Source organism: Benincasa hispida, chromosome 8 (assembly GCF_009727055.1).
Source record: "Benincasa hispida cultivar B227 chromosome 8, ASM972705v1, whole genome shotgun sequence".
NCBI classification, from domain to species: domain Eukaryota; kingdom Viridiplantae; phylum Streptophyta; class Magnoliopsida; order Cucurbitales; family Cucurbitaceae; genus Benincasa; species Benincasa hispida.
In genome coordinates, this window is record NC_052356.1 from 6,420,923 (window position 1) to 6,493,011 (window position 72,089).

Here is a 72,089-nt window from a genome sequence, read left to right on the forward strand (position 1 = left end):
TCCTATCTCTAGGATGCATGCGATGCGTTGATAACAAATAGTGCTCATTCCCAAGTCTAGATCCTATCTTTAGACTACCCTCCCGAGTATCTCTAATGGACGAATGAAGCATACATAATACAAGATAATCACATAGCATGAAGATTCCCTAGTTATGCTAGCTAAATGCTTCTCAACCTATTCAACTAATTTAGCTACTCATGCATGAATAACAGAGAGTGAAAAGATATAGAGAAATAGATTCCATTTCGATAAATGAGTAGAGTAAAAAATGACAATGGAAGTTAAAGGTAGAGAGTCTGGTAGCAATTCATTGCTGGTTGGGGCTTTTACATTGTAATCTCTATTTAGTTCTAAAGATGTTCCCGCTTCTGCAGGCGTCGGCCCTTTCTCTGTCCTTGAAGCTTTCGACGCTCTCTTACCGGAATGATCTATTGGCACAACCTTCTCTCCCGCGTTTTCCTTGAAACGAAAGAAAACTATGAACAAGGGCGTGCGAACTTGTAGAACAAAGAATAGTGAATTCGTGAACCCCTTCTCTAAAGGCTACTTTTGGTATTTATAGACATCCAAGGTGAACAGCGGCTTCTTTCTCTTGACTGTACAGATGGGACGGCTTTAATTCCTGAATGATGCGCCGAAGATTTGTCACCGAAAAGCTGAATGTACTTTGTGATTGTTATCGGCTGTCAACTTAATTCGGAATCGACTGTCATCAGTTTTTTGTCCCATCGCGATTAATTAGCCTTTCACCTAGATGCGCCCACCAAGTTTCGCTGACCAGGTTGGACGATCCTTCTCGGGTGAATGTTTGCGAGCACAATCATCGCAAATCCTTGCAATGAAATTGCGCTCGACTGATGATTTCCTATGATCACAATTCTTGCATTGCGTCAACGCATATTCTGTACAAAAATAAAAAATTCAACTATTCTAATGCGATGAACGCATGCGACCGTAATATTATGAAATTGATGCTTAATGGACACAAATTAACATATTTCATCAACGCAATCCAACACTGTTTAAGAACTTAGCACTATGATAACGTGCATTTCTGCCCGTTATCAATAGGCAACAGATATTACCTTTTTGTAAACATCTACTGTCAAAGACTTGTTTCCCGTTACAACTCATAGTTGAGCTATTACATCTGTTGAGACGAGATGATTTCTGCAATCATTTACTTCAAAGTTTAACCCATTGTCCTCTTCCTGATACATGGGTGGAAAGTTAAGAAAAACGTGAGCTGGAACGCTCAGTGAGTGGTAAGTTTGAATTAAAAATAGTATTTGCTTTTGAAAAACCTTTTTTGGAAATCAATATCACAGCATATGCGACCATATAATGTATGATCTCAGTGTGGTAACTAAGATGAAGTTAGCAAGATCACATGTTTCTCAAAATATACAACAAATCATCCATAGCCTGGTTTGAGGAAACAATTTCCAGTACCCAAACAACCTGTTGAATGTGCACATGTCGACAATTCTCGCTAGGCATACTCGGGTATGCTGACAACCCCAGCCAGATACATTAACAATCCCATTCATACGTCTATAAGGTATGTTAACAATATCCCGAGTACAATTTTCATTTTTCAATCAACTCAATAGGCTAACAAGCATCTAAACAAACCACAGTCAAAACATTCATCCGAGTAAAGAATGGTAAGCCAGTAGTTAAAATCCAAGAAAATATATTTTTAAATCATGCCAAGTATTCAAAATTGTGCATATATATTATTGCATATGTATAAATTGAAGGAGGAATATAACATGCAACGGAAGAATTCATAATCAATAAACACTTAAACTATATTTAATTTGAGTTTTAAACATGTTATTCAAATGACGTTCATAAGAGGGTTTGACATAAACATTACTTTTAAAGATCTCTTCCACGAATTCAGCAGAATTTCACCAAGATTGAGCTTGATTCTACAAGAAGACCACCACCAAGATCTTCTCCACTATGCTCAAGAAAGAATGTGTAGTGGAAACACTCAAATCAAGCTAAATTAAGGATGAACTAGTGAGGGTTGAGTAGGGTTTTCAGATCTTTTTCACTTCCGTAAGTAAACTCAGAATCCTCTCATCTTTCTGAATGGAGCTTTTATATATGGATAGAGGTCATGCAAACCAATAGGGTTGCATGGATGGCACCACCTACTTGGTGATGATTGCATAAATCAATTGGAATTTTGTGAGATTCCATTAAATTGTAGTTAGTGGATTTTTCCTAAAATTGGAAAAATCCACTAACTTAAAACTAATTTTAAAAAATGATTTTAAAGAAAACCATTTTTTTAAAATTAGTTTTATAAAATTAATTCAAAATAATTGATTTAAATAAAACTAATTTTAATTTTAATTAAACTTTTTAATTAAAAGAATATTAATTTAATATCTCAATATTAAATTAATAAAACACCAATTTCACCAATATGATTCAATTTCATATTTAAATCATAATTTAAATATTAATTAATTTTCCAATTTCATTTAATTTCAACTAAATTAAATGTTTTTAATTGTATCAAATACAATTAATTGAAAACCCTAAAAAATTGAATTTGAACATTTCAAATTCATAACCCTAATTCCAAAATTCATCCAATTAATACTCAATTTGTAATTCCAATTTATGAACTAGTAAAGGGACCTAATGGACCTACAGATCATGAGCTTCAACGATTTGTAATTAATGAGTTAAACTCTTTAAACCGAATTAATTACTATTCGTTAACTATCAAGCCACACTACTATAGCTTGATAGTTGCACTCTCCTCACTGTAGATATATTTATGTCCATGTAAACCATAATCAGTAAGTCGATCCTTCACAGGTTGCTCGTAATTATGGTTGGATCAACATTACCGTGTTACCCCTGTAAACACATCTTGTTCCTTAAGTTCTCACTGACCCTCTAATGAACAATTGATTCATAATAATACTTATGAATCATGTCCCTCTCTATTATGAGAAGGTGGGGCCCTAATTGTTCAAGACTTGGAATCAGCACTTAAGAGAACAACCTCTCTGCTAACCCTAAAACGGGTATGAGTGAATTCCATCTTGCAGGGCTATGGCCCCAGCTATCTATCCGGTCTTATCCCCAAAATGGAAGGCTTATTGAGCAATGCTATTGGACTACTCTCACCCATGTAAATCAAAGGATAATCTCGAATAAACAGGAGTTCATAGCTAGCTTAGGATTAAGATCGAGTTGTCCTAGGTTACTTTAGTATGAAATAATCAGTTTTAACAGTAAAAGGTCATTATAAAGAAAAGTGACTATTTCGTGGTCCAATCTTTGTGCAAACTCATTGCATAGGATACCTCCACTCACATGTCTCTACATGAATGATATGTGAATCACATTATTTGTATTACCTATACAAAATGGGTCACATCCAATAGTGTTACCAGGATGAGATACCTAATTTCATCCATATACTTATAGATTATTTAGGCTATTTACTATTAACTTGATTCTATTTATGTCACTACATAAAGTTAAAGTAGTCATACTATAGCCATGGATCATATTTATTGGATTTTCATAATAGAATGCAATATCAATAACTTTACCGAATAAGATATTCAATAATATTTTATTCATAAATAGAATGTTTAACAAAAAATTTACGAATTACGAGTTCTAGGACATTCCCAACATAAATACATCCAAACAACCAAAATAAACCACTCACAATTTCGGGGTCTATTTCCTCCAAAGTTCCTAATTTCCTTATTCTCCTGTATTTACGAAGTAATTGCTTAGATTCTCGTGCTTATGGTTAACAATAGCCTTGAAACAATTCAAATTTGGTTTATTAACCCTAAAAATTCCAAAACAAACTTTTGAACTGGATAAAGATAGTTGATGGCCGCAAGGTTGACTTTTTTGCATAGTTGGGCGCAAGGGTTGACCTTCCCTACACAGTTGGGTGCATGGTTGGCTAGACAGCTTGTTGTTGATGCAAGGTAACTCCACCTACCACAAGGTTGGGCATATGGATGTTGCCAATGATGCGAAGATTGCACCAACTTCCTCCAATCATACTTTTATCACTCTCTTTTTGAAAGACTTTTGAGTTGTGAGGTGAAAGAGAAGTTCTTGAGGGTATTTATAGGCTCTTGCTCTTCATCCTTGTCATGCTTCCTTACTACCAATGCATGACACCTCCACCTTCCAAGCTTTATGAGTGTCAACACCATTGTAGGCCACCTCCTATTTCCTTACCGCCACCAACTTTCATGTAGAGCATGTTTTTTCCGTCACCCACAAGGCCAACGCATGCTACCCTTTGATGTGGCCAACTCTTGTTTTATATGCCCAACATTGTATCTCTATCTTCCACCTCCTACTTAAACCAATAAAACTTCATCCGATTGAGCCATACTCCTCTCTTTTTTGCAATTAGTTCAACTTTCCTACCATGGGCACATGGCCCTCTTGTTGGGTGCATGGCTACAATTGTTGGGTGCATCATCCCTCCATCCATGTATCCAACTCCCTCATATTTTCCACTCCTAGATCTAACTTCCTTTCACGAATTCTGTTGATTATGTTTGGAATGTTCAACCAGGCTTGCTATGTACCCATTTTAGTTTTTCCTAGGGTTTCTCTAATTGTTAAGTCCTATGTTGTCAATGATGGAATGAACACATGTGCAGCGGAAAGAAAAACGGATCTAAAGTACTTTAATTAGGTTAATTTCGAAGAATAAGCATGCAATTAAATTAACTACAAAGGGATAAAATAAATACAACCTTTGTAAACTCAAGTCTTCTCCAAATCAACTCCAATCTCCTCATGAACAGTTCGTAGACCACCACGAAAGTCTTCTCGACTATTCTCCAACTTTAGAATGGGATGGTGGGATCCGATGAGTGACTAATTTGGAGAGGAAAATGCTAAGTATTTGAGAGAAAATAAGGGTTGAGATTATCAAACAATCTCATATAATTCCACTTGGCCAAGAGTTTTAAAATTCATTAAATTCTTCATTTTAAAGACCATTTCATCCCATGAAGCCCTAGTATGCACCCATGAACCCTAGTATGCATCTATGAACCCTAGTCCATGCACCCTAGTATGCATCCATGCACCCTAGTATGCGCCCATGAACCCTAGTATGCGCCCAACTTGTCTTTGACCACCCTAAGGTTGCGCCCATCTTTGTCCTAGATAGTATAGCTCCTTGGGTTTAACATGTATTCTCTTCCAATTATAGCTCTCAAGATGAAATTAAGGTAACTTCTTTCTTTCATTCGGAGTCCAATAATGGCATCTTGGAATCCTCTCCAAAACTAGGTCATGCACTCATCCTTTGATGTATGTGCCAATCATGCTCTCATGCACCCATGTGATACTCACGCATGGTTGGATACATGGTGCCCCAGCTAGGCTTCCAACTTGTCTCATTGTTCCTTGCTTGATTTATAATAAAGGTACGCACTTGTTCCTTTGAGGTATGCACCCATCTTAGGCTTACTTCCGTAAGTATGCGCCCAACTTGATCCATAGACTTCTTTGGAGTAATTCTTTTCCAAGGGGTTGTCTTATACTTCCACCTTGTTCCCCATGGCCCCAAAATGGATTACATAAGATCCCCCTACATGCCCCAAAACCTACCTTATGCACCTATCACCCCCCATTTGTTGGGATTGGTGTATTAAATCTCCTTGTAATCTCATAGTTTGTAAACTTTATATAAACATATTGTTGTTAATAAAATAAGTGTTATTTTATAAGCATATACTCAATCCAATAAACTAAGATTCTAGGTTATTTTATGTAATTTAAACAAGTATGTAGAGACATACAAGTGAATCTTGTTTAAATAATAACCTAAATGTTCTGTAGTAGATGGATAAGACTGGGTATCTTATCCTGATGACACTATGAATATGGCCCACTTTATAGTGATCTGATCCTGATCATATTCATATAGAGACATATGAGCGTGGGTATCCTATACAAAGAGTTTGTATAAGACTGGACCACAAAATGATTAGTCTCTTTATATAACGTCGTTAATAATAGAGACTTACATTTCACTAAGATGACCATAGGTGACATGACCTGAATCCTGAGTGAGTTGTGAACTCTTGCTCATGAAATTAATTTGTTAAATAATTATTTATTAATTTCATTAGAAAATTAATTTGTGAAATTAATTTTTCAAAATTAATAATATTTTCTATTTTAAAATCAAAATGATTTTTTGAAATAATTTGGTTTGAAAAATTGGAAAAATGACACAAAATGGAAATTTAGTTTTTTCTATTATCATCTTCAACTAGCTCACACAAAACCCATTTACATTTGCTTCAATAAATCCAAGCATGAGCTGCATCTCATACAGTCATCTTCTTTGCATGAGAGACTTGCAATAAATAAAGAAGATTGGAGTGGAATTGAGGCATGTATTCAAAGAGTTTTTACAGAAAAATTCGGGCTGAAGAAACTGTTCTTCAAGTGGGTTGTAGCATAGAACTTCTCTCCAAGTTTCTTTTCGTTCAAGTTATTCTTGAGTCCAACTCATTCTAAAGCTCCAAGAGGATAGTGGGGAAGATCTTTAGGTAGTTCACAACAAGTTTCGACGAAGATAACAGCTGAGAATCAAGATTTTGAATAGTTCTACAAAGGTATAGCATTAAACCCTCTTATGATTGATGAGCATGCTTTAGTTACTGCCAAAGTTAATGAATTAGAGTGCTTATTTATCTTTGTTGCTTCCACTGCATGCTGATATACTCTTACAATTGGTATCAGAGCATTTAAGCACTCAATTTGGTTTAATTTTGGTATGGTGGGTGTTTTTCATGAGCTATATGAACATGGTGCACTGATATGGTTTTCTCAGTTTTGGTTTGTAATTGGCTCTTGATTCATGAGCTTATATGTGTTCTCAAGAGTTTGTAATTTATTTGGAGTCATTAAAGTTGAAATTAAGATGTAATTGAAGAAACAAGTGAAGAAGGTCGAGCTGCATATTCCAGTTTTTCAGCTTCTGCTCAAATATTGTCATTGAGGACTAAACGCTAAACGATCATGTAGTAATAGGCACTATACGATAGCATTACACGATCGTGTAGCTTTGTGTGGGTGCTCAACGATGTCAATAGACGCTAGACAATAGAACTACACGATCGTGTAGCTTTGTGTGGGCGCTGAACGATGACAAGAGGTGCTATACAATAACACTACACAATCATGTAGCTTTGTCCGACGTTATACGATAGCACTACACGATCATGTAGCTCTGCCCGACACTAGACGATGGCAATACACAATAGTTGGAAGACACTTCACGATCATATAGCTCTCCCCGACACAAGACGATGTGCTAGAGATAGACACCAATGCTACACGATGAGCCTTAGCGAGATTTCAAGCTTGGATCGAGAGCAATCGGTTTGATCAGTTTTCTTGAGGTCCTGTCTGGTTCAGCCTCAAAAGGTTTTTGGCTGGTCCGGTTCAGACTTTTCTGATCCGGTTCAAGTTATTTGGGTTCGGTTTGGAGCGGTCCGAGCAGTTTTGAAGCTGTTTTATAATAATTAAGCATTTGTTTGCTGTTTTTATGCCAAAACTAAAACCATATCATGTTTGTGTTAATTGTTTATTCATATGATGTATGTAATAAATTAAATAAATCATGTATATGCATACAGTATGCCATGTAGATTTAAAACTCCATCGTAGGAAGCATGTTACATGCATTGAAAGTATGTTATAAAATGTTATAATATATAGTATGCATGTTAGGGTTTCTTTTATTTAATATAATTGTTGTATTTGATATTGAATGCCTTTGTTGTATGTTGTGGATGTTTAGCATGTCTAAAATTTTGTAAGCTGTTATAAAATTGGGTTGGACGTTTAAAATCCATAACAAAGAATAGTTGCATGCTCACTTAGGTTAACAATTAGTTTTAATCATTAAAATAGATTGTTACCTTATAAAATTTTGGTTACAAACTCAAATTGGTTCATAAACCTTTCTAAGGCTGGAGGTACTTAAGTTGACGTTTTACAGAATACCTCCTACCTGGGGATTATGACCGAAAGATTGAGCGTTGTTAACTGATTTTATGAGCTTGTGTGAGCGATGTGAGGTTTAGAAATGGTTTAGACACTTAGACATCGTAGGGTTATATCCAAATATAATTTTTATACTTGGATAAAAAGGATATAGTCTTAGGTTGTTTAAATTTAGCCGTTTTATACCTAAGTAAATACCCAAACATATAGAATACTTTAGTGGGAGATTAACAATATTTTCGATATATAGTTATTAACTCTCACGTCCTTAAGAGTTCACACCGTGAGATCCATGCTCGGCTTCATGTTGCTTTTACCACGACTACTTCAATCGAAAAGTGTTTGCATGGGTTAATAACAAGGTGAATGAGGGAAATAGTTCATAGTAAGTGGGTGAATGAAATGTGTCAACATTGTCCTACGGTCTCCTCCATTAGTTTGAACCATGAGATTCCTATGTTGCACCTGCTATTGTTTTTAGGTGGCACTAGCTAGTCGTTAACCACGGTGATCCCCTCGGAGGGTTGTAACATAGGATTCAGTAAAATGAATAGGGTCTTATAGTTCCGTCTTGGGTATTGTCTTCTATTTCGGGGGCATATTCATACCGTTCTATAAGATCTAAAAATGGCGGGTCACACTTACAAGAATTACTAATTGTTAGTAAAGATCTTGACCGAAAACGATAACCAAAAGAACTATAGGAGTAAGGAGTTATTCTGATATAGTATTTGGTCAAGAATTGTCTTGCTTCAGTGAAGGAATTCTTGACTATCCCTCGGTAGCAACTATTCTAAATCACTAAAGTACTATTGCAAATAAATAAAGATTTATTGGGTACTTTATTATTGTGCTAAAAATGGATTTAGATGCATAATTATTTTTAAATTGTTTCAGCAATGTCGAATTCAATCATACAATTGCTAGCTTCTGATAAATTTAATGGTGAAGGATATTCAAACTGGAAATCCAACATCAATACAATGTTAGTTGTGGATGATTCGAGGTTTGTGTTGATGAAGGAATGTCCTCTGGTTCCCAGTACAATAGTGAATCGAAATGTTTGGGACATCTATGATAGGTGGATAAGGGCTAATGAGAAAGCTCGGGCCTACATCTTAGTAAGTATATCTGATGTACTTAATAAGAAACATGTGGTTATGCCCACCGCCCGTGAGATAATGGCGTCACTTTAGGAGATGTTTGGGCAACCGTCATCCTCTGTTCGACATGAAGCCATTAAGTATGTTTACGTTACTCGCATGAAAAATGGAACCAACGTTAGAGAACATGTTCTCGATATGATGGTCCATTTTAATATTGCTGAGGCTCATGGGGCGATGATAGATGAAACAAGTCAAGTAAGTATGATATTGGAATCTCTCCCAGAGAGTTATCTACCATTCAGAACCAATGTTGTTATGAACAAAATTACTTATAATATGACCACATTGTTGAACAAGTTATAGATCTATCAGTCTATGATGAAACTGAAGGAGAAAGAAATAAATGTTATTTCTAAACCCAATAAGTTTTTTAAGGGGTCAACGTCTGGAACGAAACCCACTGATAACAAGAAGTCTGTTCCTTCTTCTTCGAAAGACAAATCCATACAAATGAAAAAGAAAGGAAAAGGGAAAAAGAAAACCACTGCTAAGAAAAACAAAAACAAAAACAGAACTCCCAAAGGAAAATATTCCCATTGTGGAGAATATGGGCATTGGAAGCGTAATTGCCCAAAGTATTTGGTTGAAAAGAAAGCGGAAAAGGCAAAACAAGGTAAATTTGATTTACTAGTAGTTGAAACATGTCTAGTGGAGAATACTCACCTTACCTGGATATTGGATTCAAACGCCACTAATCATGTTTGCACTTTTCTACAGGAAACTAGTTCTTGGAAAGAACTTTCTGAACAGGAAATGACTTTCAAGGTGAGAATGAGTGAAGTCATTTCAGCTCATGCAATGAGAGATGTCAAGCCATATTTTGGAGAGTCTTTTATCTTACTTAGGAATGTATATTATGTACCTAAGATGAAAAGAAACTTAATCTCCATTTCCTGTCTGCTAGAAAATATGTACAGAATATCTTTTGAATCTAATGAAGTGTCTGTTTTTTCAAGAGGTGTTCATATTTGTTCAGCAAGACTCGAAAATAACTTGTACATATTAAAACCAACTGAAGCAAAGGCCATTCTAAATATTGAGATGTTTAAAACGGCTGAGACTCAAAATGAGAAATGGAAAATTTCTCCTAATGCCTATCTTTGGCACCTCAGACTTGGTCACATTAATCTCAACAGGATTGAGAGATTGGTAAAAAGCAGTCACCTAAATCAATTAGAAGATAGTTCTTAAAAAAATTGTTGCGTTATTTTATTGAATGGAAATATGGATGATATGCGTTGATGGAATTACGTTGTGCACTCAAGTTTCCCCAGCGGAATCCAAGTGTAAATTCCTCTGAATTTCCTAGTAAGTCCAGTGTCGATCATAGGGACTTGTGAAAATAGTTTGTGTTGATAATTTTATTATGAAAAATTTGCGGTAACCGGTAAATGAATAAGGTGGTTGGTTTGTTGTTGCGTTAATAAAAATAATAATAAATGCAGCAGAATTCAAAAAGAGTTGGCAATGGAAGATACGACGAATATGCGGTGAACGGGTTGAGAAAGGTTTTGGCTAACACTCCCTAGGTTGCGTTCATGCCTTGCGATCATGCAACATGCATACAATAGTAAACCACCTCTCGGCGTGAATGCCACGGCTTCTAAGGCTAGAACACATGCGATAAATATGCGATAAGTTTACAGGATTTACACATAAATCTCTATTTCTATTTATGCGATGACAACATGACATTCACATAAATATGCGACTGCATAATATCATTCCTATTCCTAGGATGCAAGCGATGCACATTGACAAATAGAGCTTATCTCTAAGTCCCTATTTCTTGTTTATGCAAGCCTAATCTTGCTCTTTCAAGTCAGATTCTAACCTAGCTCTCTCGAGTCATTAAGTTCTTTCTTTAGATTCTCTCTCGAGCAACTCTAAAGGGATGTTTCGCATAGCATAAAACAAGACAATCGCAAGTAATGAACTTCCTAGATCATGTTAGCTTAGTTCCTTTCAACCCATTAAACTAGTTTAGCTACTCATGCATATTAAGAGAGTGAGCAGATGTAGAAATATAACTTCCATTGAATAGATAAAAGATGAAGTACAGAATAACAATGCAAGTACAGTAAAGAGCCTAGAGTAATTTCTTGCCACCAGGAGTTACACTGTTCTACTCGTGCTCTAATGATATTCTCGCTTTTGCGAGAGTCAACCCACTCTCTACTCTTACGCCCCAAGGTCCTCTCTCGAGCTGCCTTGGAAGATCTCCGGTGTCACCACTCTTCTCTAGCTCCGCCGTGTAATGAAAAAGAGAACTATGAACAGAGGTGTGAACTTGTAAGGTGATGAAGTAATCGGCTGCTTAACCCCTTCTCTGAAGAATGCACTTGGTATTTATAGGGCATCGAAGGTGAAAGGCGGCTTCTCTCTCCTGGCTGTACAGATGGGACTACTTTAATTCCTGACTGATGCATCGGATAATTGTCACCGATAAAGTTGGATGTACATTGTGACCATTATCGACTGTCAACTTAATTTCGAGCTGACTGCTGTCAGCTTTCTGTCCCATCGATCTTTATTGTTCTTTCGTCTGGATACACCCACCATGTTGCAGTGATTCTTCTTGGATGAATATTTGCAAGCGCGATCAACGCAAAGTCTTGCGGTGAAGTTATGCTCGACCGATGAATTCCTATGATCGCAATCTCTGCAATGCGTTAACGCATATTCTACACAAAAAATACAAAAATCAATAGTTCCAATGCACTAACGCACGCGACCGCAATATTATAGATTTTATGCTTAATGAACGCAATTTATCATTTTTCATCAACGCAATCCAACATTGTTTAATAACTTAGCACTATGATAACGTGCATTTCTGCCCGTTATCACCTCCATGTGAATCACGTCTCGAGGGAAAAAATGACTAAAAGATCTTTATCTGACAAAGGTCATTGTGCCAAAGAGCCTCTCGAACTTATACATTCAGACCTATGTGGTCCGATGAATGTAAGAGCACGAGAAGGCTATCAGTATTTTGCCCGTTTTATTGATCATTACTCTAGATATGGCTACATTTACTTAATCAGTCATAAGTTTAAAGCTCCTGGAAAATTCAAAGAATTTAAGACTGAGACAGAAAATTTGTTAAGTAAAAGAATCAAAACACTTCGATCTGATCGAGGTGGTGAGTATATGGATTTACAATTCTAGAACTATCTAGTAGATCATGGAATTCAATCCCAGCTCACAGCACCTGGAACACCACAACAAAATGGTGTTACATAAAGGAGAAATAGAACCTTGTTAGACATGGTCCGATCAATGATGAGTTATGCTCAGTTACCTCAATCCTTTTGGGGGTATGTAGTACAGACTGCAGTATTTATTCTAAACGTTGTTCCTTCAAAAAGTGTTTCAGAAACACCATATGAATTATGGAAAGGACGCAAAACTAATTTATGTCATTTTCGTATCTGGGGTTGTCTAGCACATGTGTTGGTACAAAATTCTAAGAAATTGGAAACGCGTTCGAAATTATGCCTCTTTGTAGGATACCCCAAAGAAACAAAAGGAGGATTGTTTTATGATCTCCAAGAAGACAAAGTATTTGTATTGACAAATGCTCCACTCTTGGAAGAAGATCATATAAAAAATTAGAATCGCTTGAATTAGTTGAAGGAAAGGAGGTGGCTAGTCTCACTGGAGAGGAGAGTTTTGACAGCGAGGGAGGCAGGGGTGCATGCGTCTGCTGGTATCGTATATAAGAGAAAGGCTGCATTTAGGAGTGATCTTTCCCTCTTCTTCAAGCCAGTGGTGATCTCACTTTCGAAAGAGGGTCTCGACGTGTTTAGTAGCGTGTAAACAGAACACGTAGCTCCATAGCGGAACTAGTCACTGGCTACAGGTTTCTTTCCTACCGGACCGGAGGCAGCCGAGAATGTTATGTCAAAAAAAAAAGACCAACGACGATGAAGGAGAAGAAAGAAGGAGTAGGGGCTAGCCTGCCTTTTTTTTATAAGAGTAAAGGCGAAGCAGCTCGACCGATACCTCGCAGTAAACTAATATTGCAAGAAATGACCTAAGATACTACAGAAAAATCAACAAGAGGTGTAGATCAAGCTGGTCCATCAACAACTGTTGTTGTCCCGCCACTTGTTTCGTCACGTTCACCCAAGAGTTGAGTATGCCTCGACGTAGTGGGAGGGTTATTCAACAACCTGAACGATATATAGGTTTAACAGAACTCAAAACACACTAGAAGAAATTCGAGCTTTAATGTCGGTTGACAACCGACATTAAAGATAGTGTTATTAAAGCCCTTTAATGTCGGTTGCCTTTAATGTCAGTTTTAAACCGATATTAAAGGGCTTCAATAACACAGCCTTCAATGTCTGTTGCAATCGACATTAAAGACCTTCAGTGAAATTTCCAACTGACATTAAAGTCTCTGTTTTTTTTAATTATTGACCAACATTGAAGCTCGAATCTGTCCCTTTTTTTTTTAAATTCCGTTGCTGAATCCATTTTTTTGGTAAAAAAGTATAACATGACACATCATCATTGAACGTTGTGACTATGACATATTATTCATGTATGGATTGTAAATCTATTACATTTAATCCATAAATTCTACTATAAAATTATAATTTAAAAGGTTGTACAATAATTCAGGCCTTGAAAATACAAATTACAAGTAATACAAACATTATGATTTTACAAACATTATGAGATTACTGTCTCTCTCCACTTGGTAAGTATGGTTCCCTTCATAATTCTTTTTGAACCAACCCCCTAGCTTCGGCAGTGTCTGGTTATAAGCATCTTTGTCTGACCACCGTTGTTTAAAGGATCACAAACAAAAAAGGTTTAAGACAAAGGATTGAAAGTGAAAATGTGATAAGAATTCATATTCAACTAATTGTATTTATTGGGAATGTGCATAAATGGTACATTCAAGGCAAAATTCTTGTAGTGAATGTGTTGGATCTAAAGTTCCTCGAGAAAAAGCATAAAGAGTTTGCGATACCAAATATTTACTCCTTTGTTGCATCTGCAAAACAAGAAAACTCAATAGTTGAATAAATGAGAGAATTTTCTTTTTCAAGATCTTGAAGAAGAGAAGCTTGGTTACCTAGATATGAGATACGAAGACGATGGAAAATTTTCAAGAACACATACATCAATAAGAAAATTTAGCTCACAAAATACTTCAAACCTCAAAAGTTGTCACAAAGACTACCATAGTGCATGAATAACCCACAAACTACCATAGTGTGACCTACAAAATCGAGCACCTTAAATCAAATCTAAACTACAAATAAATAGTACCCATGAGTCATAAACGGGTGTTATATTCTAATCCAATATGGTCCAAAGAGAAATAAGCACACTATAACTTCTCAAACAGGAATTTTCATATCATTAAAGTCACTTGAAAACACTTAGAAACTGTGCTTAAAACTGCAAGCATTCAAAAATGCACTTACCAGGAACAATTTTCACCTGAATCCCTTGTTGTTGCAAGAAACAACAGCAACTCATAAAAATCCCAAAATAATAAAGATTCAACTCGTTTCATTGCGAGTCCTATTTTGCATCCTTTCAAAAACCAGTTAACCCAACTCACAAGCTATTAATCACGACAACCCATCACTGAAGTTAAATTCATTAAATTTCTATAAAATACAAATTCAAAGTCATATATTAGAAACTACAAAAAAAAATGTGTACAACTGGCTGCTACACCTCAATTCACAAAAATCAAAACAAAATTTACTTCAAAAGTTGTATTAATGAGTAACTTGAATAAATAAAGAAAAAATAATACAAGTAAATGTCACCTCTTTGTTCCGCTTGGAAGTCCAATTAGGAATGGCACATGGTAAGCGCTGCAAAATTTCACCCTCCCCCCCCACCCCCCCCCCCCCCCCCCCCCCCCCCCCCCCCCCCCCCCCCCACTCTTGAGTGATAAAACTGCTTAAAGGATTCGCAATCTTCCAACGGTTAACCTGGCTACGGTCGAGCGATTCTTATAGAGCCTAAGCGAGAGATAATATAAGCAATTCATCTTTCTACCATATTTCTCATTGGAGGAATGAACATGCCCCAATGCAAATTTGTAGGTGAAGAAACCTAAGTTATGAGCTCCCTACACGCTATCTTTTTGCCAAAAGATGATCACTACCATTAATATTCTTCTCACTGTGTTCGTGATCGAAACTCCAGCCAGTGAAATCAGACTCCGAAAACAAGGTGGTAGAGGGTGCTTGGTAGAATGCCAGGGGGACTCGCTTCAGTCTCTTTTTCAACTGTAACAAAGAACACCATTCAGAACAAAAAGAACATTTGAATTTATTTTATCTAAATTTTATTCTGTGTTAGGGAAGTGATGCAACAGATGGATTTCAAAGACGATATCAAAGGTCGTAAATATCTAGGAGATTCATCCCGGACAAAGGAGAAAACATCCACTCTTTCTATGGAATAATAGTCAATAATCTTAACCATTACAGTTTCAAAAAGGACAAAATATAACCTTACAAGAATATATAAAATAGCTAACTAATTATAGCGAAATTACCAAACCAGTGAAACTTACCTCCTGCCCGATTATTGTAGAGTATGAACCGGCAACAAAATCTTTAACATCGATTTCAGTTGTTTTTGATCTCACAGTCAGATCATTCTCAAGGGACAAAACTAACCTACAAGAACATAAGGACTAGTTTTCAGTATGAAATCCAAAGCAACAGAAGTTTATGGATCAATATGAAACTGCATACCTTGAAACAGGAGGACAATAATGTTGTCGAAGACTATCAATTTCCCAAAGTGAACTTCCTGTACCAATAATTCTTGTTAACAAGGATCAATCACCAAATATAAAACCACCACACAATAAAAATAAAGCGGCCACCTGAGGATTAACTCAAAAAGGCATGATTCAAATTGAGCACACATGGACTATTGTGGAACAAACAACCACGACACGTAGCTAACTGTATTTTCAACCATGAAATTTGACAAGACTTATGAATTAAAACATCTTGTGTAAACCACTGGAAAGTAAGTCAAGAAAGCAATTTTGACAAGTGATGATGATATTAACAGTTCACCACAGGAATACTAATTAATCCACATGTCCTTGTCCCCTTCCCTCCAACAGAGAAAAAATCCAATTGGAAGGCACGGAATAAATTATCAAACGCATGATGATAAGAATATAATCCAAGAAATTAAAGGGAAAAAACCACCAATTTACAAAGTCAAAAGGAAAAAAGAAAAAAAAGAAAAAAGAAAAAGACAACACTTACTCAAGGTGCTAGATTTAATAGGATCAATTTCCTCATAGTTAAAATGGTCGATGCCTGGCTTCATGTTGGGTGTATCAGCATCAACCTCTGAAGCATCTACGCCTTTAGCAACCTCTTCACTTTTTGAATCATCGTTCTTACTCTCACTAACATTCTCCTACTCACATCATACATACATTACATCCCAAAGAAAACAAGAGAAATTGATGCACAGGTTATAAAATCTATCTATAACAATTAGATTAAAAACAGTGCTACCTTCAATCACAACCAATATCCTACAGTGAAGGACAGTTTTCAAATAGAAATTCAAATCTTCAGATCTTATCATAGAAACTACCAGTTATAAATTTATAAAGATATTAAGGGAAAATTAATTGGCAAAGCATCAGGCAAACATCCACTCACTTAAACTGCAGGGGAAAAAAATCTACTCCACCTGCCGCTGCCCATGATCAAAGTTTTACCGAAGAAATTGAATAGAATCGGATGGGGAAAGGGGTGTAAAATTTAATATCATCTCGTCGAAAACCACACAAAGGAAAATTAATCGTTAGAGATAAAAATGGATGGAAGAAGAATGAGTTTCAACTTCCATATGAAAAGAGGTTGATGGCTAGGCGAACACACCTGATCTAGCAGCGGAACGAACGGCGAACGATGATGGCGACAGATCTGGTGAATGACGGCGGCAGATCTAGAGACACGCAAACAATGGCGGCAGATCTGGAGACACGCGAACGAAACGAACAGCAAATCCGGTGAATGACAGATCTGAAGACACGCGAACTACGATGAAATGAGCAGCAAATCTGACGGAACGACCAGCAAATCCACTTTGGAAGAGAGGAGAGAGAAACAAAATGAGCAGGAGATGTGGGTTTAGAAGAGAGGAGTGAGAAAGAATAGGGTTTGAAGAGGGAAGTGTGAGAATGAGAGAAAAAAGAAAATAGAGGGAGAATGAAGAGAGAAATGAAAAAAATGGGGGGAAAATAGAAAGTTAGGGGAAAAAGTGAAGTGGGTCTTTAATGTCGGTTTAAAACCGACATTTAAGCTACCCCTACAATGTTGGTCTTAAACCGACATTAAAGATCCGCTTTTAAAAAAAATTGAAATCGACATTATACATCCGATTTCACTTTTTTCAACCGATATTAAAGCCCAAAATTCTTGTAGTGACATCATACAAGATGATGGTTTAGAGGATCCATTAACCTTTAAAAAGGCAATGGAGGATGTTGACAGGGAACAGTGGATAAAAGCCATGGACGTTAAAATGGAGTCTATGTACTTCAACTCTATCTGGGAACTTGTAGATCAACCACATGGGGTTACACCTATAGGTTGCAAATGGATCTACAAGAGGAAACGAGACCAAACTGGCAAGGTATAAAGCCAGACTTGTGGCAAAACAATTCCAAATGGAAGATTTGGGTGATGCTTAATACGTTTAGGAATACAAATCTTTTAGAATCGAAAGAATAGAACTCTAGCACTATCTCAGACATCTTATATTGACAAGATGTTGTCAAAATATAATATGAAAAATTTCAAAAGAGGTATGTTACCTTTTAGACATGAAATTCACTTGTCAAAGGAACAGTGTTCTAAGACACCTCAAGATGTTGAGGAAATGACAAGAATTCCATACGCATCTGCAATTGGGAGTTTGATGTACGCAATTTTATGTACACGCCCTGACATATACTTTACAGTTGAAATCATCAGTAGGTTCTAATCCAATCGAGGACACAGTCATTAGACTGCTGTAAAAAACATCCTCAAGTATCTAAAGAGAACAAGGGACTATATGCTTGTGTATAGACCTAAGAATTTGATCCTCATGGGATACACTGATTCTAATTTCCAGATTGACGTAGATTCTAGGAAATCTATTTCAGGATCAGTTTTCACTCTCAATGGAGAAGCTGTAGTTTAGAGAAGCATTAAGCAAATTGTATTGCAGACTCCACAATGGAAGTAGAATACGTCGTCGCATGTGAAGCTGCTAAAGAAGCAGTATGGCTACGCAAATTCTTAGTTGATTTGGAAGTAGTTCTAGATATGCATCTACCTATCACACTATATTGTGACAATAGTGGTGTTGTTGCCAACTCAAAAGAACCAAGGAGTCACAAACGTGAAAAACATATTGAGAGAAAGTACCATCTCATCATAGAGATCGTACACCGAGGAAATGTGAACGTCACAAAGATAGCCTCTGAAGACAACCTTACTGATCCATTTACGAAGCCCCTCTCGACTAAAGTGTTTGAGGGCCACCTAGTTGGACTAGGACTTCTAGTAGTGTAATCTAGGGCAAGTGGGAGAATATCTATGGTATTAAAGATGCCCTAGTTTATTGTATTTTCCCTTTATGTTTCTCAACATTGTATTGTATATATTTGTTCTCACTGGAGTTTTAGTTCAAGTGGGAGATTGTTAGGAATGTCCTAGAACTTGCAGTTCGTGTTAAACATTTTATTTATCAATAAAATATTACTGAGTAATTTATTCAATAAAGTTGTTGATTTTGCATTCTATTATGAAAATCCAATAAACATATCCATGGCTATAGTGTGAATACTTTAACTTTATGTGGTGACATAAACAGGATCAAGTTAATAGTATATAGCCCAAATGGTCTAATAAGTATATGGATGAAATTGGGTATCTCATCATGATAGAGAAAGGACTTGATTCATAAGTATTATGAATCAAATTGTTCATTAGAGGGTCAGTAGGAACTTAAGGAATAAGATGTATTCACAAGGTTAAAATGGTGATCTTGACCCAGCTGCGATTACAAACGACCTGTGAAGGATCGACTTACTGATCATGGTTATATCAAATGGACATAATATATCTACAATGAGGGGAGTTCAACTATGGCTTTAGCGGAGTGACCCATTAGTTAACGAATGGGGGTTAATTCTGTAGAATGAGTTTAGCCAATTAATCTCGGATAGTTGGAGCCCATGATCTGTAAGTCCGCGAGGTCCCCCTATTAGCTCGTAAATGGATTAGCTTTAGAGAGAATGATAAGTTAATTTGGAACGTTCAAATTAGAATTAAACGAAATAAGAGAATTTATATTTAAATATATGAAGGTGGATTTATGTAAAAATTAATTTAATATTTGATATTAAATTAATTAGAATTAATTTAATTATTTAAATAATTATTTATTAATTTTATTAGAAAATTAATTTTACAAAATTAATAATATTTTCAATTTTGAAATCATTTGGTTTGAAAAATTGGAAAAATGACACAAAATGGAAATTTGGTTTTTTCCATTATCATCTTCAACTAACTCACACAAAACCCATTTACATTTGTTTCAATAACTCCAAGCATGAGCTGCATCTCATGTAGCTATCTTCTTTGTATGAGAGACCTGCAATAAATAAAGAAGATTGGGGTGGAATTGATGCATGCATTCAAAGAATTTTTACAGAAAAATTTAAGCTGAAGAAATTGTTCTTCAAGTGGGTTATAGTAATGAACTTCTCTCCAATTTTCTTTTCGTTCAAGTTGTTCTTGAGTCCCACAACTCATTCTAAAGCTCCAAGAGGATAGTAGGGGAGATCTTGAGGTAGTTCACAACAAGTTTTGGCGAAGATAACAGCTGAGAATCAAGATTTTGAAGAGTTCTACAAAGGTATAGCATCAAACCCTCTTATGATTGATGAGCATGCTTTAGTTACTGCCAAAATTAATGAATTAGAGTGCTTATTGATCCTTGTTGCTTCCATTGCATGCTGATATATTCTTACACTTAAGGAGTTAGATGTAACTACAGGGGCAAAACGGTAATTTTGGTCCAGCTGTACTTCTAAGCAATTTGTGAAGTGTCATCACACTGTTGATTGGTATATCCAATGGATACAGAAATTTATTTATAGTGCGAAGAGTGCAGCTGTCGATCTTTAGTGAAATGACCGGCAGTTAACGGATGTTGAGTAATTTAATTAAAGAGTTTAATTAATTATCCAAGTACCGGCAGTTAAAGCTACATTTGTCTTAGAACATAATCTGTTCTCTGCTGTTTACTCACTTCTTCGACTAACTTCTTGAGGCTAAGGCCTTCTAACTGAGCTCTGATAATATAATCTACCAAGGTAGACCTTACCTAAAAATGTGCTAATAGCTCACCCAAGTGGCCTGCTGACAATGTTACATCCACGCTCCTGAATTCTTGCAATAACCTTCCCCTTAGAGAACTAAGCACATTCCTGGTGTAACTTGACTTCCTACTCAATGCATCAACTACCATATTTTCTTTACATGGGTGGTAGTCGATGGTGCAATTATAATCTTTAATTAACTCTATCAATCTCCTCTACCTCAAGTTCAACTCTTTCTACTCGAAGATGTATTTCAAACTCTTATGATCTATAAAGATGTGACATTTCTCACCATACAAGTAATGTCTCCAAATCTTCAATGCTAACACCACAGCTACTAGCTCTAAGTCATGTGTAGGGTAATTACCCCCATGTTTCTTCAAATGTTTGAATGGTAAGTTATTACTTTTCCTTCCTGCATTAGTACACATCCCAAACCCTGTTTAGATGCATCACAATTGATCTCAAATTCCTTCCTTGGAATTGGAAGGATCAGGATTGGTGTAGATACCAATCTTTGTTTCAGCTCCTGAAAACTCTACTCACAATTATCCATCCATTTAAACTTTGCATCCTTCTTGGTTAGATGATAACTTGTAGAAATACAAGTTATTTATATCATCTTACTTAGAATATGCGGCAATAGGAAGGAAAAGTTGCATCGATCATAGTAAAATTGGCTTAGAAACGCAAAGATTGTAAAAGTATCGCAAACACACTCGTTGACCATATTACGATAACAAAAAGGATGTCCAAACCTTTGTTTTACAGGTAACAGGTATCGCCCCATGCGACGATTGCTCGTGGACAAAAAGATCAATGCATTCTCGGGGATTTTTGAAATCGTACAGCTTTTTTTCTAATGTATGACTTGACAAATGGAACATGGAGCAGAGTGGACATTCCCACCAAGCTTTGACAAGAAAAACTAACTTTTTAGAGTGGGACCATGGAGGCAAGAGGTTCTAAAGTCTATAAATAGCAACACTCAGCACAAAGAGAACACACGAAAAAAATAGACGAAAAAGAAGTTATGTGCAAGGAACATTCTTCCCCCAAGAACTCTCCTAAGAAGGAAGTTTTCCACCTCATTCTTCCATCGCGCCGGCAAGCAAGCAGCTCCGATTGGGATCCGTGCCAAGACATTGCCACGCAGTCTCGACTGTTCTTACTTTCAGTTCATCATTTGTTGTTCATTTTCTGTCTTTCATTCATATCTCTGTAACAAACACTTTATCTTTACCAATTAATATCACTATCATCTTCATCTTCATCTCTCTATTCATCATTATGCATTCATCCTTCATTTCTTTCACCATGAGTCACTAAACCTCTAGGGGTGGGGAAAGGATTGAGTGAGTGAGTCAATCCATGTTGAAGAAGTCAACTAAGTTTATTTAATGTATGCTCAATGGCATCTTCACCTGAGAGAGCAGAAGTGAAGATGTTAATCCACCTCTCGAAAGAAGGTTGATAGAATACATTAACTAAAGTAAGAAGTATTTCTAGAGATGGAAACAACCTTGCATTTGGAAACGTTCGTCCCTGATCATCATAGAAATATGGTGATGTAGGCGATCACCGAGAGGTGTAAGCCAAGGGAAGATGGAACCTTAGTTACATCCTCAATAGGATTGACAAACTTGCGATAATCTTTTCCCCTAACCCGTTTTCACTCTGTGTTTCTATCCACAAGACTTGCCATCACATTCACTCACGCACACCTTGCATAATTAAGATTTATTTACCTGTTTGTTCATTTATCATCGCATTTTAATCTTTAGCACCTCACAATCTTAATTTGTTTACGGTCGCATATATCACTTCATTGTCACACTAGTATCGCAAATCCCCGTGTTCAACCTCGGATCATTCTGAGAAACTCACGATGGAATTATACTTGGCTTCATCGTGAGAAAACTTGTGACACACATAAACTATATGAACGCATCAATTGGCATTTTACAGTGAACTCTGTAACATCACATATATCATTCGGTAGCGTGATTAAGACATCGCATATCATTTTTGCAGTGGCATTCCAAATATAGAACATTAGACTAGTCAAGGGGAGAGCTATCTTTGAAAAGCCCTCTACAAACCTCCTGTAGTATCCTGCCAAACCAAGGAAACTATGTACCTTTGTTATTGAGGTAGGTCGTTCCCACTTAACTATAGCTTCTATCTTTTAGGGTTCAACATTAACACCTGCTCCTGACACTACGTGCCCCAAGAATACTACCTGGTCAAGCCAAAACTCGCATTTACTAAATTTGGCATATAGTTATTTTTCTTGTAGTGTCTGTAATACTATTCTCAGGTGCTCTGCATGTTTTTCCTTGTTATCTGAGTAAATTAGGATATCATCTATAAAGACAAAACGGATCTTAATATGGATGAAATATTTTATTCATCAGATCCATAAATACTGTTGGGGTATTAGTTAAACTAAATGGCATAATCAGAAATAATGCCCATACCTGGTTCTTAACCCTCAACTGATGATAACCTGATCTCAAATCGATCTTGGAGAACATTGATGCTTCTTTCAGCTGGTCAAACAGGTCATCAATATGAGGTAACGAATATTTATTTCATATCATCACTTTATTCAGCTACCTATAATCAATGCACAACCTAAATGTGCCATCTTTATTTTACATAAATAGGACTGGTGCTCCCTAAAAATGATAGGCTAGGCCTGATATAACCCTTATCAACTAATTCCTGCAATTAAGTTTTCAAATCCTTCAACTCAATTAGGGTCATCTTATAGGGTGCCTAAGAAATAGGCGTTGTCCCTGGAATTAAGTCTATGGTAAACTTCATCTCTCTATCAGGAGATAATCCTAATAACTCATTTGGAAATACATCAATAAACTTTTGCACAATTGGGACATCCTCTGGTCCTGTATTCTTCATCTGTGAAACTGTTACATGGGTCAAGTACGTTGTACAACCTTTACTCAACAGTTTTTTGGCCTTTACCGCCGTATATATGAGTAGGAAACATTTTTCTTTCTCCTACAAACACTACTTTCACTTTGTCTGGTAATCTGAATGTCATTTCCTTCTTATGACAATCAACAGATGCATGGTATTTATACAAGAAATTCATCCCTAGAATAGCATCAAACTCTAACAGTCCTAAGGGAATTAGATCAATCACCATTCTTTGTCCCTCTATTAAAATCACACAGTTTCTATAATAATCATTTACTATCAGTGCATCACCAACAAGGGTGGAAATAACTAACTCTTCAGGCATAGTTTCTAACACCCTATCAATATGCAATGCGAACATGCTGGAAATAATGGGTTGCCCCTGGATCAAGTAATACATGAGCGGGCTTATAATGAATAAATATCGTACCAGTAACAACATCTTGTGCATCTTCAGCCTCCTATTGGGTCATAGCATAGACCTTACCTTATTGACATGATCGTCTTGCTATGCTCTTCTATTTTGCACCACTGATGCCCTCATCCTTTATTGCACCTACTTTAGTTGACTCACAGTATGGGATACTACTCTCTGCTCAACCTATGCCTCTGAAACTAACTGTGGACACTCTTTCTGATAATGTCCGGGTTGTCCGCACTGATAGCAGACATTCTACCCCTTGTAACATTGTCTTGAATGGTGCTTACCACAGTTTGCACACTGAGATTTCCTAACTGAATTGGCGACAAACTCTACTGTACGTCCTAATCTAGATCATTCAGTTGTCTGACTTTATCTCTACTTATTCCTCTTCTACTGGCTTCCTACTATACTACCTTGAGAAGTCGCTTGCCCACTGAAATGAGACTTAAAATCTCTTCTGCTAGACACTCCTAAAGTAAATCTTTGTCTGTCTCCTCGGAAAACTTCTCTGTCTTGTCTATTCACTGTCAGGCTTTCCTCTACTCTCATCTCAGTCTCTACTAATTAGGAAAAATCCATCCAGTTAGTTGTAGCTGTCACAGGAGTCCAGATCTTCTTTCTCAATCAATCAAATCGTCTACATCTATCTTTCTCCTCAGCTATAATCGTGGGAGCATACTTGGATAGTTCTGTATACTTCTGTTCATACTCGACAACTGTCATATTACCTTGAATAAGTTTTAGAAAATCATTCCTTTTCGCCTCACAATAAGAAGTGGGATGGTATTTGTCTTCAAAGATCCTCTTAAACTCATCCCAGTTCATCATCACCTCTGGCATGTTTCTTCTGGAGTCTATCACTCTCCATCACTGCTCTACTCTTTTCTGTAGCAGAAATACCGTTAACTTGACTTATAGTCCTCAAGATATTCTGTTACCTGGAAACATTTCTTTATTTGAATTAACCATGCTTCCACATCTGTTGGGTCAGTCGTACCCTCAAATGCAGCGACACCTAGTGTCTTCATCCTCCCAATGCCATGCTTCTTCTTGGGATCTGTTTGTATAGATCCTACACTAGTTGCCAGCCTCTGGGCAATCCTGTCAAAGACTATATCCTCCATCTGAGGATCGACTTTAACCTAAGGGGTACTAGACTCTCCCTCAGATATCACTTCTTGTACTACTGGTTCTCTAATTGGATCTTGATCCCCTCGTGCCATGGGATCTCTGGTAGGGTCACGATCCCTTTTAGTCGCCTGTCGAGTCAGTCTTTCACCTTTTCGAGGCATGCTCCCTATGCTATATACTTTATTAGGTTCATTACATCATTTACATGCCCCTAATCTAATGCATGACTCTATTCCCAAAATCTTATACTCTGATAATAACTGTCACACCCCCTCCCAAATTGCCTTCTTAACTTAAGAAGGGATGTGAAGACAATAGTTGACAACTTCTTATGGTAACTACTGTTCAACATGTACTAATGAACCTGTATTCCTAGCATCTATTGACCTGATAGCAGCTAAAAATCTAATTACATACTCTCAACTATCACTTAACTATACAAGTGCTATCGTTCAGAAAATTCACATCCATTATACTATAGTTATCAAGATATCAAATATTTATAAGTACAACTTCCGACTCCAAAATCCTAACCCGAAACCCAAGACATGTACAAACTATTACATGATTAGCTAGTAAAACAAGTTTAGAGGTTTACAGACTATAATTACACACAGTTTATTATAGCCTACAGACTATAATAACCTACTTTGTGCCCCAAACGCCCCTTAAAATTTTCTCACATACAACCTTTACTTTTCCTTTTCAAGAAAAAAACATTCTCATTCAAACCCATTTGTCAAGGTCATATCATCCATTTTCTAATCATAGAGTCGAGGGTTATCTTCTCTATTTTATGAGCTATGTTTATGCTACACTCTTTCCCTTTTTTTTTTCTTGCTCACTCTTTTATATGCTCACTCTATGATATGCTTTGATTTTGAGTTTTTAATATATGTAGGCATTCGTAACTATGACGTTTTCATTAGTTAATCTACCTAGGGTAAAAGCATTAAATGACAATACACATTATGGTCTTAAGTCTATTAGCAAGTAAGTAGTTAAGATATAATTTTGTAGCACATATGTATTAGCTAATGAGTCATTGGCAATCATTCAATCTACTTGAATTTTCTATCTTCCGAATGACCACAATGGTTGTCACCTTAGGACTTGTTTGGTAGACAATCTGAAAATAGAAATTTGAAAATAATAGATTCAATAAAAACAGAGTTATATTTCATGTTTTCATATAAGTTTGGTAGCAGATTCAAAAATTATATTCCAATTTAAACAAATTTTCAAAATGTGATTGAAAATATATTTAGTTACTCATCAAATACTATGTTGAATATAAACTATTACTAATTAATTTTTGAACTTGTTTTATGTAATTTTTTTTTGTATAATCATTCTTTTGTAATATCATATAATATATACAATATATTACATAATTTAAATTTAACAAAATATAACTGAGTTTATATAACATGGAATAGTATAATTGTTATTGTTTTTATTATTTTTAATATAATTCTATATTTTAAAATTTTGAATTCAAAATCTAGATACACTGAAAATATAGAAATTTGTTTTTCATAATTTGCATGGTTAGGATTACAGAATTAGTTTTTTGAAATACAACCAAACATATATTCACTAAACTCAGCAAATCTGATAATATAAAACAGAATCTGAATTGTTTACCAAACCGACCCTTAATTTTTCAAGTAGCTCCTCGTCATTGAGGAACCTAATGCACATATTCCTGACTGGTTGGTCATTAATGTTATGGTTCCATAGGTGAAGGAAGTTTTCTGCGGAGTGAGGGTTCGTTTTGGGACAGCTCGTTATCCTGAGGTAAGTGGTTTACCGCCGATTTTGCCCTAAGATCTTGATAAGCCTACTAAGAAAATTCTTATGTCATGTATGAGTAAATTGTGATAAAATTTGATGTGGGTAATTGTGCTGAAGTTGACGTATGAGAATACTGTGGTAAATTGGATATATGAGTAGATTGGGATACTGTGATAAGGCTTGATGCATGAGTAGGCTGGGGATAATGTGTTGAGGTTGATGTATGAGTAAACTGTGATAAAGTTGATGTAGGGATAATGGTGTTAGAGTTTGATGTTGATTCATGGCCTTGATTGCATGCTTATGTCTGAGATTTTAATGACCGTTAGTTCCAAGATTCATGATTGTATGCTTATGTCCATATGAGATTTTTAGTGGCTGTTAGTGTTACCATTGGGCTATGCACATTGCATGCATGAGTCTTCGGGCCCATACCCTATACTTATGTACGGTGTCCCTTTTGGGATCACCACTTATGTTTATGTCTGTGACCTTTGTGTCACTACTTATGAAAGCGTGCATTTGGGTTCACCTCTTATGCCTATGTCTATGATGTCCTTGTGCATTTTGGTCCAATGAAAAGACTAACAGATCACTAAGTGGGCCAAATAGTGGGCTGCTTATTGAGTATACTTTTATACTTACCCTTTTCTTTCTCTATTTTTCAGGTAAGGGTAATGACAGACCGACGCATGACAAGAGAATCCGTGAATTGCCCATTTGGACAACTGACTGCTTCCACACTTAATATCATGTTTTTTTTAGTCGGTTTAGGAGTTAGGCGTTTTAAACTCTCATACAAAATTTATTAATTTTATTATTTGACTATTTAATTGTTTTACTTTTAAAGTTGGGTTTAGGGGTACTCCGAACGATAGATTTTTATTTTATTTTTGTTTTATTTATTATTATTTACTTATGTTTTCTTATCTTTGCTCATTTGAACACTATTAAATAAAATTTCGGCTATTTTATTTGATGGTTTAAAAGAAAATGTATGGTTAAGCCTATGTATGCATGAAGTAACGTCCTAGAAATAAATAGGAAAGTAGGGTCATTATAGTTGCATGATAAAACAGAGGTCATTTGAACGAGGTGCTTTGGTTGGATGCATTTGCTTTATAACCTTCGCCACATGTGCTGTAAAAGAGCGTCTCATTGTGCATTCATCTCATTGGTCACCTAAAGCTCAGAAGCTGGTAAGATTTTGTCTATTGCCTATGCACATTTAAAGTAGAAGAATTAAAATCAACACAAAACGAAAGACGCATTCAAGTGATGTATTTCATAAAAGATTGACCAAAAATTTTTAAAAAATGACATCAATGCAACTTTATATTATTTTGGCTCTAAAAAATTGGACTATTTTTACAATATATTGACAAATTTTGCCCACCATCAAGATCGGCTTAAGCTATAGGTAAGTTAGGCGATAAGGTCTCATTTTAGAATGACCTCATATTTTGCATATAATAATAATAATAATAATATTGATATCTATTTAATTTAATTTTTAATAAAATTAAATTTAAAATATAAAAAACATACTTTTCATAATTTTTTTTCTTATAATATTGAAAATACAAATTATTAGAAAAATTTATAATGAATGAGTTTATAGTCACTCAATTTTGATTAGTTGAAATTTCAAATTTTTTAACCTTTTATATTTTTATTTATAATTCATTTCAAATTTCCTTAAAATCTCAACCATTAATATAACTCCTTCAAAACTCTAATAGGTTGTGAGAGTTCAAGACTTTTCATATTTCATATTTTCTTTATTTTTTTCAAAACTAAAACTCTTTTAGTTCCACTCATAAATATATTATGTATGTTAAATTAGATTATTTTAAATTGAATTCTATCACTCTCTCTAAATCTCTCTCAACTCTCACATTTTATATTCTGTGTGACCTCACAAATACAAATTTGATTATCAATTGCTAGACTATAAATCATTTCTTCAACTCAATCCAACCGCTTTAACGTTCTAGGTTTTTTCGTTTAAATTCTTTCACCTATTCTGAAAAAAATTATTTCATATTATTGATTGTTCGATACCTTAACATCTAAGACTTATTTATATTTGCATACTTAGAATATCAATATGTTTACTAGAAAATATGAATCTAGATATGAAAACCTCAAGAAAATTAAATGGATTGACTATATAATCCCTTAAAAAGATATATTAATAAACTTAGATTATCAAAATTTAATATATAATTCTGCAGGGTTGTTTCTAATTATAAAAAAATGAACAAAAATATTTATAAAGTATAGTAAAATTTTTATAAGAAGTGTATCAGTGTCTATCAACTATCATTGATAGTTCTAAAATTTTGTTATATCTTATAAATATTTTTAACAGTTTTATCATTTAAAATAATTTTCTTAATTTTGGATCTCAAAAATCAACTAAAATAATTTTTGGGTAATATTTTCCCCAAGAGCTATGATATGATCTAGAGTCGCCCTGCCCACTACAGCACTTGAGAAATCTGGAAAATTGGTTGCTGTTACTGCAGAGGGTCAGAGATCAAAAACCAGAAAAGATCTTTGAATATGAAGAACAAAGAAAGAGAGAAACAATGAAAAAACCAATAGGAAAAAATAAAAAAAGAAAAGAAGAATATTATAGAAAAAGATTTTTGTCATTCTTCTGTCAAAGAATCGAAAGACAGATTGACGGAGGGGGCCTAAGAGCTACCTGTCTATCATGTCATTTCAAACAAACACCATCGACAGCGACGAAACTCAAGAAACAAGAAAATTGGAAAAGAAAGAATATAAAATAAAAGATTGAAATAAAAAGAAAGTTGAACCATTCTGTGACCTTTGAAGAACTGGATCATCTCTGCAACAAGACTAGACCCTTTTTTCTCTCTCTCTGTCTTTTTCTCTCTATATGTGTGTATATATATAATTGTGAAAGTTGCTTTACAATCAGCTGAGACGGTCTATTGCTGTTTTGTTCTTGAATGTTTGATGGGTCTGTTTGATTCTTCTGCAGAGTTGGTGGGGTTGTTCTTCAGTTGATTGTTTGGTGGAGATTTGTTTTTTCTTCTTTTTTGAATTTCTTGCTCTGTGAGTTGAAGTGGGTTTTTGGGGAAGTTTAAGTGGAAGAGTAGAAGTTGGAGTTTATACATATTTGGGAATACGAAGTGGGATTTTGGTGAATCTAAGTGGGAATATGAATTTGGGGGATTTGGGGATAAAGTGGGAGGCAAGAAGAAGGGATTATTGGGTTTCAAAAAGTAGCGAGGAATCTGAGTTTTAACTTTTGGAACTTTCTGCGAAATTTTGGAGCCCAAAAAAGGTTATGTGAAAACCATTGGAAGCTTGAAGAATCTATTGGCAAGCTTTCATTTCTTTCAAGGGGGAAAAAAGATTAACCCCAAGAGATTTTGTTGATCAAGGGAGCTTTTCCTGTGAATCTTCTGATTTACGTTCATCTGAACTTTGTCTCTTTTGAGACTTTTGATTTCACACCTGGCGGAGTTTACCAAGGAACTTTGTCTTCTTTAGTTTGAACGGAAACCCATTTTTTTTCTGTGTTGTGTTTTAGAGTTCTGGTTTTGGGGATTTGGGGAAAATGGCCATGGCTATGGCCCATCACAGGGAGAGTGGCGATGGGGGTATCAATGGCCACCTTGACAGCACCGGCAAATATGTCCGTTACACGACGGAGCAAGTGGAGGCTCTTGAGCGAGTCTATGCGGAATGTCCTAAACCAAGCTCTTTGCGCCGCCAGCAGCTGGTCCGTGATTGCCCCATTTTAGCCAACATCGATCCTAAGCAGATCAAAGTCTGGTTCCAGAACCGCAGGTATTTGGAACTTGATGGGGGTTCTTTTTCTTCTGCTTGTTCTTCTTTTGAAATCATTGATTGAGGGTATTGCCATTTGGCAGTACATTTTGCTTACTGTGGAATCTCCATTGTTGGTGTAGTTTGGTTGAGTTTGTATGCTTTTTTCTTGGGAGTAAGGATGTTTTTGATGGGGTTATGTTGGTTTTTTGTAGATGTAGAGAGAAACAACGAAAAGAGGCTTCCCGTTTACAGTCACTAAACAGTAAATTGACGGCCATGAACAAGCTATTGATGGAGGAAAATGATAGATTGCAGAAGCAAGTGTCTCAGCTTGTCTGTGAGAATGGGTATATGCGTCAACATTTGCAAACTGCTAATGTATGCCTTTCTCCTCCTATTTCTTCTTTTTGTTCTTCTGCGATCATTTTATCTTAATTATGCATTCTCTCTTCTAAATTTTGGGTGCTTCTGCCTCACTTTTATGCTTTGTTGATCTTTGTCTTAATTCACTTCGAAAAATGGTTGTCCAGTGGTGAAGTTTTATAAGAATTATCGATTGAAATGATCAGTATTTGTGTGGATCGTTGTCTTTTTGGGACTAGTTTGTCACTGGATAGCATTTCAATTGTTTTGTAGGCACCAGCAGCAACAACTACTGATGCAGCTTGTGACTCAGTGGCTACTACCCCTCAGCATTCACTTAGAGATGCTAGTAGCCCTGCTGGGTAATTTCAGAGACATCTTATATGCTATTTCTTGCATTGTTTAAGAAGCTGTAATGTTGATTACCTTGTCTAATCTATAACAATTATGGCAGACTCTTGTCTATTGCAGAGGAGATTTTGGCAGCCTTCCTTTCAAAGGCTACAGGAACTGCTGTCGATTGGGTCCAGATGCCTGGGATGAAGGTTCTAATTTCATTCATTCCTTTCCCTTCACTTTCGTATGTTGTTCATAAGCCAGATTTCCTTTGCCTAATAGCATTTCTAATCCGGGTTTGTTGTGGGAATATTTCTCCCAGCCTGGTCCGGATTCGGTGGGAATCTTTGCCATTTCACAAAGTTGCAGTGGAGTGGCTGCTCGAGCTTGTGGTCTTGTCGGTTTAGAGCCCATGAAGGCAAGCATGCTCAAACTACTGATTTAGCAATGTGTGTTATGGTAGTAAATAGTGTGTGTAGTTGAATTTATTTGTTCACCATTATAAGTTCTTCTGCAGATTGCAGAGATCTTAAAAGATCGCCCATCTTGGTTTCGTGATTGCCGGAGCCTTGAAGTCTTTACAACATTTCCCACTGGTGATGGTGGAACAATCGAACTTGTTTATACACAGGTGAACTCTATTTGGACATGTATTACAGTTGTGCTGTTAGATAACAATGACATATTTCTAGAGGGAATCAATGACGAACAAATTACTTTAGGTTTACGCTCCTACTACATTAGCGCCTGCACGAGATTTTTGGACTCTAAGATATACCAGAACTTTAGAAAATAGCAATCTTGTGGTAAAAATTCCTCCTATTCTGCATCATTATCCTATTTTCTGAATAATTGTGTGTGCTTAGCGTACTTATGTTTTTCTTTGAGGTTTGTGAGAGATCGCTGTCTGGGTCTGGCACAGGACCAAATGCAGCTTCTGCTTCTCAATTTGTGAGAGCTGAAATGCTTCCCAGTGGCTATTTGATTCGTCCATGTGAGGGTGGAGGTTCGATCATCCACATTGTAGACCACCTAAATCTTGAGGTCCGATTTTTCAACATTCACTTTGTTAATATTATTTCAGAAAGGAGTCTCTAAATGATTGTTCAATTCAATAGCCTTGGGGTGTTCCAGAGGTAGTACGACCACTTTATGAATCATCAAAGGCCGTTGCCCAGAAAATGACTATAGCAGTGAGTAAATCTAGATTTTCTATATTGTTTGAAAATAGTACCTAATGCTCAAAGATATGTTGCAGTCCAAGATTGTTGAAACGAGTTTTTGTTATTTGATATATGAATCCTTCATACTAAGGAAAAGTTTAAGAATGGTTGGTCCCTTTGAACACTTTGATTGATCGAATTTTCATCATCTCCTTTTTATTACTTCAAATATTTAGGCTCTTCGCTACATTAGGCAAATTGCTCAAGAGACAAGTGGTGAAGTAGTATACAGTTTAGGCAGGCAACCGGCTGTTCTGCGAACTTTTAGCCAAAGATTGAGCAGGTAGATATATAATTTTTTACTTGATGAAGGTTTCTTATTGATCTCGTCCCCTTGCTTTTTAACATGGTTTGAACAAGAACACTTTGAAGGTCTCTTTCCGTTGTTACCTTGTAGAGGATTTAATGATGCTGTCAATGGATTCAATGATGATGGGTGGTCTTTGATCAATTGTGATGGAGCTGAAGATGTGACCCTTGCCATAAATTCAAGCAAGAATCTAAATACCTCATATGATCCAGTCAACTCTCTTGCATTCCATGGGGGAATCCTTTGTGCAAAGGCTTCCATGCTTCTCCAAGTATGTTAAAAGTTGTTTAGAATTTTTCATTCTTCTCCATGGTTGTGCTTTGAACTGTCATTCGATTTACTGCTATTAGCAGCTTTAGCAAGACAATGAGCGAGTCTCTATTTATTTGATTTCGTTTCTTGATATTTTTCCTGATTTAGAAGTTTCCTTATCAATATATAAACTCTTGTCTCTAAACTCAGCTTGTTTTTGAGTGTTTAGTGAGCATAAATATCTGCATCATCTGATGACCTTTATTTTAGATATTACTGTTTTACTCCTTTAGTTTGTTCTTCTACTTGATTTTTGTTTAGCCTTCTTGATTTAGTTAAGATTCTCAGAACACTCTTGTTGTTACTAAATGTGAATAATGTGAAGAGAGAATGAGAGAGACAATAAGCTAATGCCAAAGAAAATGTACCATGTAAAAAAATAAAGGGTTGAGATTTGGTGATATGATGATTTGAGATATTTAACCCCTAACTGAGGTAGGCACCAAATTGCAACTTTTAAGACTTTAGGGTTTGAAGTAAAAATATTACCTTTTTTAAATTATAGGCATCTTTACTCAGTCCTGGATGTTTTCCAGATGGCTATGAAATTGAAGATTATTTGCCTTTCTGGACATTTTATATGTTTATGGTGTGAAACTGAAACAGATGAAACTTCAGTGGACATCTTAGGTTTTTAGTTAATGAGTTTTGTTGATAATGGTCTTCCTTTCAGAATGTTCCTCCAATTGCTCTAATTCGCTTCTTGAGAGAGCATCGCTCTGAGTGGGCTGATTTCAATGTTGATGCCTACTCTGCTACATCGTTAAAAACTGGCTCGTACGCATCCCCAGGCATGAGACCGATGAGGTTTACAGGGAGTCAAATCATCATGCCACTCGGTCATACAATTGAACAAGAAGAGGTAAGTAATGAAATTGCATTTGCACCATTTACTTTCAGAAGGGCATATATAAAACCCATCCACGATGTGGCTCAAGTTGTAAAACTCTGTTGATTTTATCCTCCCAATCCCACTTGTATTTATAAAATAAAAGTATTTATGTGTACAAATTAATCCATTTAATCTGAATATATTGTGATACTGTAGTGTATCATCTTTTTCTGAATGCATGATTGTGGCATATCACATGACCAGTTTTTAACAGAAATTTTGCCATTTGTTTTTGGTTATCATCCGCCAAGATTTATGCTGGGAATGACATCTGTTAACTCAATATTATTTTTGTTCATCCAGTTGCTTGAAGTTGTAAGACTTGAAAGCCACCCTCTTGCTCAAGAAGATGCTTTTATGTCCCGGGACATTCATCTCTTGCAGGTACTGTCTTCTCCGTTGCGCTGATATCATCTGTAGTTTGTTTAATACCCTGGACTTTGCCCTCAATCAGGAGGGCCATCAAATGATCAAATGCATTATTTGTGAAGAAAAATTCTGATGTGTTTGCTGTGTTTGGATGAATTTAATAGCTCTCTTGATTTCTCATGTCGAGCAGGTGTGTACTGGAATCGATGAGCATGCTGTTGGGGCATGTTCTGAACTTGTGTTTGCTCCGATCGATGAGATGTTTCCTGATGATGCTGTGCTGCTAGCTTCTGGTTTCAGGATCATCCCATTACATTCTAAAACAGTTGAGTTAAATTGTGCTTCTTTTAATCTAATCTCATGCACTGTCCTATCACCTATGTTGATTTCTACAAATCTTTCGGTCAAAATTTTAAATATTGTAAAGCATATTAAAAAAAAAGGATCTTTCATAGGCCTCTTGGAGAGTTCTGTAGATCCAAAATATATTGGAAAGGGTTAAAGAAAACATTTGAAACTCACTTGATTTCTCTCTCTTAGAACTGCCCTTTTGAACTTTGATTTCCTTCACCGAGAACTGTATTACGGGGACATTTGTTTGATAACCATCTTTTTTTTTTTTTTTAATTTTTGAAAATTATAAACACCATTTTCAAGAGTGCTTTCAACAATCAAGCCAAGTATTGAAAACTAAAAAAAAAAAATCGTTTTTAAGAAAGTTTTTGTTTTTGAAAGTTGACCAATAATTTGAAATGTTTACTTGAGGAACATGGAATCCATGGTAAAGAAAAAGTGAGAAAACAAGCACAATTTTCAAAACTAAAAACCAAATAATTATCGAACGAGACTGAAGCTTTTGTACTTGTATATCAAAAACATTGTTAATTATCTCGATTCAACTTTCACATGAGTGAAATATCACAAACACTAAAGTCGATTGATGACAGTTTCAACTTCAAATGTTGTCGGGTTAAGACAGTAAGAGATCACTCCAGAAAACTGACAGAAAAGTATTGCGATATATTATTCTCTCATAAAATTGTTAAAACTATTGACAAAATCTTTTTTCACTGAAATCTGATAACTTTGACCAACATGCTTTTTGTTTGGTTTATAATCATTCAGAGTGACCCAAAAGATACATGGAACTCAAATAGGACTCTGGATCTCACTTCCAGTCTTGAAGTTGGCTCATCTGCTTCTCAAGATGCTGCTGCTGCTGCATCAACTTCTAACTTCAGATCGGTTTTGACCATCGCTTTTCAGTTCCCGTTGGGTAGCAACCTGCAGGATAATGTTGCAGCGATGGCTAGACAGTATGTTCGGAGCGTTGTTTCAGCCGTGCAGAGGGTTGCAGTCGCCATATCTCCCTCTGGATTAAGCTCACCATCAGAGCCAAAGCTATCATCTGCTTGTCCAGAAGCTCTTACATTGGCTCGATGGATCTGCCATGGCTACAGGTTACTTCTCTTTCCTTTATTTTCTATATTTCACGTTTTGTATGTTTAAAAATCGCTTCATACATTTTGGTTTCAAATTTTCAAATATCTTTTTTTCAAATCTCTCAACTTACTAAAAGGTGGATAAAAGAAAAAGTATGTCTTTGTTGAAATTAATACGTTTTTATACTTGAATATGCCTGGTACACGTGAAGCCCAAATAGAGATGTTCATTTTCCTCGTCAGGACGGGGCCAATGGGGATTTTTTGTGCCCCTGCCCTATTTGCTTCTTTTTTAATTTTATTATGATAATTATTGTTATGTTATTATTTTTAGTATATAAATAATCTAAATTTCAAGTTATATTATTTTATGGTCAAGATAAAAGATGTGTTTGGATTGAACATTTACATTTAGATTATATATAGATGAATAATATAATAGGTAATTTTTTTGTTATACTAGAAAATTTGAGTAATTTCTCTATAAATTCAAATTCTCAAGGTAGAATTAATGAAAAATTATAGTAAAAAATTTAGGTCCCATCTGCTAATCATTTTATTTTTTTGTTTTTATTTTTGAAAATTAAGTCTATGGAGACTATGTCTACCTCCCATTTTTTTTTTTTGTTATTTATTTTCCACCAATAGTTTAAAAAACCAAGCCAAATTTTGGGAACTTAGAAAAGTTATTTTTGTTTTTGGAATTTGGCTAAAAATTCAACCATTATATTTCAAAAAGATGTAAATCATTGTAAGAAATATGGATAAAATAAGCTTAATTTTAATAACAAAAATAAAAAATCAATAGTTACCAAATGAGGCCTTAACTATTTAATTAAAATTTTTCAAAAACTCCTTGCTAGAAACTCGATCCCACAAATTCTCATTCCATACCCTGATCCTTGTGAAATTAAATAAGAAATTTTGCAAAGATGGAGAGTGAAATAGAGAGCGGAAACAAGTAATCATCTACCAATAATCTATTAAAAGAATATTAGAACAGACTGAAATAACTTTTTATTCATAAATCAAGGACTATGACGAAAAAGAGAGGTATAAACATATTACATTTATGATTTTTCTTGGTTGATTATATATGTGTGTATATGTTTACATATAAACTGGATGTTTAAATGAATGATAAACTATCTGAAAAAAAGGTTCTTAGATGTTGATTTGTTATTATGCTATATATCTATTAAAAGTAAGGGTTATTTTTTATTTTTGCCTCCCATAAAAAGCACACTCCTGTTCAATAAAATAGAGTTTATTTATGAGGCATACTTATAATCCAAGAAAAACAACCAAATCAGAAATCAATCCATTAAAAATAAAAAATCCTTCTACCATTTAAGAAATGACCCAGAAAATTATCCTTACAATTCAAGATAATAAGCCACAAAAATAAAAAGTTGACTCTCTCTTTCTCTCTCTGTCTCACAGATGCCATACTGGAACAGAGTTGGTGCCTTCAGACAGTGTGGATGGTGACTCAGTGTTGAAACATCTATGGAATCATCAGGATGCAATTCTATGCTGTTCTCTCAAGGTAAAAAATAAAAATTTTAAATTAAAAAAGAAAAAGCCCCTCAAGTGAACAAAAATGAACTTAATTACTATGTTGTAATTTATGTTATTGGTTGGTTTGCAGTCACTGCCCCCAGTGTTCATGTTTGCAAACCAAGCAGGCCTTGATATGTTGGAGACAACCTTGGTTGCCTTACAAGACATCACTTTGGATAAAATTTTTGGCGATTCGGCCCGCAAGGCTTTCTCTGCCGTTTTTTCCAGCTTAATGAATCAGGTTACCTTCTATGTTCTCCCTTTTAGTTCATTGTCGTGCTCACTTGTAATCGATGATCCAGTTCATACTGCATAAAGGAAACTTATGATGATTTTCTATTTCAAGATCAATTAGAAATGTAACATGCAAACAAACTAAATTGAATCTTACTCGTTTCTTCATCAGGGCTTTGCTTACATTCCTGCTGGAATTTGCATGTCTACAATGGGACGACATGCTTCCTTTGAACAAGCCATTGCATGGAAAGTTCTTGCAGAAGATGAGTCTACTGTGCACTGTCTAGCCTTCTCATTCGTCAATTGGTCGTTCCTGTGATTCTTTTCCCTGTACACTTGTTGAAATTTATGTAAACAGTCCAAGAAAACAGGAAGGGTTTCTACAATTTTGTAACATCTTATCTATATATCAGCCTCGGGTTTGAATTATAGGGATGTATCTCTGGCAGGGGAAGTTTTCGGACGATGTCAAATTCTTTTGTTGAATGATAAGAATGGAAAATGTTGCATTACGCAAAACGAAACCTGAAGTTAATTTACAATATGTTAACAATTTATTTGTATCTGATGGATTGCCATCAGGTTGTTTGCAATAATGATCAAGCGATGAACTGACTTCCAAATCGAAACACCCATATTTATAACCTCAACTGCAAATTCTACACATTGGCATTGCAAGATTCAATTTTAGGACATTTACAACAAAACATCATATATCATAAAACAGGAAGAAACAGCAACAAGGAAGCAGAGGGTGTAACGAGTACGGTGAATTAATATCTTTCAAGTTTCATAGTGAAATTCATCGGGATGCAAGAGACCAGAAGTTCATGAAGAATGAAGGCAACGCAGTAAACCAACTAATAAATGCCATGGCCGTTGCAGTTTCAAACTGTACACAGTGATTCTTGCTGCAGCTACTTAGATCGTTGTCTATAAGAACTGTGATGCCTGCAGAAGCACAAGCCGCAGCAAACGTGAGAGTAGATGTGATCTGAAGGAAAAAACATTCAGGTGTCAGCTGCTAGGCTAGTAAAATTTCAGAGTCAAGTCAGGAAAAGGGAAAAGTACATTCTCAATAATTGGTCAGAAGTAAATGGTAGCAGAAATTGTGTGAGTTCTAAAGAGATCTCTATGTATTCAAAAGAGTTATCATATAAGAATGATTGCAATGCAGTCATGAATTTTTTATACAACAGCTACAGAGAGTGATATCCGTACATTGCTCATGTAAGAAACAACAATGGAAAGTCCAATTCATTTTTATGGTTGAACTAATGAGAAAAATATAGCAAAACATTAATTACCCTGATCCAATGTAATTTCAACTACTTTAAATTGTCAATGCAGAGTTGAGTCTGATTAATTTTAACCTGATACAAGTATATAATATGACAGAATTGAATTCAATGGGAACCGGAACAATACTAAATGTGTATTTCATTATAGCAAACCAAGTTGTATTATGTATATTTTAAAAAGAAAAATAAAATAACAAGCATCGATTTTCTCTAGCAATACCAAGCAGTTCACTGATTGGTCAAAACCCCAAGAGAATACCATCATGCTTAAAGTTAGCATTTTTTTAAAATAAGAAACAACAGCAACTTCATTATTGAAACACATTATTCCAGTTGAAGAAAAATGGCCTCGAGACATCTAGTAATGCAGCAAAGTAATCAGATTCCTGAATATTCAAGAACACAAGAGTGAATCTATGGATTCCAAAATCAAAATTTTGCTATAAACATACCCCGTCACCAACAGTGAATAAGCTGACTATCCTGCAATTCTGTAAGGATCTTCTCACTAGTAGAGCATATATATCAATGAATGCTAACAAGAGGCTCCACATACTCTGCAAACCAGCTGCTGCAACAAGATAGCTGAAAAAGCAGAAGATTGATTTGTTTAAGAAACATCACACATAAAGACTGTAGAAAATCAACCAGCAAATCTAAATTTTCATAGCTTCACTGAGCATAAGATGTAAATCCATGTGCTAAGAACTCAAAGATGAAGTAAACGATAAAAAGATGAACCTTAAATTTGATGCTGATGAATCTATGACTGACAATATAAGAAATAACTATTGTCAGTCAGTAAAGCATAATAACAATCTGAGCAAGTTATCGACATTCTTTGTATGTCTAGGAACTCATAATTCCTTTGTTCTTTCTTACAACTTCCAAAAAATAGGACCATGAAATGCTCCAACTAGACAACATTTTACTACTTAACCGAGGCTCACGGTTTCTGATGGTTAGTGAAGAAATAAAAAGTTCATGAGCCAGTGGGGCAACTGATTAATGAACCCATCAACTATGTCATCAAGCACTTCTATACTAAAGCTTCCACTTGAGTTGCCATTAACAACCAATCGATACATTTTATACAACGCTTGTTTATTAGCTACAAAATTCGGCCTTAACTTAATTCAAAAGTCTATCATAATTACATGCACAAGTAGCAAATCCAATTAGAACAAAGGAAGCCAATCTATTTCACTGCAAATTTAAATCTCTTTCATAAAGCAAGTTGAATTACTTTAAGAAAAGATCAAATCCAGCCAATCCTAGATCCAAAAGCTACTAATAGAACAAATCGCCCTATCCTTCCACAGAAATGGAAGCAAAATCGGGTAACAAAATACACAATAAAGTTGTAAGAATCAGAAGTCCAGAGAGAGAGGTTCAATTGAAGCAAATTGAGATTTACCAAAAGGCAGAAACAGAAGGGAAATCGCTAGTAGTAGCCATGACAACCAGCGCCGCCGCCGCAAAGAAGAACTGAAAGAATCGCAAAGCGAGTCCTCCCCGGGTGCCGGGCATTCCTTCCGTGTCCTTCATCCTGACCATGGGCGCATTCGCGCCATCGGTTGTGGGGGGATCTTCAACCGGGTGAACCGACGCATGGCTCACATTCATTTCTCCACGATTCGATGCCTCAGTTCATCATCTCTTCCCCAATCGCATGGTCGGCTTCTGCTCCGCCACGGCCGGAATCGGGGATACCGTCACTCTCTTAACCTCTCCTTCCCTTATCGGATAATGAAGAGGATTCTTAAGCTGATCGAGAATCTCAAGGAGCCATATACGGAAATCAAATCTATGTGTGTTCTCTTTGGGAATCTGACGTGAGAGAAGAATTGAGATCCTATCCTTCAATGTTTTACGACCAACAAGAAGAACGTACGGCGCGGCGATGGCCGATCAATAAGGGGCTGCTTTGGGAATTGACTGCGAAATATTTTCTAATTTCATTAAATAAAAAAAAACCTATGTATAGTAAGTATTGATAGTTGCAATTACACCTTGGATAAAAGTTGGAATTGAAGTTAAACTTTCAAACTTATACAATTGTTATGATTCCTACAATTCATGTAAGTTTGATGGTTAAATTTTTAATATATGTATAAGTTTGAGAGTTAGGTTTTTGGGTTTGAGGTACAATTGCAACTAATAGAGGCAGTTCTTACGATGTGCCCAAAAGAAAAATGTGTATCTCGGGTTGCATAAGGCAGCTCATCTAAGTATCTAATCATATGTTGCCACGTGACAAATTTTTTTAATTGATATTTTTTAAACATATTTTTTTTTCTTTGTAATTAAAGGGGATATATGGAGATAAGTGTAGTCGGATTGCACTCAAGTATTACTTTTTAAAATATATACATAATTTTCTTTTCTCTTTTTTAAGTTAAATTATAAAAAGTATATATGTAATTTATGGGTTTAGTTTCATCTATATCTCAAAAAGTTTTATTTTAACTCTCGAAGTTTAAAATATTTTTCAAAATAACGATAGAAGGTTTTTGCTGTTAGATTCCTGAACAAAAAAAAAAAGTTCATATATTTTTATGTGTTGATTACGTGGACAAATTTAAACATATATCAGAAATAAACTTGAAAATTAGGGTCAATGAAAAATATTATAAACGAAAAAAAGGATTGAAGGTGTGAAATGGAAAAGAGGAAGGTGATAATATACATAATTCATTGTTTTCAAAATGAAGAGTATAGATTAACTTAGTTGAACCCATGGTTCACACATTAGTAAACTCAAATTTGCAATAAAATACGTTATTTTACTTACAAAGAATGTGTTTGGGGAAAAATCTATCCTAATATTATAATAACCATCTTTGGCTAAAGTAAATATTATTTTGTATTCTTCTACCATCAACACTATTTCAAAACCCCTATTTGCTACATTTTTTTGTACTATTTTACATTCATCATTTTTTTTTTTTAAATTTTTTGTTATAGTGTTTACTATTTTCTCTTCAAACTAAAATAGTTTATACATCAAACACGACTACTACAAAATCTATATTATTTGACACTTGTAGTTTTTAATTACTTGACATTTCTTTGGAAAAAACGTCAAGTAATGATCTTTTAGAAAAGAAAATATCAAGTAAAAGGGTTAAAAAAGCGGAGATTAACGGAATGTTTCGGATACTTTTACGCGAACCATTACTTGACACGTTTTTCGTGTCAAGTATATGAAACTCTTACTTGACATATTTTTCGTGTTAAGTAAAATATAAAAAATAATATTTTTTTAATCTTTATTTTTTGTTTCCCTCCCTTCCCATTTTCATTTCCCTCTCAACTTTGGTTTCCCTCCTACCAAAATTTTCAAATAAAATATAAAAAATAATTAACTTATTATTTCCCCTTCATCGTTTTCTCTCTCGCAAACCCCTCACCCCCTAAAACCCTCTCTTCGCAGCAGCCATTCCCTCTCCTTCTCCTTGCCGACTCTCCCTCTCCCCATCATCGACAACCGTACAACAACCTCCGTTCGTCAGCCCTGCAGATCTGCTGTCCTCAGATCCATTCCCCCCCCCCCCCCCGTTAGTCCTTTACTGGATTTTCGCCAGACGCCTAGCCTAGCCTCATGGCAGATGCCCAGCCTCGTGTGGAGATCTGCGCCAGACGCCCATCCGTTTAGATCCATGCTCTGATTTGTTATGAAATCGGCAAGACTCTGCAGTAAGTTTTCTTTAGTGTTTGTGATAAGCTTGAACGATTTACAAATTTTTTATGAAGTCTGCATCCACTTTCTTTGATTTTTGTATTAGAGTTTGAGGGATTCTACTCTATTTCATTTTCAGTCTATTAGAATTTTATCAAGTATGCAATCTAATTTCTATTAGTAAGTTTTTCTTTACTGTCGTTTGTACTAAGTTTGTAGTTTATTTGAAATTTATCAAGTATGCTATCTGATTTGATTTCCTTCGAATTTGGCAAGGATTTGTAGTCAGTTTTCTTTAATTCTATTTCATTTCATTGTATCATGCTTTTTCTTAGTTTTCTTATGCATGTGGGCTGTAGTGTTGGATCAACCAATAGTGTAACCAGTTTTCTCAGTTTTCTTATGCGTTTTGTAACCAGGGATGAATCCAGGGTAGATGAGACTGATACTAGTAAATACCTATCTTCTTGCTGAGCTCTCCAAGGTTTTCCGATGGACCTTCCAAGGAGGTAAGTTGAAAAATGATTTTAATTTTCTAAAGAACTTGTTGGCTATTTCTTCTGTTAGAAGTATATTGTCTTTTGATCTTTTTCTTACCAACATAGTGTGCTTAATAGTTAGCCTCGTATATGCAGAGCATGTACATTTGTTTATTTCCTTAAATTTATTTTCTTCAATGTTATCTTGTCTCTTTGGTTCCAGATGACAATTCATGTTTAGAATCTGATGGCCTGCTATTCCCTTTCAGCTCAAGGAAGATATCTCAGTCCATGGTAGCGATGAAGAGGTTGATGATCCTCAAGATCTTGGAATTGATGAAGAAGATTTTAGTGAAGATGGTGACATGAAGAGGTATCATGTGGTTCTATGTACAAAAATTGTTAGTTAAATATGTTTCAAAGCATGGTATCCACACTTTTTTTTTTTTACTTCTCCTAGGGGACTCTTGCTACACGAGTATCCAATATAACTTGTTCACACAGTATTATGCACTTACATTGTTTTGTGCAAGTTTGAATGAATATTGATGTTGCTTAGTAATCTATCTCATGTTTGATATGGTAGTTAAGCTTTAGAAGAATTCATGTATGGAATTTAAAATTGAAAAACAAAGCATGGTGTCCACACTTATTTTTTTGACTTCTCCTAGGGGACTCTTGCTACACGAGTATCCAATATAACTTGTTCACACAGTATCATGTACTTACCTTGTTTTACGCAAGTTTGAATGCATATTGATGTTGCTTAGTAATCTATCTCATGCTTGATATGGTAGTTAAGCTTTAGAATAATTCCTGTATGGAATTTGAATTTGATTGGGGTTTGTGCCCTAAAGTCTCGTGTCCTGTAGTTTGTAAACAATTCTGTACGAATGTTTATGATGTATAATATATATGATATTTACTTTATGTAACTTAAGCATGTATGTAGTGACATGTAAGTGAATCATGTCTTAAGTGACAACTAAAATGGTCTGTAGTATATGGATATAGGAAGGAAACCTTATCCTTGTAACACTACGCATACAACCCGCTTTGTGGAAAAGTTACAAGTGTTATGACTTGTCACAGATGGTCTGATCCTGATCATTCGTGTAGAGGACATGCGAGCAGGGGCGTCCTATACAAAGAGTTTGTATAAGATCTGACCACGAAATGTTAAAGTCTCGTCATATAACTCCGTTTCATGATAGAGACCTCACATCACTAGGATGACCATAGGTAACATGACCTCAATCCTGAGTGAGTTGGGAACTCCTACCATTGAGGACGGTCTTTTGATTTGCATGGGGTGCGAGTGGCCAGAGCTCCGACTCGCTCTTTCCTTGAGTAGACAACACAAAGAAGGTAGTTGTTCCATCATGAGGGAATGTCCCAGACTCTCCCAAGTCGTAAGCGAGAACATGCCCAATCTATCATAGTCGAGGGGAGTGGAGCTCACTCGACTTGTCATGCAGTAATCATGATCGACATATAGCCTGCAGTTGATGCCGTCTTGTCTTGGTTACGAGCTTCCTTATAGCATTGCCACTGTACACAGTTCCACAATAGGCAAACCTACCACTTTGGGGATTCTTCTGATTTGGGAGTTGAGAACTCAACTTCATAAGATGAAGTTCACTCCTTCCCCGAAGCAAGGGTAAGATAGATTACTCTCTTAAGGGCTGATCTTGAGGCTTGAACGATGTGGCGTCACACACCTTCTCATGACTGAAAGGTGTTCACACATAGTAGGACTATGTTGTATTGTTCATTAGAGGGATCAATAGTACTTAAGAAGTAAGATGTAACTATAGGGGAAAAACAGTAAATTGGCCCAGTTGTACTTAGGAGTGTCTGTGAAGGGTCATCGTACTGATAATTGGTTATATTCAATGGACATAGAAATATATTTATGGTAAGAAGAGTTCAACTGTCGATCTTTAGTGAAATGCTTGGCAGTTAATGGATGGTGGATATTGTGGATAAAGAGTTTAGTCAGTTATTCATGTACCGTTGGAGCTTCGAGCCGTAGGTCCATAAGGTCCCCTTGGTAGCTTGGATAAAAGTTGAGAATCAGTTTTTGGGTCAATTTGAAATGTTCAAATTGACGAGAGGGAGTTCGATTATATATAATATCATAATTTCATGTATGAGATACATTAATTTGGAGAAAAATGGATATAAATATGATTTATATCTAGTGAAGGAAAAATACTAAGGTTAATATATGATATTAATCCATAGGTTATGAATATAATGTGATTATATTAATTGTCTATTAATTAGACGGTTAAAGTATAATTGTTCGGCATCTCTTCTGGTTTCATAACGGATGAATAAGATGAAGAATCGATTTGAGATGCTTAAATAGCTCACGGTGTGTTAAGCATTGGATGTGCAAACATAACGTTGAAGTGTGTCATCGCTTAGTAAAAATCAGAGCTTATACGATAGTGCTGAACGATCACTTACCTATACGATAGTGTTGAGCGATTGCTTAATGCTTACACTCACGCACGCTATTTACTAAACGATCGCTTACCTTTTACTAAGTGATCGTTCAGCACACGAGCTTTTCTAAACAATCGTATAGACGATCGCTTAGCTTTTCCTACACGATCGCTTAGACGATCGCTTACCTTTTTCCACATGATCGTATACTTCACCTAAACGATCAAGCATTTTATCTATATGATAGACGAGCCTTTCTCCCACTTGCTTGATCATTGTATATGATCTCTTTACCTCCTCCCCTCTACCAAATCCGAACAAAGCCCACCCTTTGGATTCTTACTCCGAGAATACTGAGGGCTCTGAGTAGTAGTGTCATCCCCGTTTCCTTCTGTTCGTGTGGCGATTGTTCGAGGTAGACGATTGGGATTTGCTGAAAGATAGCTTGCCGTTCAGCGAAAGCAAGATTAGCTATGAAGAAAAAGTCTTCAACTGGTATAATCTCTCGGTCTCTTGTTTATTGTTCCTTTAAACATGCCAATAATTTAGCGTTGTGAATGCATATTTGTATGTTTGAATGTATATGTGGAAATTCTGTCACAATAAATTGGAAAGATCCGATTTCGCTTATAGCTACTCTTGAATAAGAGTTCATTCAATTGGTATCAGAGCCCTCGGTTTATGATATTCCAATTCATTGCTGTAAAATAATTGCATTTACATTCTCGGTGGGTGTTGCATGTCTACTCTCTATTTTAATTGTTAATTCGTTTGTGAATGTGTGGATTAATGGAGTTTTCTGGGACGTAACCTCGATTTGTTAAGTTCTCCAGTTAATTGTAAAAGCCCCTGCGTTTTTGGGCACAATTAATTGCTATCGAGTCTATAATTTCAAAAATAGTTTAAGTCTTGAGTCGTTTGTGATGAAGTTCGGAGCAAGGGTTGCTGTTCTTCGAGGAAGAAGAGGATCAAGTGTTGGTCGTGTCGTATAGACGATTGACGGTGATGATTGATTGAGTATCGGATGCTCGGCTGTTGTTTAATGCACGTGCGCACTAGACGATCGTATAGCTCAGCAAGCCTCATTACTTAGTTACTAACTATACGATCGCGGAGTAATAGCGCGGTAAATCGTTTACCTTTTGCGTGTTAAGCGATCGTTTAGACAATCAAGCTTTGCGGTCTTGTTGTCGTCTATGCAATCGTTTAGCTTTCACACTATCGTCTAGTATGCGCTACACGGTTGTTTACCTGGAGGCGTTTACTAAACAATGGGAGCTTTGCCCAGCGGTTCAAGACCCGGTTCGCTTGTGAACCGGTTTGCTCGGTGGAATAATGTAATAGATAGAATTTTCATTCCGGTTTTGTGTTGGTTCATCCTGGTCCATTAATCCATGGTTTTATACATGCGATATATGTTTTTTTTATGTCATATGTTATGCACATATAGATAAATCTCACCTTAGGTTATGCATTAGTCATGTATATTCTTTTTATTATAAGTGTTATGATTTAGAGAAGCATGATTTAAATTACTTAAGTGCATGTACGTGCATCATATAATATAAGAGTTATATTTATGCATACATTATTTATTTGGTGTTATATTTATAAGCGTTATAAATACTTCATTATGTGGCAATGTATGTTTTAGTTGTTCTTTTATAAATGTTATAAAATGAAATTAGAACTAAAATCAATAATAAAAGGTTAAAGTATAGCAAATCTATCTATAAGGAACCTTTTGTCGAAGGCTGGTTCTGTTTAGGCTGGGGTATTTAAGGTGACGGCAACGGAACACCCCTACTTGGGAACCTACCTAGAAAGGTGAATTAGATAGATTTGATGCATGCATGCAAGTTAAGGACAATCCATTAAAGAGTTTAATGTGACTACTTGAACTTGTTTGATTTCAAAGACAAAAGTTGTTTTTTGAGCAAATTAAATAAATGAATAGATTATAATCAGTAGTCGGGTTGTCTAGGTTAATAAACCCCTAGGTAGAACATTCAATGGGAGGTACTTGAGGCATATGATGTTTCATTTAAACCTTTCGCATTTCTCCCTCATTGTCCACATCGTGAGATCTATCCTCGGCCTCGTGACACCCTGGGAGTGTCCCCCTTAAGGATGGTATTTGGGTAGGTTAATATCAAGGTGGGTAGAGGGAATGTTCATAGTAAGTGGGAGCGGGAAGTGCGACAATATATTCCACGGTCTCTCTCGTTGGATTAAATAAAATTTCTATGCATCGCCTCGAGGCACCCTGGGAGTGTCCTCCTGTAGGATGATTGTTTTGCATGTTTCTTTATTTAATCTTTTGTAAGAGGATAAGGTTACTAGTCTTTTGTTCTAAACTATTTTTTTCCTACGGTGGGCGCATTAGGGCGGGACTCTGGGACCGAAAACGAAGGGTTACACTTACGCGGAATTGTTAAGGGCTAACAGTTCTGGACTGAACAAATGGTGGTTGTTAGGTTCAGTTCCAAGAGTTGGTTCTACCTAATAGTTGAGAATGTCTCATCCCAGTGAAAGGACATTTGATCACCCCACGGTGACGTTTGTTTTGCCTCGCTGGGGCATCATTGCAAAATAGAAGTCTTATCACTTAAGGTATTTGGAAACTATTTTGTTAAAATTGGTTAAAAATGTGGTTTTTGCAAAGTCTTATAAAAGTTTATTCGTTTTTCAGCAACAGTTTTAAATGGCTACAGCCACTATCAGTTTACTTAGCACCGAAAAACTGAATGGTCAAAACTATTTGAGTTGAAAACATATTCTCACGACGATACTCATCATCGAGGATCTGAAGTTTGTCCTTATGGAGGACTGCCCTCCTATTCCACCCCAAGACGCTACTCAAAATGTTCAGACGGCGTACGAGCGTTGGACATGGGCAAACGAGAAGGTCCGAGCCTATATCTTGGCTAGTCTTAGCGACGTGTTGGCCAAGAACCATGAGCCCATGGTCTCAGCATGTGAGATCATGGAGTCCCTGTGGGGAATGTTTGGACAGCCATCTGGACAACTCAAGTAGGGGTGTTCAAAAAATCCGATGACCCAAAAAAATCGATAAACCCAACCCAATTCATGCGATTTGGGTTGTGTTATCAACTCATTTGGGTTGGGTTGGACTCAAATAATTGAAAATTTTATAGGTTGAGTTGGTTCATGGGTTCACTTAATATAACCCGAACCAACCCGAATTTATTATTAACTTTAAAATATATATTTTTTATTACTTATAATACAATTATTTATGCATATATTGATTTTAATTTTATTTAATTTCAATATTTCTTTAATAATTTATTCTTCAACAACTCTTAAAAGTAGTTTCTTTGCACTTTAGAAAGAAATTTTTCACTAAATAAATTGAAATTGAGTAGTTAATCTTAATTCAATATATAAAAATAATTAAATTAGATTTTTACATATTTATGTTTTGCTTCTTTTTAGAACAAAATTCTAAATAAATGATCCGATTAACTCGAACCAACCTAACTCAAATATTTCATGGTTGGGTTAGGTTGGGTTTATTTTTTAATAAGGATTATTTTAGTTGGAGAAATTTACAACTCGAACAATTGGGTTGGGTCTAAAAAGTCTTTCGACCCGACCCAACCCAACACAACCCATGAACACCCCTAAGCTCAAGCATGAGGCTCTGAAACACATCTTCAGTTCCAAAATGGAGGAAGACGTGCTGAATATGATGGTTCACTTTAACGTAGCGGAGATGAATGGGTCTAAAATCGATAAGGGCAGTCAGGTAAGCATTATCCTGCATTCATTACTGGAGAGCTTCCTCCACTTTGTTAGCAATACGATTCTTAACAAAGTGGACTATGCCCTTACTACTCTCCTCAACGAGTTGCAAACTTACCAATCCTTGCTGAAAAGTAAGGAAAAAAAGGAAGGTGAGGCAAATGTTGTCTCGTTTTCTAAAAGGTTCCATCGAGGTACGACCTCGGGAACAAAGTCTGCACCTTCAACTTCTAACTCTGGAAAGGGGAAGAAGAAGAAGGGTGGTAAAGGGAAAGGGAATGCGCCTGCTAACCCGCCATCTNTGCACCTTCAACTTCTAACTCTGGAAAGGGGAAGAAGAAGAAGGGTGGTAAAGGGAAAGGGAATGCGCCTGCTAACCCGCCATCTGTCACCCAGAAGAAGCGTCCACCACCGGTTGGAAAAGGAACATGTTTCCATTGCAACCAGGATGGACACTAGAAGAGAAATTGTCCTCACTATCTGAAGGAAAGGAAGGCAACCAAGGCTAAGAACAAGGCAGACAAAGGTAAATGCGATTTACTTGTGTTAGAATCTTGTTTAGTGGAGAATGATGATTCTGCCTGGATAATTGATTTGGGCGCCACTAATCATGTTTGTTCTTCTTTTTAGGGGATTATATCCTGGCGACAGCTGGAGTCTGGTGAGATGACATTGCGAGTAGGTACTGGGCATATCGTCTCAGTTGTGGCAGTGGGAGGCATCCTAATTTTACAGAATATGTTTCTTGTATTAAAAGATGTTTTTGTATTTCTGAACTAAAAAGGAACCTTATTTCTGTAAAGTGTCTATTACAATGCAATTATACTCTTTCTTTTAAATTGAATAAAGTGTTTATTCATAAGGATGGTATTAAAATTTATACAACTAAACTGGAAAATAACTTGTATGTGCTAACCGTTAGCCTTAAGTTCCTCCATAACATAGAGATGTTTAAATCTGTCGTAACTCAATCTAAATGCCAAAGAGTTTCTCCAAAAGAAAATGCCCAACTTTGGTACCTTCGATTAGGGCACATCAATCTCAATAGGATTGAGAAATTGGTGAATAATGGCCTTCTAAGCGAGATAAAAAAAATTATTTACCAGTGTGCGGATCTTGCCTTAAGGGTAAGATGACTAAAAGACCTTTTAGGAAAAGGTTATTGAGCCAAAGAGCCTCTAGAATTAGTACATTCTGACCTTTGCGCTCTTATGAATGTGTGAGCTTGATGAGGCTGTGTGTACTTTATCAGTTTTACTTATGATTACTCTAGATATGGGTATATTTATTTGATGCAACGAAAGTCTGAATCTTTTGAAAAGTTCAAAGTATTTAAGGCTGAAGTTGAGAATACTTTGGATAGATGGATTAAAACACTTCAATCAGATTGAGGTGGAGAGTTTTTGGATTTTGTGTTCCAGGACTATGTATTAGAACATGGAATCGTTTTCCAACTCTCAATATTGGGTACACCTCAGTAAAATGGTGTAGCGGAGAGGAGAAACAGAACCTTGTTGGACATGGTTCGTTCGATGATGAGTTACGCTTCATACTCAAATGTGTTCCTTCTAAAAGTGTTGCGAGAATACCTCTAGAATTTTGGAATGAGCATAAAGCTAGTTTACGTCACTTCCACATATGGGGTTGCCCAGCACATGTGCTTAAGGCAAATCCCAAGAAGCTGGAATCACGGTCGAGGTTGTGCCTCTTTGTAGGCTACCTCAAAGGTACACAAGGGGGTTACTTTTATGATCCGTTTGAAAACAGGGTGTTTGTTTTCAGAAACGCTATTTTCCTAGAGAAGAACCATATTAGGGAGCACAGTCCACGAGGTAAAGTCGTGTTATATGAGTTTTCCAATGAAACTACTGAAACTTCAATAAAAGTTGTTGAAAGACTTGCTTTATCAGCCAGGGTTGTTGATGATAGTTCATCTGGTAGGTCGATTCCACTTCAAGAGTTGAGCGAACCTCGACGCAGTGTGGGGGTTACAAACCTAACTGATCGCTATCTGGATTTCACGGAAATCCTAGCTATGGTGGCAGATGGTGACGTTGAGGATCCGTTGTCTTATCAAAAGGCAATAGAGGATGTTGACTAGGATGAACCTTGTGTTTACAAGAAGATAGTCAACAGTTCAGTAGTTTTCTTAGTGTTGTATGTAGACGATATACTAATCATTGGGATCGATGTAGGTCTACTGACTGCAATTAAGAACTGGCTAGCGACCCACTTCTAAATGAAAGATTTAAGAGAGGCTCAGTTTGTTCTGGGTATACAGATCTTTCGGGATCGTAAGCACAAAGTGCTAGCGCTGTCTCAGGCATCGTATATTGACAAGCTCTTGCTCAAGTACTCGATGCAAGACTCCAAAAAGGGTCTACTACCATTCAGGCATGAAGTCACTTTGTCTAAGGACATGTGTCCTAAAACGCCCCAAGAGGTTGAGGAGATGAGACGGGTCCTATATGCATCTATCGTTGGCAGTTTGATGTATGTGATGCTCTGCACGAGGCCAGACATCTGCTATACTGTGGGAATAGTCAGTAGGTATCAGTCTAACCCAGGCCAAGGTCACTAAACCGCAGCTAAGAACATCCTCAAGTATCTTCGGAGAACGAGGGACTACATGCTCGTGTATGGATCTAGGGATTTAATCCTTACTGGATACATGGATTCTGACTTTCAGACTAATAAGGACTCTCGGAAGTCCACTTTAGGGTCAGTTTTTACTTTTAATGGAGGAGTTGTAGTGTGGCGGAGCACTAAGCAGGGGTGCATCGCCGACTCTAAGATGAAGGCTAAGTACGTAGTGGCTTGTGAAGCTGCTAAAGAGGCCGTCTAGCTCATAAAGTTCTTGCAAGCTGGAAGTGTTTCCAGATATGTCTAGGCCCATCACTCTCTATTGTGACAATAGTGGTGCTGTGGTGAACTCCAAGGAGCCCAAGAGTCACATACGTAGCAAAACGTAAAGAGAAAGTATCATCTTATCCGCGATATAGTACATCAAGGAGAACTGATCGCCACACAGATCACCTCAGAGAAAAATATTGCTGATCCCTTCACGAAGGCTCTCATGGTTTCAGTGTTTGAAGGTCATCTTCAGAGCATAGGTCTACGGGACTGTCCGCGGTTGGACTAGGGCAAGTGGGAGATTTATTGTACTGATTTTTATGCCCTATTTTATTGTTTGTACTTGTTTTGTACACCCTACTTCGCTTTAGGACAAGTGGGAGATTTTTTGGGGTATGTGCCCTAAAGTCTCGTGTCCTGTAGTTTGTAAACAATTTTGTACGAACGCTTGTGATGTATAATACATATATATTATTTCACTTCTTGACTTTGTACATTTAGATGTTTTTTATTTTACCACAAACTAATAAACTTAAAATCCTTAGTTGTGTTTATGTAATTTAAGCATCTATGTAGTGACATACAAGTGGATCATGTCTTAAGTGACAACCAAAATGGTCTGTTAATATATGATATAGGAGGGAAAGCTTATCCTGGTAACACTACGGGCGCGGACCCACTTTGTGGAAAAGTTACAAGTGTTGTGACATGTCACAGATAGTCTGATCCTGATCATTCATTTAGGGGACATGCGAGCGGGGGATTCCTATATAAAGAGTTTGTATAAGACCTGACCACGAAGTGTTAAAGTCTCGTCATATAACTCCATTCATGACAGAGACCTTACTTCACTAGGACGACCATAGGTAACATGACCTCAATCCTGAGTGAGTTGGGAACTTCTGCCATTGAGGGCGGTCATTTGATTTGCATGGATGCGAGTGGCCAGAGTGCCGACTTAAACCTACCACTTTGAGGATTCGTCTAATTTGGGAGCTGGGAACTCAACTTCACAAGATAAAGTTCACTCCTTCCCCGAAGCAGGGGTAAGTAGATAGATTGTTCTCTTAAGGACTGATCCCGGAGTTTGAACAATGTGGTGCCACACACCTTCTCATGGCCCGAGAGGTGTTCACACATAGTAGGACTATGTTGTATTGTTCATTAGAAGGATCAGTAGTACTTAAGGAGTAAGATGTAACTACAAGAGAAAAACGGTAAATTGGCCCAGCTATACTTATGAGTGTCTGTGAAGGGTCATCGTACTGATAATGGGTTATATCCAATGGACATAGAAATATATCCATGGTAAGAAGAGTTCAGTTGTCAATCTTTAGTATAATGTCTGGCAGTTAACGGATGATGGATATCGTGGCTAAAGAGTTTAGTTAGTTATTCATGTACCGTTGGAGTTTCGAGCCATAGGTCCATAAGGTCCTCTTGGTAGCTTAGATAAAAGATGATAATTAGTTTTTTGGTCAGTTTGAAATGTTCAAATTGACGAGAGGTAGTTCGATTATATATGATATAATTGAACTAGTTAATTATATATGATATAATTAATTTTATGTATGAGATACATTAATTTGGAGGAAAATGGATATAAATATGATTTATATCTAGTGGAGAAAAAATACTAGGGTTAATATATGATATTAATCCATAGGTTATGAATGTAATGTGATTATATTTATTGTCTATTAATTGGACGGTTAAAGGATAATTGGTCGGCGTCTCTTCTACTTTCATAATGGATGAGTAAGATGAAGAATCGATTTGAGACGCTTAAATAGATCACAGTGTGTTAAGCATTGGATGTGCGAACATAGTGTTGAAGTGTGTCATCGCTTAGTAAAAATCAAAGCCTATACGATAGTGCTGAACGATCGCTTACCTATACGATAGTGCAACAACAACTAGTTCATTTATGGATACACTACACTAGTAAAGAAGAGAAAGTATTTACTTAAAGCTACTAGAGCAACTGCTGATCGCTTAACGCTTACACTCGCACACGCTATTTACTAAACGATCGCTTACCTTTTAATAAGTGATCGTTTAACGTACGAGCTTTTCTAAACGATCGTATAGATGATCGCTTAGTTTTTCCTACCCAATCGTTTAGACGATCACTTACCTTTTCCTACACGATCGTATACTTCACCTAAACGGTCAAGTATTTTGTCTATACGATAGTCGAGCCTTTCTCCCACTTGCATGATCGTTGTATACGATCTCTTTACCTCCTCTCCTCTACCAAATCCGAACAAAGCCCATCCTTTTGGATTCTCACTCCGAGAATACTAAGGACTCTGAGTAGTGATGCCATCCCCGTTTCCTTCCGTTCATGTGGAGACTGTTCGAGGTAGACAATTGGGATTTGCTGAATGATAGCTTGTTGTTCCAGCGAAAGCAAGATTAGCTGTGAAGAAAAAGTCTTCAACTGGTATGATCTCTTGGTCTCTTGTTTATTGTTTCTTTAAGCATGCCAGCAATTTAGCGTTGTGAATGCATATCTGTATGTTTGAATATATATGTGAAAATTCTGTCATAATGAATTAGAAAGATCCGCTTCTGCTCATAGGTACTCTTGAATAAGAGTTCCTTCAGATGATCCTCAAGATCTTGGAATCGATGAAGAAGATTTTAGTGAAGATGGTGACAAACAGATTCATGAAGAGGTATTATGTGGTTTTGTGTACAAAAATTGTTAGTTAAATGTGTTTCAAAGCATGGTGTCCACACTTATTTTTTTGACTTCTCCTAGGGGACTCTTGCTACACGAGTATCCAATATAACTTGTTCACATAGTATCATGCACTTATCTTATTTTGCGCAAGTTTGAATGCATATTGATGTTGCTTAGTAATCTATCTCATGCTTGATATGGTAGTTAAGATTTAGAAGAATTCCTGTATGGAATTTGAATTTAAAAATTTTACATGATGGTACTTTATTTTTTTGGTCAACAGGTAGGCTCGGTTGATGAAGAGTCGAAAAAATCAGATGAAAAATATGATGATCTAGCAATGTTGGACATTCATCATGGTTACTAGTCGGAAGACGACATGAAGAGTAAACATAACTTGCCTGACCCTTAGTTCTCGATCTTTAGACTTCAAAGCTCAATGTATAGATTAAATAATGTACCTTGTTGAGAGGTTACTTATTAAATAATTTGTCACTTTTGTGTTTGTTGAAAGTTGAGTTTTGTATACAAAAGTAATAGTTGAGATTTTATTTTATGCATGTACATGTGAAAGAGAAATATTGTTGTAATTTGTTCGGAGTGTTCATATGAAAGAGGTCATAGTTGAACATATGGAATTTTTAGTGAATATATTGAGTCGATAGATCTTAAATTTATAATGTTTATTTAGTTGATGTAATTGTATTGTTGGAATACAAGGTAGAAAATGAGAATATCAATTGGAGCATTTAATTTGAAAAAAACAAGACATATACTTGACAAATAAAAAACGTCAAGAGTTATCATATATGATACGTAATCAATGTCAAGAATTAATAAACTTGACATACCACGAATGTCAAGTATATTATCTTTCTTGACCCGAAAATTGTATCAAGAAATATTTGTCTTGACGTTTTTTCGGAGTCAAGTTATCACACTATACTTGACAGTCGAAAACTCGACGCTTTTATATGCGTCAGGTATACCCTTTATTTGACATTGGAAAAACGTAAAGTAATCCAATTTCTGTAGTAGTACACATACCATTATAATCCAAACTAAAATAATCTACAACCAAAATACAAATTATTATAACCCAATTATAATAACCAACTTCTTGTCTCAAGTGCCTCTAAAGTTTGTTGTTTGAGCTTATCTTTACTCATGATTATTTTGATATTTTATACTTAGTCTCTCTGTTCAAGATACATTAAATTTTTACCTAAACATGTTAATTAGTTAATGGTAATTTGTAGTAAATAAGTGAAGTATTTTAGTTAAATTTACAAATAGTAATAATGAACTCATAAATTATTACGTTGGTTGTGGCCAAAATAGTTTGATAAATATATGAAAGAAAGTATTCTCTTATTACCATGAGCATATTTTTCTTGTACGGATTTTTTTTTTCTCTTTAAATTGAGTGTTGTTTCTTAAAGATATTGAAAAATAAACATAACTTACTTCATCACATTAGATTAGCATCACATTTGAAGTCCATCAACCTTAAGTTTCATGTCAGAAATTTTAGGATTAGCTTCAAGTCAAAAACTATCCTCTTCTAGTAAATCTTTAACTTTAAATGAAAAATTGAACATTTAAAAAAGTTTGAATTATTCGTGAGTCACATATGACAAATATAATAAACATAACTTCATAGTATTAGAGTAGCATCACATTTGAAGTCCGTCCACCTTAAGTTTCACGTCAGAAACTTTAGGATTAGCTTCAAGTCAAAAGCTATCATTTTCTAGTAAATCTTTAACTTTAAATTAGAAGTTGAATACAAAAGAAGGTTTGAATTATTCGTGTGTCACTGATGGCAAACGTAATCAAAGACTTACTTGTTGAAACTAAATTTAAGACTTGGTTAGAAATATTGAAAATCAAAAGCCAAAATCTTCAAGAAATACCAAGAAACTCTTTGAGTCAAAAATTGCAATCAAACGCCTTCCTTTAAATTGAAATCATAAGACATTGCTACTTAGCGTCAGAAGTTGGAGTCACAGCTTAGATCGATTTATATCATATCAGTTGCAGTCACAATCATGGGTTGTCATTGCCTTAAACATAGGTCTCAATTCAAATTTTAGAAACATAAAGGGACATTTGGGGCCAGAACTATTTTAAGACTATAATAACCATCTCTTGTTATATACTATTCCAAAATCTCCAATTAACTACCATCAATACTATTTCAAAACTCTAATTTTTTACTCTTTGCTACAGTTTTTACTATTTTATATTCATCATTTTTTTTTAATTTTTTGCTACCGTGTTTAATATTTACTTCTTAAACTAACGTAGTTTACACTTCAAACACATATTATTATAATTCAAACTAAAATAATTTACACTTCAAACACAAATTATTATAGTCAAACTATAATAACTTAGGACTATAATAACCAACTTTTTGCCCCAAACGTCTGGTAGATTTTAGCCCAAAATGAATAGAACATGAACTTTCTCGCCAATTATTTTATTGTGGGTTAGTTCTTTGGGAATTGGAGCGTATGACAAAATTTAAAATTTCATTTTCAAAAATGGCAAAACTGCCCAAGAATAAGATTTATAACAACTCACTTGACATGCACATGTTCACAAATTTTTGAATCCCTAATTTGTCCTTGTCTGGTTCGTAGTTATTGTTATTGATGAAACTACAAATACAAGGTAATTGTAGAATAAAACACAAGGTCGAGTTAATTACTGATTTTCCTTATTATTAATTTAGATTCCGTTTAACTACTTTTCAAATTAATCTCACCTGAATAAAATATCCAGATTTTTCTACTAAATTAATATTTTAAATATCATATATTATTAAATTTTATTTTATCTAATCAAATTTCAAATTTACTCAAATCTTTGAATGATTTTTCATTACCTTTTACATATTCAATTTTATTCAAATCTTTGAATTGTTTTTCATAATTTTATACATATATTCTTAATAAATTAGTTGTATATTTCTCATATCCTTGGAGGATTAAATTGTTTTATATACTATTTTTGCTATTTAACGATTTTTATAATTTTATACATATATTCTTAATAAATTAGCTATATATTTCTCATATCCTTGAATGACCATTTTTTTACGAGGTGATATTTCTTTTTTCCATACAGTGTAATAGTAATATGAAACTATGAGATTTAATTATTTTATATTTACACATACAACGTAATTGTAATGTAAACTTATGAGATTTTAACCATAATTTTTTTTGTGATAAGTTATTATAACAAAATTTTGTATCCTTCCAATTTTTCTCCATGATTATCTATCCAAATCTATTTTTTAACATCAGATTTAATTTTATCTTATTATTGTCGATTTATTTATATATTTTCTTATCAAATTTGATTTTATTCCTTTTTAAATTATTTATACATTTTGTTATCAAATTAAGTTTTTTGTTACCTTATTTTTTCAAATTGATTAAGTTTTATCTAATTCTTTTTCAATTTCTTTTTTTATATATTTAAAGATTTGTATTCTTATCATGGTTTAACTATTTTTGTATTTTATACATTTTTGTATTTTATACTATTATTGTTTATATAATTTTTTTTTTTTAATGTAATATAATAATGTAATAATATATCATTGGTATATAAGTTGTAATATTCCGAGATTTTATGAATTCAAATTAATTATCTCAAATTATGGATTATGTTTCCTTTTAATTTTGTATTTTAGTGTCAAAACTAATATAATTGAGAAGATAATCTATTTAAATTTATTTGATACGAGATTTGAAAATTTTACATTTAAGTTGATAAAAGATTTGAAATTTGTAAATTTTAAATTTAAGAGGAAAAGTATTAGAGTCAATCTTACTATGAATTATATATATATTTCATTTTTTAATAATTAAATAAATTTAAGTAGAGTTTGAAATGTCTAGATTTTGTTTTAGAATTCAATTTTAATATAATTCAAATCTTAGAAAGAAAAAAATGAATAAAAGAAAGGAAAAAGAAAATAAAAGAAATATAACCCTACGACAACTTCTTTCTCTTTTTCCATTTTAGTTGTTCTACCATTTGTAGCCACATACCATATCATCAGCAAGTTAAGGTGTGTTTTTTTTTCTTTTCTTACTTTTTTTTGTTCGTTCATGAACCTGTAATCAACAGCTATACAACTTCAATATATGATATACCATACCATATCATTTTTTTTTTCTTTTCATTCAATTGTTTCTTATTCTCTATGACACTGTGTATTATGATCGCCGGTTGAAAAGGAAAATCGAAGGAAGAGGTGTTGTGGTTGACAAATTCTCAAGATGAGAAGTTTTTCGAATTCGTTTTTCTATTTGAGTTGTTAGCGATTTTGGTTTTAAATTATTTTTTATTCTCTATGAATGCATAGAGAATTGTAGTAATTGTATCATGTACGTGTTGATTGGAATTTTGGTAGGCTACATTGGTTACTATAGTAATTGTTTAGTTATAATATATTTGAAGTTTTTTGCTTCAACTTATGAAGGTTAGATATTTATTTGCAAGTGAGGGCAGTTTTGATAATTTATTATTATTATTATTTATTATTTAATTTTATTTTACCATTTTTACAATTTTAAATTTTTTTTACTATTTTTCTAAATGAAACCACTAAATTTGTTATTTATCTGGTCAGACCTGGTTCTTTCTGATTTTTTCAGACCAATTAGTGTGGGCTATCAAGTCAACACTCTGTCCAACTTAATTACTTAACAATCTCATTCTAAAGTCTAAAGGGAGAACTACGTAGATAGCATCTATAATGAGTCAATTTTTTTTTTTTAAAATTTTGGTCCAAGATCTTTAATATTTACACAAATGTATGTCAATCCTACATTTTATGATAAATTCTTAACTTAATTACATTTCAATCCTTACATTTCTAATTTTATATATTAAATATATATACAAAGAAAATTTTAAATTAGGCAAAAATCCATTGGATTTTTTATCGATCAATAATGAGGACATTAAATGTTTGTTTCTTTTAATTTGTCTCCTCTCCTCATTATTGCACCTCACAAGAGGAAAAGTGAACGTTAATTTAATCTTTTCTCAAATTCGTATTTTATATCATCTTAAAATATAATTATATGAAGGTATGTTATATATATATATATATTCAGAAAATACGAGCATATATGACGTATATACCAATGAAAAATGTATATGTATATATATGTATGTATATGTATAGAGGGATAATGACAAGAGCATATAAAGAGAGAAATATATAGTATATATTAATAGTTGCTTACATTATAATTAAAACATAAAATTTACATCATTTTTATATAAAAAATTGAATAATGAAGCTAAAAAAAATAATGATAAAGAAACCGAATAAAATAAATAAACAAACAAACAAATGGATGAACAAGAAAAAACATACTCATTTATTAATAATAAAATGAAAATTTGTAATGGGTAGTAATATTAGATACCACATTTGCATCAATAGCACATTTGTTAAATAAATTTGCAGATATATGACAAAATTAGACCGGTCATATTCATTAATATTATTTTTTTTCAACTTTGCACTTGTACGTTCGCACATTTTTTTTTTGTTTTTTCTCCCTTTATTTTCTCATTTGTTTTTTGGACTGGTATTCAAGAAAAACTTCATTGATGAAAAACAATTGTGAAAAAAGGAATGAAAAAATTGGAGTCTAACATCCGTCGAAGATGAGGCAACAGCCATTCTGGATCGGGGTCAAGTGGTTCAGACAGAAAACTCAATCGATGTTGTTTGTTTTTGGTAAACTTCTTTAGAAAAGATTTATCAACAAAACTTTCTAGGTCGCTTGGCGAATTGAACATCGATTTGAGGTGGAAAATCTGGCTAAAATTATCTTTATGTTCACCTTTTACCACGAAGAAGATCGAGTTTGAATATTGAAGCAAGCTCCTTGGTTCTTCAACAAGGCGCTCATGGTTCTCCAAAAATCGATTGTTTCGATCCAGCCATATAATATGATATTTTCAATACTTCTATTTTTTAAATATACCATTATGTTGTTATAAAAATGTGATGACAGAAAGGCTTGGAAATGTCATTGGTACTTTTTATGATTTTGATTCCTCTATGGTTACGCATTGGGGTGAGAGTCTTGCGAGTTTGTTTTTAGATTAACATTACTCAACCTATTCGAAGAGGTGTAAAACTTAACCTGGATGGTTCAATCGGGGGCATTTGGATTCCACTACAGTAAGAAAAAAATATTGAATCTTTGTTCGTCACATGGAATAATTGGACATTCGTTTAAGGAGTTTGATGTTTTTCTATAAATCAAATCTATGAAAAGGGAAATATTGGACATTCGTTTAAGGAGTTTGATGTTTTTCTATAAATCAAATCTATGAAAAGGGAAATCCCACCAATATGTACAATAGCTATGGTTCAAAAGTAAAGTCTCTTCCTCTTAACATTCGTTGTCTGGATCAAGAGGAAGAAAGTGGATCACGTTCAAGTAATAACTTAAATAGCCTATAGTATATGGATAATGTTGAATGTCTTATCTTACAAACTTTGTAATTGTTACAAAGAATTTAATCCAAGTTTTTTATGTGGAGACATGTGCGTAGGGAAATCCTATACAAAGAGCTTGTATAAGACTAGAATGCGAAATATTTAATCTCTCTACATAAATTTATTATTTGAAGAGATTTATATTTCACTAGATGATCATTTGTAACTTGATCTTAATCATAAGTGAATTATAAACTCCTTCATGCAGGGCTCGTCCTTTAATTTTTAAGGGTGATAGTGGCTTTAGTTGCCGACTCAATATGCCTACCATTTTGGAGACTTGACCAAGTAGAAAATAGGAACATAATTTCACAAGATGGAAATTCACTCATTTCATATAAGGAGATTAGCTTAGTTCAGTGTTGACTTTGGGACTTGAATAATGGGGCCTCACCTTCTCACTGACCTGAGAGGGACTTAGTTTATAGCTGAACCATAAACAAATTGTTCATTATAAAATAAGTGATACTTAAGAAGATAAAGGTAATTACATGGTTAAAACAAACTTTTGATCTGATTATAATTACGAATAACTCGTGAATGATGGACTTGCATGTCATAGTTATATCCATGAATGCAACTTGTCCTATAATGGATAAGAGTGCAACTATAGATCTATTGTGATTTACCCTATAGTTAATGAATGAAGATTAATTAATTAAAGAGTTTAGTTAATTAATCTTGTATCATTGAAGTTTATAATCTATAGATCTATAAAATCCTTTTACTAGCCTATAATAGATTAACAGGGATCAAAGATATTGAAAGAAAAGTTTGAAATGTTCAATTTTATGTGTTAAGTTAAGGAAACATATATTTATTGTATTACATACTATTCCCGCCGAGCCCCCTTTCTCCTCAATCCACAAAATCGGATTTTTTGAGGAACATATCGAGAGAGAATTGGATTGATCTTTTTCCTCGTTCAAGAATCTCCTATATATATATAATGAATTAAAACTGTATAATATGGAAGAATTGATATATTTGAATATGATTCAAATACATTAACAATTTAATATGAATGAGATTCGAATTAATTATAACTATAGAACGTGTACAAATTAATGCATTTGAATATGATTTAAATAATTAATCATTTTAATATAAGATAGTCAGATTGATTAATTAAGGTAATCAAGTTTTAATCTAATTAGGTTCTATAAATAGAATCTTATAGAGAAAAAGCAAAGCCTTAAGTTTTTTCACGTATTTTGTTGTGCCTCTAAAAAATTTAGAGAAGAGTTCTTTAAAATCCCCCCACCCCCCAATTCCTTATTTTCTTTCAAGAAATCTCCCACAGGTTGGATCGTTGTCAAGATATAGTAAGGAAGACTTCGTGGAAGTGATTCATCAATTGAAGGAGAAATTTGCTATGAATTGTTCAACAAAGGTGAATTTTCGAATATGCTTAACCTTTTTTTCTATTTTAATGTACTTATTTTAATTCTATTAAGAATCAAAGCCTAAAAATCTATCGCTTCCGTTGTTGGATCAAATCATTCGGTCCCTTTAGATCTCCCTTCCTTTATGCCTCGGGATAGCTCCAAATACGAAGAAGGGGTGAGCAATTTCGGAAGTTAATATGATTTAATGAAAAGCATGGATTAAGGGAGATGTAAAAAGATTTGTTTTCTTTGAATAAATTGAAGCAACATTTGAATTACATTAATGGACAATGTTGGAGCAAACAGGGGCTTATGTTTACTTTGGAAAGATGATATGATTGTGGATATTCGCTCATTTCTTGTTCACCATATTCACGGAAATATTGTTTTTGACAATCCTATTCAGGGAGATTTACAGGTTTTTATTTAAGTAACTAATTAACCCTGAAGCTTTAGACCAAAAATCCCAACAATCTTACCAAAATATTAAGTATATGGTCTTAACTGCACATTTTATTGATGACAGTTAGAATTTGCATATAAGAATTATCAATTTCTCTCAAAATTGATAATTATAAAGGGGAGATAATAGGTAGAGAAGTAGAACGATGTTTAAAATATTGGGGATTGAAAAGGTGTTGACATTGACGGTTGATAATGTTTCATCCATTGATAGTACTCTTACTTATTTAATCAAACGTCTTAACCAAGGTTTATTGTTGGATGGAGAATTTTGCAAGTTAATTGTTGTACACATATCGTTAATTTGATTGTGAATGATGGATTGAAAGATGTGCAGGATTCAGTAGTTCAAATTCGGAATACTATTAGATTTGTTAGATCTTCTCTTGCAATTTGCTAAATTTAACAATTGTATTAAAGAGGAGAACACATATGGTAATAGTCTTTTGTCTTGACGTTCCAACTAGATGGAACTCTACATATTTAACTGTTGAGACAACTGAAAAATTTGAGAAGACATTTGAAAGATAGGATACTACAACTTAACATATTTGAAAATGAAAGAAGAGAATCAGAATCCAAATAATACAAATTGTGATGTAGTTCCTATGAATCACAAATACTACATGTGAGGCAAATAATCAGTATCATACGCGTATCGGATACCGATACTTCCAGATTCTTCCCAGATATATATCTGACCCACGATTTGACGTATCTATTTCTATGCATATTTTTTTTTTTAAGAAAAAAGATAAGTAACTCATCCCAATCTAAAATTAGGCAACTTATTTAAAAAGTTCATTACTCAAGTTCAAAACTAAAAGAAAAATAAATAAATAACGGACCAAACCCTAGACTAAAATCATCTAATCTCCATCTTCACATATGAGTCCCCACAAAATCCACCAAAATATAAATCGTTTGGATATCTTCAACAATAAATTCTTTGTTTATCTTCATACTTCTCTCTTTAATTTTCTTCTTCTTTGCAATATGAGTCACTTTTCTATTGCATTTTATCAACTATTATTCTTCAACATCTTAAATGTTACTTTTTTTTTTTTTTTTGTATTGTATTTTAGTATGTGTATTTCTATTTTGTGTTATTATTATTAACTTGTATGCTAAATTTATCTATATTCTAGATTTTTTTAAAGAAAAAAATGTATTTTCAACGTATCAGTATTCTCGTTTATTAGAAATATATATATTAAAAAAATATATAAAAAAATGACGCATCCTTAGACGTATCCGTATCTTAGTTTTTTAGAAATTAACGAATCGCCGTATCCGATCGTATTCATATCATGTAGCTGTATCTATGTTTGTGCTTCATAGTGTAGCTCGCATCTTTATTAAGTTCTTAAATGTATTTTATGAGGTCACTCTTAGAATTTTTTGTTCTCTTTACATTACTTCAAAAATGGTATTAGATGAAATTGCAACTATCCAGAATTTTATGCAAAAAAATTCTTCAAGTAATGATAATCCAGTTATTGATGATGTTGCAACGAAAATGCAATTGAAATATGATGAGCATTTTAGGCATAGTGAAAAAGGCAAAATCTTTATTATACGTTGTTTTTGCTCTCGACCCTCGTTACAAGATGGAGTTCTTTATGTATTGTTTCAATTCAAGTGTATTATCTTCTACGTCAAATAGTCGAATGGTTCAAACTACCTCTGTTGATTCAAGTTCTACTGCTAATGCTAAAAAAAGCAATCCTTTTCGCTTCCAACGATTGGGGTTGATGCCCTAAATCTCGTGGATCTTGTAGTTGTAATTGTATTTGTATTGTACAAAAAATTTATTTATCTAATAAAATAATGAGATATTTTATTTACCATTTAGTTGAATTTATCCACAAAAACCAATAAACTAAGATCGAAGATTATTTTTTGAAACTTAAACATGTATGTAGAGACATATAGGCGGATCATGTTTAAGTGATAACCTAAACGATCTGTAGTAGATGGATAAAATTGTGTACCTTATCCTGGTGACACTATGAATACGGTCTGCTTTGTAGTTGTGACAATTGTTGTAAAGTACTACAAATGATCTGATCTTGATCATTCATGTGTAGACATGTGAATAGGAGTGTTCTATGCAGAAAGTTTGTATAAAATCGGACCACGAAATATATAGTCTCTCTATATAACGCCATTGATAAATGAGACTTGCATTTCATTAGAATGACCATAGGTGATTTGACCTGAATCCTGGGTGAGTTGTGAACTCTTGCCTATGAAGGTAGTCACTACACAAGAATGAATTCACTTCTTCTTATAGTTAGAGACTATAGATAAATTGCTCCCTTAAGAGTTGATTTCGGGACTTGAACAATGTGGTGTCACACACCCTCTCCTGGTTCTAGAGGAGTTTGGTCATAGTTAGACTATGTATGACTTAGAGGGATCAATGGTACTTAAGGAATTAGATGTAACTATAGGGACAAAACAGTAATTGTGACCCAACTATACTTACAAGCAATTTGTGAAGGGTCAAGGCCTCGTTGATTGGTTATATTCAATGCATATAAAATTATATTTGTAGTGTGAAGCAGGTATTAGTTTTTAGTGCAGTTGTTAGTCTTTAGTAGAGCGACTAACAGTTAATGAAGTTGATTAATTTAATCAAAGAGTTTGATTGATTGATTAATCAAGTACTATTGGTGCTTCAAATTATAGGTCCACATGGTCCCCTCGATAGCTCAATTGAGATAAAAATGATAATCAAATTAATTTGGATTAATTTGAATTGTTCAAATTAATAAAATGAATTATTTATATAAAATTATATGAGATATAATTTGAGGAAAAATATCAAACTTAATATGAATTTGATTCATATTAAATATGAGAGAATTTATTTTTCTAATATTAAATTAAAGTATATATATAAATTAAATAAAAATTAGATTTATTTAATTATATGTATATTTTTAATTATATAAACCTTTCATTTTCTTCAAATAACTTATAACCATTTCATTTTCTTTGATAAATTCTCTCATTATTATTCGGAAGATGAAAAGAAAGGTTCTTTCATCTTTCACTTGCATTATTATAAATACTCCAAAATGCATTGGAGTTGTAAGATGTTGAAAATATTGAAGTTGTCCAAGGTTTTGGAAAAATGTTTTTCTCTCAAAACAAAATCATTCTCTCTCCAAATTATTCAAAAAAAGCCACAAACTCTCTACGTTCTCTAACCCAAGAATACTAGGTCTCCACGTGGTGGTGTCTATTTCTTTTGAACACTTGTTGTTGTGTTTTGTATTGTTCATGTTCGAAGTTTTTGGAGAGGAAATCGTGAAGAGACTAGTCTTTAATGGTACGTTTTCCGAATCTTTTCTTCTTCTTAATTTCTATATATGTATGCTTAATTGATAATGTGTATTCTTTGCGCATTATGTAAAATTAAAATTAGGATTCGATCTTTTCTGCAATGGGTACTCGCATATATTTTACCAACATAGTGATATGGAAGGTGATGAAGATGATTTCAATGTTGACACATGGATGTTTACCTATAGGAACGCCATGTAAAAGATTATGAGAATTTTGACATCTTACAATGGGGGAGGTGAACTCGTCTAGATATAAGGTTCTTAGAAGGGTTCTCAGAGATGTTTTAACAATACTAGTGACTACATTAGCATTTAAGTCTGCATTCAATACTAGTGGGAGAGTGATTGATCATTTTCGTTCCACCTTGATTCCATCTACAATTGAGGCACTTACAAAATTGGTTGTGTTCTAATGCTATTAATGTTGATCTTCAACCATATTTGGATAAAGACTCTCTCATGGTAGAATGCTTGAAACTGAAATTACAAGATAAATTTATATTAATCTATTTAATAATTTATTATTATTACTATTATTGTTATTCTTATATTGTAGATTTCAAATCTTGTTCTGAGCATAAAGGAAATAAAAAAAAGTAGAGGACTGAGGAGTGTCAAGTCTTGAAGACTGAAATTCGAAGTACGGAGAGTTGAAGACTTACATTATTCGTTATATAATTTAATTTGTTTTTCAATATGTCACAGTTTTGAACTTTTAAAATTAGAATTAAAGTGTTTGTTTTTAAAAATAATATTATTTTAATAAATGATGAGAAAAATAGGGTTGAGAAAAAAAAATCAATAATGAAAAAAATAGGGTTAAGGAATCGTGGACCCGATACACGATTACAGGAAAACGTATACCAGATCCACAAGTGTTTAAATGAATCGTAGACCCGATATACGATTTAGACAAAATTGTGTACCCGACCTACGACTTTAAGCTCCACATGGTAGTCACATGTAAGACTTTGCCACGTTGGGAATTGTGAATGAGGTCCACAAGTTTTATGTTAGTCTCTTATTTATTACAATAACTTTATTTTTAAGAAAAATTAAAAAAAGATTAATACAATTAATACCACTGTTAAACAAATATATTATATTATATATGCTCATTAATTTTTTAAAAATCGTAATTACATCACATGGACAATATGGTTTTGGATTAAACCACTTTGAATTTCTAAAACATTATAACTAATTATTCTAACTAGATTCTTTCTTATCTTTTTCCTTTTATTTTTTCATTACACCATTTCTCTTCTTCTTCCTTTTTGCTTCTTTTTTTCTTCTCAATCTTCATTGTTTTATTTTCTTCCTTTCTTCTCTCTTATTTTTCTTTTCATGTTTTTTCCTTTCTTAGTTTGTCAATTTTTTTTAGTTTCATTATCTTTCATTTTTTTTCTCTGTTTTCCTTTTTTCACTTCTTTTCTTTATTTCGTCGAAAATATAGTACCGATTTTTGTCCAAAACAAATCCCACCACTAATGATCATCTCTAGAAACAATAATGAAATAAATAAGTTCTTTTTTTTTTTTTTTTTTTATGAAACTCGTAGATGGGATCCACAATTTCCAACGTAGCGAGGTTTAAAATCGTGGACCGGGTACACAATTTTTTTCTAAATTGTGGACTAAGCACACGTTTTTCCTTTGGACTAGGCACACGTTTTCCCTTAATCATGTATCGGGTCCATGATTCTATAACCCTATTTTTGTCATTATTTTTCTTTCAACTCTATTATTGTCATTATTTATTAAAATAGCATTGTTTTTTTTTAAAAAAAATAGAATTAAGTTAGTTAATTAATTAGGCAATGAGTTTTTTAAATTAAATGAGGTTGAATTTTAGAATTTTTTTAATCAATTTTTTTGTTAAATATTTAAAATAGAAAGGGAAAAATCCTAGATAGTAGCAATTGACAAGCATAATGCTACTCTATATTAAATAATATAATATAAAATAATATATACAATATCATATAATATAATATAATATATACTAAAAAAGACGAGGGCGTGCAGGTGTGCAATTCGATTTGCCCGCTCAATTTCACAAACCATGTGCGAGATTCGACTAATCAACCTCAAATCGAATTGAACCATTGGGTTTAACGGTTTCGCTGATGCGATTTTCCCTAGAAAATCAGTCAACTCGTTTTTCAACTTTCTCTTAATTTTTGGTAGTTCGACTCTAGTTTTGTACTAAAACCCAGCCAAACTGGCCATCTTTATCTCTAATATATAAGCCATATATAAATATATGTCATCAACATTCAATATACAGTATATATATTAGGTATTTTTACATATACCCCATAATATAAAACATTTGCCACAAATAATGAAAATAAAACAAACTCTACCTTAGCTCAAAAAAAGGGCAAAAACTTATGTTGATAACGTGTTGTAAAATAAGGACACTAAAAAAATAGAGAGATTAATGTACAGAGCAATTCTTAATTTCAATTATGAGAGGTTTGTTTCTAAAGCTTTACATAGAACCTATATTTATACTATATTACAATGGAGTACCTATAAATTTAGTAGTGCTTAAATTAAAGAATGAGAGAGTCTAATGGATAAACTAAGTGTCTGTTTGATAACATTCACGTTTCCTATTTCTTATTTTTGTTTCTCATTTTTCAAGAAGTTGACTTGTTTGACAACTATTCACGATTCTTGTTTCTAAGAAACATTTCTTAAAATTGGGCTAAATTTGATTTCTTCTTGTTTTGTTTCTGGTTTATATACTGGTTTTCTGCAAAAAAAACATCAAAACAAGATTTTGTTGTGTTGGTACAGGTATGTGCGAACTAAGGCTCCCACATCACAAGTCACGGCTTCAAGTTCGAAAAGAGGTAATCGGCAAAACAATCCTCGGTTCAAATTCTCCCATTTTTCCATTTTGGTCATACTCACTCCCATTTAGGCTTCAAGTTCGAAAAGAGGTAATCGGCAAAACAATCCTTGGTTCAAATTTTCCTATTTTTCCCCATCATAAGTCACAGACCTTTTATCCATGTCTAGAATTAACTTATCTCAAAATTTAAACGTCCAAATCGCTCTAAAACTTTCAGAATTGGCAAAACAATCCTCGATTCCTCTGTTTTCTAGCGAGAAGTTCAAAACTTTAATATAAAAAATTTGGCCAATAACAATCAAATTAACCTCCATAAAATGTTAAAAAGACCTTAAAAACTTTTCCTTGAATTTGGAGCTTCGAATTAACCTCTATCTCCACGAATTTGAGTAAAATCGAGCTGCCCTATTTTCTTCGAGCAACTCCGGTGCCACAATTTTTCTCCTTTTTCCTCGCTCTTCTGGCCTCGATTCCTCAAATTAAACACTCCATGGCCTCCCTCTTTAACTCCCTCTATAGTTTAGTACCAAATTGTTCAATTTTTATCCACCAAAACTTTTTCATTTTTCTCATTTCCCTTTTCCCGTTTTTACATGATTTTGCTCAAATTTTTTACTGCTACTACCTGCTTGAGCTTTCCCACATCTCTAGCTGAATAACATACCACCTCCAAGAATATTCAATGGAAGAATTTGAGGAAGACACCTCAATTTGTCCAAAAACTTCAACAATTTCCCTCTCTCTCTCTCGAGTTTACACATATCCATGAGGCTTCTCTTTTCAATCCTGCTCAAACTCGAGTCTAACAAGCTCCATGTATCCCAAAATTACACCTAAAACATCAAAATTTTCATTAATTTGTCATTTCCTAAAATGTTGACTTTTTAGTTTGACTTTTACTTTGACGATTGACTTCGATTTTGACTTGTCCCAACCATCTCTATTTCATCCGAAAATGTACAATGTAAACTCTACTAGGTTTGTTATCCTCAAATTATCTCCGAGTCATTACTTTCTCTTTCTCAATAAAGCCCTCGTTGATCTAATTTTACCTCCAATCAATCTCTCAACTAGATATTCTAAACTTAATCTCAAGTCTCGAACTCAAACTCAACTTATAAGCTTCCTAATAATTCCAAGTAGAATGGTAATAGAGGAGAGGTCTTACATGACATGTGATTGCATAGCCTGACCTCAGTATTAAGGTTACGTACTTAGTATTTTAAATACTAATTATTTTCTTAAAAAATTTTCAAGTAACGGAAAGAGTGTATTAGGTGTTTGATGAGAATATTTTTTGATAGTGTCATAGGACCAAGACAACGCTTCCACTTAGTTTCATGTTTTCACGATTGAGTTACAGTTTTGAATATAAATGTAATATTTAGTAGATATTCATAACCTACTTAGGTTACAAAATTCCATAACCTCCTATTGAATTCCATCTTGTATCATACACTCATCCATGTAGAGATATCCACGGGGCGGGGTGGAGATATGGAAGTCGTCCCCATCCCCATACCCACCCCTATTTCATTCCCTATCTCTGCAAAAATCTCTGTGAGAATTTCCTGCAAAAAATTTGTGGGGATTGGATTCCCCGCGGTGAAAAATTCCTCATCAATTTTTTCTTAATTTACTTATTGTTTAACAAAATTTTCATATAAAAACAATAATATTATAATTAAATTATTTCATCTCATAGTTTCTAAAGTTTAAATTTTAGATATTACATAGTCATGTGGCCTTCAACTTAAACATTGTCTTATAAATAAGAAAACTTTAGATATTAAAATATTTCTATCTTAAAAATGCACTATATATGTATGAAAGTGAATGTGTGGTATTGACATTATTTAAAAAAAAAATTGAGAGAAAGAAAAAGAAAAAGAAAAGAAAAAGAGTTGAAGTTGAGTTATAAACTCACTGTATTGTGAGTTTGTATATAATAGGCTAAATTATAATAAATACTCCTTAACTTTCTTTTTTTTAAAAAAAAAAATATTCCTATATTTTCAAAAGTTGCAATATTACCTCAACTTTCATGAATGTTTCAAAACTATCCTTGAAGTATAACTTCTTTAGAATTTCGAATAAAAATTAAGACTTAGAATTCTGTGGAGATGACCTAAAACGATGTGATGGTTCAAATTTTCGTTCTATATCACCTACTACATCATTTCACATCCCAATTTCCGTCCAAATTCTAACGAATTTCTACTCCAAGGATATTTTAGAAATGTTTATAAAAATTCAAAGATAATATTGCAACTTTTGAAAGTACAATGGTATTTTTGTAACATACTGCAAAGTTTAGGGGTATTTTTTTTTTATAATTTAACATATATAATATAAAGTGAGATTTGTGAGTTTTAATCTCCCAGTACTGTAATACATATATAGGGCCTCATGGGTAAATGGACATCTGTACATCCATGTCCTATAAATAGTGTTGTATACCT

General features: G+C 34.4%; 2 protein-coding genes across 3 annotated transcripts; one reads left to right on the forward strand and one right to left on the reverse strand.

The window, feature by feature from the left end:
• Nucleotides 1–29,417: 29,417 nt before the first annotated feature.
• On the forward strand, nt 29,418–38,376 carry LOC120082903 (homeobox-leucine zipper protein REVOLUTA-like). 2 transcript variants are annotated; one of them, XM_039038307.1, is made up of 18 exons: nt 29,418–30,751; nt 30,946–31,111; nt 31,370–31,458; nt 31,551–31,641; nt 31,755–31,850; nt 31,950–32,063; nt 32,155–32,238; nt 32,321–32,476; nt 32,551–32,625; nt 32,832–32,938; nt 33,053–33,236; nt 33,951–34,139; nt 34,473–34,553; nt 34,729–34,863; nt 35,664–35,998; nt 37,424–37,529; nt 37,632–37,784; nt 37,950–38,376. In XM_039038307.1, exons 1-18 carry the CDS (start codon nt 30,519–30,521, stop codon nt 38,097–38,099), a joined length of 2,544 nt encoding a protein of 847 aa, XP_038894235.1. In that variant the 5' UTR covers nt 29,418–30,518; the 3' UTR covers nt 38,100–38,376. The 2 variants fall into 2 exon arrangements, with proteins under 2 accessions (XP_038894235.1, XP_038894236.1); XM_039038308.1 differs by lacking the exons at nt 29,418–30,751; nt 30,946–31,111 and having other exon boundaries at nt 31,376–31,458; nt 31,568–31,641.
• Nucleotides 38,377–38,392: 16 nt separating this feature from the next.
• On the reverse strand, nt 38,393–41,020 carry LOC120082904 (CASP-like protein 5A2). The gene is made up of 3 exons (XM_039038309.1): nt 40,499–41,020; nt 39,534–39,666; nt 38,393–38,774 (listed from the first exon to the last, which is right to left on the reverse strand). Exons 1-3 carry the CDS (start codon nt 40,705–40,707, stop codon nt 38,583–38,585), a joined length of 534 nt encoding a protein of 177 aa, XP_038894237.1. The 5' UTR covers nt 40,708–41,020; the 3' UTR covers nt 38,393–38,582.
• Between the last annotated feature and the right edge of the window lie 31,069 nt (nt 41,021–72,089).

Coding starts and splice junctions, on each gene's coding strand:
- LOC120082903 (XM_039038307.1), top strand. CDS start 30,519: ATGGCCATGGCTATGGCCCATCACAGGGAGAGTGGCGATGGGGGTATC. Junction 32,477..32,550: donor TAGACCACCTAAATCTTGAG/GTCCGATTTTTC, acceptor TCAATTCAATAG/CCTTGGGGTGTTCCAGAGGT. Junction 37,785..37,949: donor TTTCCAGCTTAATGAATCAG/GTTACCTTCTAT, acceptor TTTCTTCATCAG/GGCTTTGCTTACATTCCTGC.
- LOC120082904 (XM_039038309.1), bottom strand. CDS start 40,707: ATGAATGTGAGCCATGCGTCGGTTCACCCGGTTGAAGATCCCCCCACA. Junction 39,667..40,498: donor CCTTCTGTTTCTGCCTTTTG/GTAAATCTCAAT, acceptor CTGCTTTTTCAG/CTATCTTGTTGCAGCAGCTG. Junction 38,775..39,533: donor TATTCACTGTTGGTGACGGG/GTATGTTTATAG, acceptor TTTTTCCTTCAG/ATCACATCTACTCTCACGTT.